The 61,483-nt window shown below is 46.5% G+C and overlaps 1 protein-coding gene and 2 long non-coding RNA genes across 4 annotated transcripts; 1 reads left to right on the top strand and 2 right to left on the bottom strand.

Annotated features, from left to right (window-relative positions):
• The first annotated feature begins 934 nt into the window (after nucleotides 1-934).
• On the top strand, nucleotides 935-42,095 carry LOC112432677 (uncharacterized). 2 transcript variants are annotated; one of them, XM_076873546.1, is made up of 11 exons: nucleotides 935-1,792; nucleotides 3,571-3,771; nucleotides 5,701-5,901; nucleotides 10,097-10,297; nucleotides 16,669-16,869; nucleotides 21,078-21,278; nucleotides 25,497-25,697; nucleotides 27,734-27,912; nucleotides 29,935-30,113; nucleotides 39,564-39,764; nucleotides 41,918-42,095. In XM_076873546.1, exons 1-8 carry the CDS (start codon nucleotides 1,586-1,588, stop codon nucleotides 27,743-27,745), a joined length of 1,425 nt encoding a protein of 474 aa, XP_076729661.1. In that variant the 5' UTR covers nucleotides 935-1,585; the 3' UTR covers nucleotides 27,746-27,912; nucleotides 29,935-30,113; nucleotides 39,564-39,764; nucleotides 41,918-42,095. The 2 variants fall into 2 exon arrangements, with proteins under 2 accessions (XP_076729661.1, XP_076729662.1); XM_076873547.1 differs by lacking the exons at nucleotides 27,734-27,912; nucleotides 29,935-30,113; nucleotides 39,564-39,764; nucleotides 41,918-42,095 and adding an exon at nucleotides 23,325-23,503 and having other exon boundaries at nucleotides 25,497-25,586.
• LOC143412519 (uncharacterized) lies at nucleotides 34,226-36,519 on the bottom strand. The gene is made up of 3 exons (XR_013093053.1): nucleotides 36,286-36,519; nucleotides 35,490-35,550; nucleotides 34,226-35,004 (listed from the first exon to the last, which is right to left on the bottom strand). It is a non-coding gene; the product is annotated as an uncharacterized LOC143412519 (long non-coding RNA).
• Nucleotides 42,096-54,359: 12,264 nt separating the features above from the next.
• LOC112432678 (uncharacterized) lies at nucleotides 54,360-56,653 on the bottom strand. Its single transcript, XR_003023171.2, has 3 exons — nucleotides 56,420-56,653; nucleotides 55,624-55,684; nucleotides 54,360-55,138 (listed from the first exon to the last, which is right to left on the bottom strand). It is a non-coding gene; the product is annotated as an uncharacterized LOC112432678 (long non-coding RNA).
• Between the last annotated feature and the right edge of the window lie 4,830 nt (nucleotides 56,654-61,483).

Genomic DNA, 61,483 nt, shown 5'->3' with positions numbered 1-61,483 from the left:
AATGTCAAGCCCTAATTTTAAAAGGACACAGGGAAACTGGAAAAACATTTAAAACGAACGGTTTAAATCGCACAACAGACCAGAGGATATAAAAGGAGCGCAGGCAGGAGGGAGAGCTCATTCTGCTTTCGACAGCCAAACAGTGCACATCTCCAGCAGCCAGCCATTGTTTGGAGCGCTTGGATTTTTGTTGGTTTTATTTTCTTTCGTGCCTCACAGGCCTGAGGAAGACCTTTTAGGGTCGAAACGTTGCCTGAGGCACGTTTGATTTTTTTCAACCGGAAAACACGGTTTTTTTGTTTTTAGGGATTTTCAAGCCCCGGTGCTCTCTTTTGGTTGTTTGCAGAATTTTTTATTTTTGTTTATACTAAACAACCGAATACACGGTTTTCTTTTAAGGGATTTTTAAGCCTTCGGGCTCTCTTTTCGTTGTTTGGGACCGAATTTACGGTATTTTAGTTTAAGGGATTTTTAAGCCTTTGGGCTCTCTTTTAGTTGTTTGGAACCGAATTTACGGTGTTTTATTTTAAGGGTTTTTGAAGCCTTTGGGCTCTCTTTTAGTTGTTTAAAAACAAGTTTGTTTTATTTCATTTATATTTACAATAGTAAATTAAAAACCACTCGTCATGGCGGACGAGTGGCAAGTAGTCCGCTACGGAAGGCGACGCCATCGTCCCTTCCTTGAGAACCCAGACAGGGATCGGGGGTTCTCCCGTGGGATGGCCCGTGCACCTTCCTTCTACCCTCGTAGGAGGAATCAATTCCCCTACCCTAACCCTAACCCTAACCCCTAACCCTAACCCCCCCTAACCCCCCCTAACCCCCTAACCCTAACCCTAACCCCTAACCCTAACCCCTAACCCTATGACACAGTGCTCCAAAGGCCTGGTTCTGCTGCCTCCTCCTCCACCCACCTGCTGCAGACGCTTCTGTGAAGGGAAACTGCTACATGTTATGTCACCGATCCCTGCCATGCTGCGTGTCGAACGACCCGGCAGGGCCTGCTGAGTACAGTGGTGGTGGACCCAGGCCCTCTGCACCTTCCTTTCTCCGACTGGGACCCTTTTGTCCCATCCTTTTTGGTCCGATTCGCCATATCTCCAGAACCGAAGAAGCCATCGGCGTGGCCTCTTCGCCACAGCGTCCGGCACCCACCAAAACCCCCACCTAGACACCAACATCAGCCCTCTACACCTCTTACTTTTTCAGTTATTCCACTTTTGTCCCATCCTCTCCTGGCTTTTTCCCCATAACCTATCATTTAAGCCTCATCATACCTGCCGTGGGCCACTGGAGGGAGACAAATCACCATGCACTAAAATTCAAATTTTGCACTGCAAACCTCACAGTGTCTGTGTCTGTGTGTGTGTGTGTGTGTGTGTGTGTGTGTGTGCGCGCGCTTTGGTGTGTGTGTGTGTGTGTGTGCGCGCTTTGGTGTGTGTGCTTTGGTGTGTGTGTGTGTGTGTGTGTGTGACAGAGAGAGAGAGAGAGAGAGTGACACTTGCTGTGTATTTAAGAAACAAACGCTCAAAGAAACCAAACAGAATGACACAGGCAGAAAGACACTGTTTTATTTTGGTAACCAATGATGCATTTCTTATCCCCTTGTACAGGGCCTTTTATGACAGGAACAGGAACCACAGAGCGTCAGCCGCACACATCGAAGCTGCACAGGGCACACGCGGCACCACGCAGAATAAATGACGTTCCTGGGCCAAGGCCGAAGCCCAGCCACCCGCTGCCTCCTCGCCGCCTCCTCCTGGGACCTTCAAGGACCACCCACCAGCCACTGGTACACATTCCAATCTTACACAATGGCCCCAGCATCACAGGGCATCTCCTGACATTAAAATCTATCCTGATTTCTGTTGTTTTTCCCTCATCTCTGAGCCGCTGAGTGTGAGTGTGTGTGTGTGTGTGTGTGTGTGTGTGTGTGTGTGTGTGTGTGTGTGTGTCTCTCTCTCTTTTACACAAAAAACACATGTCAGTTGTTAAGGAAAATGTTATAAAACACTTCTTCAGTAAAGACTCAGAGAAGAGAAACACACAGAACTTCTTGCTAGCAAGGGCAGCCTCCACTCTAAGAGACTCCAGTGAGAGAACTGCCCCGGTCTTTATTTTATACTCCATTGAGCGTGTGTGTGTGCGTGTGTGTGTGTGTGTGTGTGTGTTGACAGAGAGAGAGAGAGAGAGACAGAGAGAGAGAGAGAGAGGGAGAGATACAAAGGAATGTAATTCAAATTTTGCACTTCAGACCTTACAGTGTGTGTGTGTGTGTGTGTGTGTGTGTGTGTGTCTGTCTTTTACACAAAAAATGCACTTGCAACAACTTTAATATGGAATGTACTGGACTTCCCAGCTAGGCGCCCTCCTGTGGATGACAGGTGCAATTGATTGTCAAAAGCAGATATCTAACAGCTTCTGACACTTTGTACCGCATTGAGCCAGCAGAGGGAGCCCCCCTGGTTCAATCCCAGTTGCACAGCAGTTGTGACCAGCTTCTGTCTGTGTGCTTTGGTGTGTGTGAGTGTGTGTGTGTGTGTGTGTGTTGACAGAGAGAGAGAGAGAGAGACAGAGAGAGAGAGAGAGAGAGAGAGAGAGAGAGGGAGAGATACAAAGGAATGTAATTCAAATTTTGCACTTCAGACCTTACTGTGTGTGTGTGTGTGTGTGTGTGTGTGTGTGTGTGTGTGTGTGTCTGTCTTTTACACAAAAAATGCACTTGCAACAACTTTAATATGGAATGTACTGGACTTCCCAGCTAGGCGCCCTCCTGTGGACGACAGGTGCAATCCCAGTTGCACAGCACTTGACCAGCTTCTGTGTGTGTGTGTGTGTGTGTGACAGACAGACAGACAGACAGACAGAGAGGGAGATTCAAAGCATCAGGACCAGGAGATGACACAGTGCTCCAAAGGCCTGGTTCTGCTGCCTCCTCCTCCACCCACCTGCTGCAGACGCTTCTGTGAAGGGAAACTGCTACATGTTATGTCACCGATCCCTGCCATGCTGCGTGTCGAACGACCCGGCAGGGCCTGCTGAGTACAGTGGTGGTGGAATCGGCCCGATCGGACACTCCTATCTGCCACTTTGACCTTTTTATTCCGTCAAATTTGGACCCATTTACACCAAGTCCAGAACCGTTGGTGCTATCGACATGGGGTCTTCACCAGGGTGTCCGGAGCACCCCGAAACCCCCCCGTAGACACCACTTTCATCCCTCTACGACACTTACTTTCCCAGTTATTCCATTTTATTCCGTCAAGCTCTGGCTATTACCCCCTAACCTAACCAACCCTCATCATACCTGCATTTGTCCACTGGAGGGAGACAAAAACACCAAGCTCTGAGATTCAAATTTTGAACTGCAGACCTCACAGTGTGTGTGTGTGTGTGTGTGTGTGTGTGTGTGTGTGTGTGTGTGTGTGTGTGTGACAGAGAGAGAGAGAGAGTGACACTTGCTGTGTATTTAAGAAACAAACGCTCAAAGAAACCAAACAGAATGACACAGGCAGAAAGACACTGTTTTATTTTGGTAACCAATGATGCATTTCTTCTTCCCTTGTACAGTACACCCTGAAGCCGTGTGTGGACCAGGAGATCAGCAGAACAGGAACCACAGAGCGTCAGCGGCAGACATCCAAGCTGCACAGGGCACACGCAGCACCACGCAGAATAAATGACGTCCCTGATCCACAGCTCAAGCCCAGCCACCCGCTGCCTCCTCGCCGCCTCCTCCTGGGACCTTCAAGGACCACCCACCAGCCACTGGTACACATTCCAATCTTACACAATGGCCCCAGCATCACAGGGCATCTCCTGACATTAAAATCTATCCTGATTTCTGTTGTTTTTCCCTCATCTCTGAGCCGCTGAGTGTGAGTGTGTGTGTGTGTGTGTGTGTGTGTGTGTGTGTGTGTCTCTCTCTCTTTTACACAAAAAACACATGTCAGTTGTTAAGGAAAATGTTATAAAACACTTCTTCAGTAAAGACTCAGAGAAGAGAAACACACAGAACTTCTTGCTAGCAAGGGCAGCCTCCACTCTAAGAGACTCCAGTGAGAGAACTGCCCCGGTCTTTATTTTATACTCCATTGAGCGTGTGTGTGTGCGTGTGTGTGTGTGTGTGTGTGTTGACAGAGAGACAGAGAGAGAGAGAGAGAGAGAGGGAGAGATACAAAGGAATGTAATTCAAATTTTGCACTTCAGACCTTACAGTGTGTGTGTGTGTGTGTGTGTGTGTGTGTGTGTGTGTGTGTGTGTGTGTGTGTGTTGACAGAGAGAGAGAGAGAGAGAGAGAGACAGAGAGAGAGAGAGAGAGAGAGAGGGAGAGATACAAAGGAATGTAATTCAAATTTTGCACTTCAGACCTTACAGTGTGTGTGTGTGTGTGTGTGTGTGTGTGTGTGTCTGTCTTTTACACAAAAAATGCACTTGCAACAACTTTAATATGGAATGTACTGGACTTCCCAGCTAGGCGCCCTCCTGTGGATGACAGGTGCAATTGATTGTCAAAAGCAGATATCTAACAGCTTCTGACACTTTGTACCGCATTGAGCCAGCAGAGGGAGCCCCCCTGGTTCAATCCCAGTTGCACAGCAGTTGTGACCAGCTTCTGTCTGTGTGCTTTGGTGTGTGTGAGTGTGTGTGTGTGTGTGTGTGTTGACAGAGAGAGAGAGAGAGAGACAGAGAGAGAGAGAGAGAGAGAGAGAGAGAGAGAGGGAGAGATACAAAGGAATGTAATTCAAATTTTGCACTTCAGACCTTACTGTGTGTGTGTGTGTGTGTGTGTGTGTGTGTGTGTGTGTGTGTGTCTGTCTTTTACACAAAAAATGCACTTGCAACAACTTTAATATGGAATGTACTGGACTTCCCAGCTAGGCGCCCTCCTGTGGACGACAGGTGCAATCCCAGTTGCACAGCACTTGACCAGCTTCTGTGTGTGTGTGTGTGTGTGTGACAGACAGACAGACAGACAGACAGAGAGGGAGATTCAAAGCATCAGGACCAGGAGATGACACAGTGCTCCAAAGGCCTGGTTCTGCTGCCTCCTCCTCCACCCACCTGCTGCAGACGCTTCTGTGAAGGGAAACTGCTACATGTTATGTCACCGATCCCTGCCATGCTGCGTGTCGAACGACCCGGCAGGGCCTGCTGAGTACAGTGGTGGTGGAATCGGCCCGATCGGACACTCCTATCTGCCACTTTGACCTTTTTATTCCGTCAAATTTGGACCCATTTACACCAAGTCCAGAACCGTTGGTGCTATCGACATGGGGTCTTCACCAGGGTGTCCGGAGCACCCCGAAACCCCCCCGTAGACACCACTTTCATCCCTCTACGACACTTACTTTCCCAGTTATTCCATTTTATTCCGTCAAGCTCTGGCTATTACCCCCTAACCTAACCAACCCTCATCATACCTGCATTTGTCCACTGGAGGGAGACAAAAACACCAAGCTCTGAGATTCAAATTTTGAACTGCAGACCTCACTGTGTGTGTGTGTGTGTGTGTGTGTGTGTGTGTGTGTGTGTGTGTGTGTGTGTGTGTGTGTGTGTGTGTGACAGAGAGAGAGAGAGAGTGACACTTGCTGTGTATTTAAGAAACAAACGCTCAAAGAAACCAAACAGAATGACACAGGCAGAAAGACACTGTTTTATTTTGGTAACCAATGATGCATTTCTTCTCCCCTTGTACAGTACACCCTGAAGCCGTGTGTGGACCAGGAGATCAGCAGAACAGGAACCACAGAGCGTCAGCGGCAGACATCCAAGCTGCACAGGGCACACGCAGCACCACGCAGAATAAATGACGTCCCTGATCCACAGCTCAAGCCCAGCCACCCGCTGCCTCCTCGCCGCCTCCTCCCGGGACCTTCAAGGACCACCCACCAGCCACTGGTACACATTCCAATCTTACACAATGGCCCCAGCATCACAGGGCATCTCCTGACATTAAAATCTATCCTGATTTCTGTTGTTTTTCCCTCATCTCTGAGCCGCTGAGTGTGAGTGTGTGTGTGTGTGTGTGTGTGTGTGTGTGTGTGTGTGTGTGTGTGTGTGTGTGTGTGTCTCTCTCTTTTACACAAAAAACACATGTCAGTTGTTAAGGAAAATGTTATAAAACACTTCTTCAGTAAAGACTCAGAGAAGAGAAACACACAGAACTTCTTGCTAGCAAGGGCAGCCTCCACTCTAAGAGACTCCAGTGAGAGAACTGCCCCGGTCTTTATTTTATATTCCATTGAGCGTGTGTGTGTGCGTGTGTGTGTGTGTGTGTGTGTTGACAGAGAGAGAGAGAGAGAGACAGAGAGAGAGAGAGAGAGGGAGAGATACAAAGGAATGTAATTCAAATTTTGCACTTCAGACCTTACAGTGTGTGTGTGTGTGTGTGTGTGTGTGTGTGTGTGTGTGTGTGTGTGTGTGTGTGTGTGTGTTGACAGAGAGAGAGAGAGAGAGAGAGAGACAGAGAGAGAGAGAGAGAGAGGGAGAGATACAAAGGAATGTAATTCAAATTTTGCACTTCAGACCTTACAGTGTGTGTGTGTGTGTGTGTGTGTGTGTGTGTCTGTCTTTTACACAAAAAATGCACTTGCAACAACTTTAATATGGAATGTACTGGACTTCCCAGCTAGGCGCCCTCCTGTGGATGACAGGTGCAATTGATTGTCAAAAGCAGATATCTAACAGCTTCTGACACTTTGTACCGCATTGAGCCAGCAGAGGGAGCCCCCCTGGTTCAATCCCAGTTGCACAGCAGTTGTGACCAGCTTCTGTCTGTGTGCTTTGGTGTGTGTGAGTGTGTGTGTGTGTGTGTGTGTTGACAGAGAGAGAGAGAGAGAGACAGAGAGAGAGAGAGAGAGAGAGAGAGGGAGAGATACAAAGGAATGTAATTCAAATTTTGCACTTCAGACCTTACTGTGTGTGTGTGTGTGTGTGTGTGTGTGTGTGTCTGTCTTTTACACAAAAAATGCACTTGCAACAACTTTAATATGGAATGTACTGGACTTCCCAGCTAGGCGCCCTCCTGTGGACGACAGGTGCAATCCCAGTTGCACAGCACTTGACCAGCTTCTGTGTGTGTGTGTGTGTGTGTGTGTGTGTGTGTGTGTGTGTGTGTGTGTGTGTGTGTGACAGACAGACAGACAGACAGACAGAGAGGGAGATTCAAAGCATCAGGACCAGGAGATGACACAGTGCTCCAAAGGCCTGGTTCTGCTGCCTCCTCCTCCACCCACCTGCTGCAGACGCTTCTGTGAAGGGAAACTGCTACATGTTATGTCACCGATCCCTGCCATGCTGCGTGTCGAACGACCCGGCAGGGCCTGCTGAGTACAGTGGTGGTGGACCCAGGCCCTCTGCACCTTCCTTTCTCCGACTGGGACCGTTTTGTCCCATCCTTTTTGGTCCGATTCGCCATATCTCCAGAACCGAAGAAGCCATCGGCGTGGCCTCTTCGCCACAGCGTCCGGCACCCACCAAAACCCCCACCTAGACACCAACATCAGCCCTCTACACCTCTTACTTTTTCAGTTATTCCACTTTTGTCCCATCCTCTCCTGGCTTTTTCCCCATAACCTATCATTTAAGCCTCATCATACCTGCCGTGGGCCACTGGAGGGAGACAAATCACCATGCACTAAAATTCAAATTTTGCACTGCAAACCTCACAGTGTCTGTGTCTGTGTGTGTGTGTGTGTGTGTGTGTGTGTGCGCGCGCTTTGGTGTGTGTGTGTGTGTGTGTGCGCGCTTTGGTGTGTGTGCTTTGGTGTGTGTGTGTGTGTGTGTGTGTGACAGAGAGAGAGAGAGAGAGAGTGACACTTGCTGTGTATTTAAGAAACAAACGCTCAAAGAAACCAAACAGAATGACACAGGCAGAAAGACACTGTTTTATTTTGGTAACCAATGATGCATTTCTTATCCCCTTGTACAGGGCCTTTTATGACAGGAACAGGAACCACAGAGCGTCAGCCGCACACATCGAAGCTGCACAGGGCACACGCGGCACCACGCAGAATAAATGACGTTCCTGGGCCAAGGCCGAAGCCCAGCCACCCGCTGCCTCCTCGCCGCCTCCTCCTGGGACCTTCAAGGACCACCCACCAGCCACTGGTACACATTCCAATCTTACACAATGGCCCCAGCATCACAGGGCATCTCCTGACATTAAAATCTATCCTGATTTCTGTTGTTTTTCCCTCATCTCTGAGCCGCTGAGTGTGAGTGTGTGTGTGTGTGTGTGTGTGTGTGTGTGTGGTGTGTGTGTGTGTGTGTGTGTCTCTCTCTCTTTTACACAAAAAACACATGTCAGTTGTTAAGGAAAATGTTATAAAACACTTCTTCAGTAAAGACTCAGAGAAGAGAAACACACAGAACTTCTTGCTAGCAAGGGCAGCCTCCACTCTAAGAGACTCCAGTGAGAGAACTGCCCCGGTCTTTATTTTATACTCCATTGAGCGTGTGTGTGTGCGTGTGTGTGTGTGTGTGTGTGTGTTGACAGAGAGAGAGAGAGAGAGACAGAGAGAGAGAGAGAGAGGGAGAGATACAAAGGAATGTAATTCAAATTTTGCACTTCAGACCTTACAGTGTGTGTGTGTGTGTGTGTGTGTGTGTGTGTGTGTGTGTGTGTGTGTGTGTGTGTGTGTGTGTGTGTGTGTGTTGACAGAGAGAGAGAGAGAGAGAGAGAGACAGAGAGAGAGAGAGAGAGAGAGAGGGAGAGATACAAAGGAATGTAATTCAAATTTTGCACTTCAGACCTTACAGTGTGTGTGTGTGTGTGTGTGTGTGTGTGTGTGTCTGTCTTTTACACAAAAAATGCACTTGCAACAACTTTAATATGGAATGTACTGGACTTCCCAGCTAGGCGCCCTCCTGTGGATGACAGGTGCAATTGATTGTCAAAAGCAGATATCTAACAGCTTCTGACACTTTGTACCGCATTGAGCCAGCAGAGGGAGCCCCCCTGGTTCAATCCCAGTTGCACAGCAGTTGTGACCAGCTTCTGTCTGTGTGCTTTGGTGTGTGTGAGTGTGTGTGTGTGTGTGTGTGTTGACAGAGAGAGAGAGAGAGAGACAGAGAGAGAGAGAGAGAGAGAGAGAGAGAGAGAGGGAGAGATACAAAGGAATGTAATTCAAATTTTGCACTTCAGACCTTACTGTGTGTGTGTGTGTGTGTGTGTGTGTGTGTGTGTGTGTGTGTGTCTGTCTTTTACACAAAAAATGCACTTGCAACAACTTTAATATGGAATGTACTGGACTTCCCAGCTAGGCGCCCTCCTGTGGACGACAGGTGCAATCCCAGTTGCACAGCACTTGACCAGCTTCTGTGTGTGTGTGTGTGTGTGTGACAGACAGACAGACAGACAGACAGAGAGGGAGATTCAAAGCATCAGGACCAGGAGATGACACAGTGCTCCAAAGGCCTGGTTCTGCTGCCTCCTCCTCCACCCACCTGCTGCAGACGCTTCTGTGAAGGGAAACTGCTACATGTTATGTCACCGATCCCTGCCATGCTGCGTGTCGAACGACCCGGCAGGGCCTGCTGAGTACAGTGGTGGTGGAATCGGCCCGATCGGACACTCCTATCTGCCACTTTGACCTTTTTATTCCGTCAAATTTGGACCCATTTACACCAAGTCCAGAACCGTTGGTGCTATCGACATGGGGTCTTCACCAGGGTGTCCGGAGCACCCCGAAACCCCCCCGTAGACACCACTTTCATCCCTCTACGACACTTACTTTCCCAGTTATTCCATTTTATTCCGTCAAGCTCTGGCTATTACCCCCTAACCTAACCAACCCTCATCATACCTGCATTTGTCCACTGGAGGGAGACAAAAACACCAAGCTCTGAGATTCAAATTTTGAACTGCAGACCTCACAGTGTGTGTGTGTGTGTGTGTGTGTGTGTGTGTGTGTGTGTGTGTGTGTGTGTGTGTGTGTGTGTGTGTGTGTGTGTGTGACAGAGAGAGAGAGAGAGTGACACTTGCTGTGTATTTAAGAAACAAACGCTCAAAGAAACCAAACAGAATGACACAGGCAGAAAGACACTGTTTTATTTTGGTAACCAATGATGCATTTCTTCTTCCCTTGTACAGTACACCCTGAAGCCGTGTGTGGACCAGGAGATCAGCAGAACAGGAACCACAGAGCGTCAGCGGCAGACATCCAAGCTGCACAGGGCACACGCAGCACCACGCAGAATAAATGACGTCCCTGATCCACAGCTCAAGCCCAGCCACCCGCTGCCTCCTCGCCGCCTCCTCCCGGGACCTTCAAGGACCACCCACCAGCCACTGGTACACATTCCAATCTTACACAATGGCCCCAGCATCACAGGGCATCTCCTGACATTAAAATCTATCCTGATTTCTGTTGTTTTTCCCTCATCTCTGAGCCGCTGAGTGTGAGTGTGTGTGTGTGTGTGTGTGTGTGTGTGTGTGTGTGTGTGTGTGTGTGTGTGTGTGTGTGTCTCTCTCTTTTACACAAAAAACACATGTCAGTTGTTAAGGAAAATGTTATAAAACACTTCTTCAGTAAAGACTCAGAGAAGAGAAACACACAGAACTTCTTGCTAGCAAGGGCAGCCTCCACTCTAAGAGACTCCAGTGAGAGAACTGCCCCGGTCTTTATTTTATACTCCATTGAGCGTGTGTGTGTGCGTGTGTGTGTGTGTGTGTGTGTTGACAGAGAGAGAGAGAGAGAGACAGAGAGAGAGAGAGAGAGGGAGAGATACAAAGGAATGTAATTCAAATTTTGCACTTCAGACCTTACAGTGTGTGTGTGTGTGTGTGTGTGTGTGTGTGTGTGTGTGTGTGTGTGTGTGTGTGTTGACAGAGAGAGAGAGAGAGAGAGAGAGACAGAGAGAGAGAGAGAGAGAGAGAGAGAGGGAGAGATACAAAGGAATGTAATTCAAATTTTGCACTTCAGACCTTACAGTGTGTGTGTGTGTGTGTGTGTGTGTGTGTGTCTGTCTTTTACACAAAAAATGCACTTGCAACAACTTTAATATGGAATGTACTGGACTTCCCAGCTAGGCGCCCTCCTGTGGATGACAGGTGCAATTGATTGTCAAAAGCAGATATCTAACAGCTTCTGACACTTTGTACCGCATTGAGCCAGCAGAGGGAGCCCCCCTGGTTCAATCCCAGTTGCACAGCAGTTGTGACCAGCTTCTGTCTGTGTGCTTTGGTGTGTGTGAGTGTGTGTGTGTGTGTGTGTGTTGACAGAGAGAGAGAGAGAGAGACAGAGAGAGAGAGAGAGAGAGAGAGAGGGAGAGATACAAAGGAATGTAATTCAAATTTTGCACTTCAGACCTTACTGTGTGTGTGTGTGTGTGTGTGTGTGTGTGTGTGTGTCTGTCTTTTACACAAAAAATGCACTTGCAACAACTTTAATATGGAATGTACTGGACTTCCCAGCTAGGCGCCCTCCTGTGGACGACAGGTGCAATCCCAGTTGCACAGCACTTGACCAGCTTCTGTGTGTGTGTGTGTGTGTGTGTGTGTGTGTGTGTGTGTGTGTGTGTGTGTGTGTGTGACAGACAGACAGACAGACAGACAGAGAGGGAGATTCAAAGCATCAGGACCAGGAGATGACACAGTGCTCCAAAGGCCTGGTTCTGCTGCCTCCTCCTCCACCCACCTGCTGCAGACGCTTCTGTGAAGGGAAACTGCTACATGTTATGTCACCGATCCCTGCCATGCTGCGTGTCGAACGACCCGGCAGGGCCTGCTGAGTACAGTGGTGGTGGACCCAGGCCCTCTGCACCTTCCTTTCTCCGACTGGGACCGTTTTGTCCCATCCTTTTTGGTCCGATTCGCCATATCTCCAGAACCGAAGAAGCCATCGGCGTGGCCTCTTCGCCACAGCGTCCGGCACCCACCAAAACCCCCACCTAGACACCAACATCAGCCCTCTACACCTCTTACTTTTTCAGTTATTCCACTTTTGTCCCATCCTCTCCTGGCTTTTTCCCCATAACCTATCATTTAAGCCTCATCATACCTGCCGTGGGCCACTGGAGGGAGACAAATCACCATGCACTAAAATTCAAATTTTGCACTGCAAACCTCACAGTGTCTGTGTCTGTGTGTGTGTGTGTGTGTGTGTGTGTGTGTGCGCGCGCGCTTTGGTGTGTGTGTGTGTGTGTGTGCGCGCTTTGGTGTGTGTGCTTTGGTGTGTGTGTGTGTGTGTGTGTGTGACAGAGAGAGAGAGAGAGAGAGTGACACTTGCTGTGTATTTAAGAAACAAACGCTCAAAGAAACCAAACAGAATGACACAGGCAGAAAGACACTGTTTTATTTTGGTAACCAATGATGCATTTCTTATCCCCTTGTACAGGGCCTTTTATGACAGGAACAGGAACCACAGAGCGTCAGCCGCACACATCGAAGCTGCACAGGGCACACGCGGCACCACGCAGAATAAATGACGTTCCTGGGCCAAGGCCGAAGCCCAGCCACCCGCTGCCTCCTCGCCGCCTCCTCCTGGGACCTTCAAGGACCACCCACCAGCCACTGGTACACATTCCAATCTTACACAATGGCCCCAGCATCACAGGGCATCTCCTGACATTAAAATCTATCCTGATTTCTGTTGTTTTTCCCTCATCTCTGAGCCGCTGAGTGTGAGTGTGTGTGTGTGTGTGTGTGTGTGTGTGTGTGTGTGTGTCTCTCTCTCTTTTACACAAAAAACACATGTCAGTTGTTAAGGAAAATGTTATAAAACACTTCTTCAGTAAAGACTCAGAGAAGAGAAACACACAGAACTTCTTGCTAGCAAGGGCAGCCTCCACTCTAAGAGACTCCAGTGAGAGAACTGCCCCGGTCTTTATTTTATACTCCATTGAGCGTGTGTGTGTGCGTGTGTGTGTGTGTGTGTGTGTGTTGACAGAGAGAGAGAGAGAGAGACAGAGAGAGAGAGAGAGAGGGAGAGATACAAAGGAATGTAATTCAAATTTTGCACTTCAGACCTTACAGTGTGTGTGTGTGTGTGTGTGTGTGTGTGTGTGTGTGTGTGTGTGTGTGTGTGTGTGTGTGTGTGTGTGTGTGTGTTGACAGAGAGAGAGAGAGAGAGAGAGAGACAGAGAGAGAGAGAGAGAGAGAGAGGGAGAGATACAAAGGAATGTAATTCAAATTTTGCACTTCAGACCTTACAGTGTGTGTGTGTGTGTGTGTGTGTGTGTGTGTGTCTGTCTTTTACACAAAAAATGCACTTGCAACAACTTTAATATGGAATGTACTGGACTTCCCAGCTAGGCGCCCTCCTGTGGATGACAGGTGCAATTGATTGTCAAAAGCAGATATCTAACAGCTTCTGACACTTTGTACCGCATTGAGCCAGCAGAGGGAGCCCCCCTGGTTCAATCCCAGTTGCACAGCAGTTGTGACCAGCTTCTGTCTGTGTGCTTTGGTGTGTGTGAGTGTGTGTGTGTGTGTGTGTGTTGACAGAGAGAGAGAGAGAGAGACAGAGAGAGAGAGAGAGAGAGAGAGAGAGAGAGAGGGAGAGATACAAAGGAATGTAATTCAAATTTTGCACTTCAGACCTTACTGTGTGTGTGTGTGTGTGTGTGTGTGTGTGTGTGTGTGTGTGTGTCTGTCTTTTACACAAAAAATGCACTTGCAACAACTTTAATATGGAATGTACTGGACTTCCCAGCTAGGCGCCCTCCTGTGGACGACAGGTGCAATCCCAGTTGCACAGCACTTGACCAGCTTCTGTGTGTGTGTGTGTGTGTGTGACAGACAGACAGACAGACAGACAGACAGAGAGGGAGATTCAAAGCATCAGGACCAGGAGATGACACAGTGCTCCAAAGGCCTGGTTCTGCTGCCTCCTCCTCCACCCACCTGCTGCAGACGCTTCTGTGAAGGGAAACTGCTACATGTTATGTCACCGATCCCTGCCATGCTGCGTGTCGAACGACCCGGCAGGGCCTGCTGAGTACAGTGGTGGTGGACCCAGGCCCTCTGCACCTTCCTTTCTCCGACTGGGACCGTTTTGTCCCATCCTTTTTGGTCCGATTCGCCATATCTCCAGAACCGAAGAAGCCATCGGCGTGGCCTCTTCGCCACAGCGTCCGGCACCCACCAAAACCCCCACCTAGACACCAACATCAGCCCTCTACACCTCTTACTTTTTCAGTTATTCCACTTTTGTCCCATCCTCTCCTGGCTTTTTCCCCATAACCTATCATTTAAGCCTCATCATACCTGCCGTGGGCCACTGGAGGGAGACAAATCACCATGCACTAAAATTCAAATTTTGCACTGCAAACCTCACAGTGTCTGTGTCTGTGTGTGTGTGTGTGTGTGTGTGTGTGTGTGCGCGCGCGCTTTGGTGTGTGTGTGTGTGTGTGTGCGCGCTTTGGTGTGTGTGCTTTGGTGTGTGTGTGTGTGTGTGTGTGTGACAGAGAGAGAGAGAGAGAGAGTGACACTTGCTGTGTATTTAAGAAACAAACGCTCAAAGAAACCAAACAGAATGACACAGGCAGAAAGACACTGTTTTATTTTGGTAACCAATGATGCATTTCTTATCCCCTTGTACAGGGCCTTTTATGACAGGAACAGGAACCACAGAGCGTCAGCCGCACACATCGAAGCTGCACAGGGCACACGCGGCACCACGCAGAATAAATGACGTTCCTGGGCCAAGGCCGAAGCCCAGCCACCCGCTGCCTCCTCGCCGCCTCCTCCTGGGACCTTCAAGGACCACCCACCAGCCACTGGTACACATTCCAATCTTACACAATGGCCCCAGCATCACAGGGCATCTCCTGACATTAAAATCTATCCTGATTTCTGTTGTTTTTCCCTCATCTCTGAGCCGCTGAGTGTGAGTGTGTGTGTGTGTGTGTGTGTGTGTGTGTGTGTGTGTGTCTCTCTCTCTTTTACACAAAAAACACATGTCAGTTGTTAAGGAAAATGTTATAAAACACTTCTTCAGTAAAGACTCAGAGAAGAGAAACACACAGAACTTCTTGCTAGCAAGGGCAGCCTCCACTCTAAGAGACTCCAGTGAGAGAACTGCCCCGGTCTTTATTTTATACTCCATTGAGCGTGTGTGTGTGCGTGTGTGTGTGTGTGTGTGTGTTGACAGAGAGACAGAGAGAGAGAGAGAGAGAGAGGGAGAGATACAAAGGAATGTAATTCAAATTTTGCACTTCAGACCTTACAGTGTGTGTGTGTGTGTGTGTGTGTGTGTGTGTGTGTGTGTGTGTGTGTGTGTGTGTGTGTGTGTGTGTTGACAGAGAGAGAGAGAGAGAGAGAGAGACAGAGAGAGAGAGAGAGAGAGAGAGGGAGAGATACAAAGGAATGTAATTCAAATTTTGCACTTCAGACCTTACAGTGTGTGTGTGTGTGTGTGTGTGTGTGTGTGTGTCTGTCTTTTACACAAAAAATGCACTTGCAACAACTTTAATATGGAATGTACTGGACTTCCCAGCTAGGCGCCCTCCTGTGGATGACAGGTGCAATTGATTGTCAAAAGCAGATATCTAACAGCTTCTGACACTTTGTACCGCATTGAGCCAGCAGAGGGAGCCCCCCTGGTTCAATCCCAGTTGCACAGCAGTTGTGACCAGCTTCTGTCTGTGTGCTTTGGTGTGTGTGAGTGTGTGTGTGTGTGTGTGTGTTGACAGAGAGAGAGAGAGAGAGACAGAGAGAGAGAGAGAGAGAGAGAGAGAGAGAGAGGGAGAGATACAAAGGAATGTAATTCAAATTTTGCACTTCAGACCTTACTGTGTGTGTGTGTGTGTGTGTGTGTGTGTGTGTGTGTGTGTGTGTGTGTCTGTCTTTTACACAAAAAATGCACTTGCAACAACTTTAATATGGAATGTACTGGACTTCCCAGCTAGGCGCCCTCCTGTGGACGACAGGTGCAATCCCAGTTGCACAGCACTTGACCAGCTTCTGTGTGTGTGTGTGTGTGTGTGACAGACAGACAGACAGACAGACAGAGAGGGAGATTCAAAGCATCAGGACCAGGAGATGACACAGTGCTCCAAAGGCCTGGTTCTGCTGCCTCCTCCTCCACCCACCTGCTGCAGACGCTTCTGTGAAGGGAAACTGCTACATGTTATGTCACCGATCCCTGCCATGCTGCGTGTCGAACGACCCGGCAGGGCCTGCTGAGTACAGTGGTGGTGGAATCGGCCCGATCGGACACTCCTATCTGCCACTTTGACCTTTTTATTCCGTCAAATTTGGACCCATTTACACCAAGTCCAGAACCGTTGGTGCTATCGACATGGGGTCTTCACCAGGGTGTCCGGAGCACCCCGAAACCCCCCCGTAGACACCACTTTCATCCCTCTACGACACTTACTTTCCCAGTTATTCCATTTTATTCCGTCAAGCTCTGGCTATTACCCCCTAACCTAACCAACCCTCATCATACCTGCATTTGTCCACTGGAGGGAGACAAAAACACCAAGCTCTGAGATTCAAATTTTGAACTGCAGACCTCACTGTGTGTGTGTGTGTGTGTGTGTGTGTGTGTGTGTGTGTGTGTGTGTGTGTGTGTGTGTGTGTGACAGAGAGAGAGAGAGAGTGACACTTGCTGTGTATTTAAGAAACAAACGCTCAAAGAAACCAAACAGAATGACACAGGCAGAAAGACACTGTTTTATTTTGGTAACCAATGATGCATTTCTTCTCCCCTTGTACAGTACACCCTGAAGCCGTGTGTGGACCAGGAGATCAGCAGAACAGGAACCACAGAGCGTCAGCGGCAGACATCCAAGCTGCACAGGGCACACGCAGCACCACGCAGAATAAATGACGTCCCTGATCCACAGCTCAAGCCCAGCCACCCGCTGCCTCCTCGCCGCCTCCTCCCGGGACCTTCAAGGACCACCCACCAGCCACTGGTACACATTCCAATCTTACACAATGGCCCCAGCATCACAGGGCATCTCCTGACATTAAAATCTATCCTGATTTCTGTTGTTTTTCCCTCATCTCTGAGCCGCTGAGTGTGAGTGTGTGTGTGTGTGTGTGTGTGTGTGTGTGTGTGTGTGTGTGTGTGTGTGTGTGTGTGTGTGTCTCTCTCTTTTACACAAAAAACACATGTCAGTTGTTAAGGAAAATGTTATAAAACACTTCTTCAGTAAAGACTCAGAGAAGAGAAACACACAGAACTTCTTGCTAGCAAGGGCAGCCTCCACTCTAAGAGACTCCAGTGAGAGAACTGCCCCGGTCTTTATTTTATATTCCATTGAGCGTGTGTGTGTGCGTGTGTGTGTGTGTGTGTGTGTTGACAGAGAGAGAGAGAGAGAGACAGAGAGAGAGAGAGAGAGGGAGAGATACAAAGGAATGTAATTCAAATTTTGCACTTCAGACCTTACAGTGTGTGTGTGTGTGTGTGTGTGTGTGTGTGTGTGTGTGTGTGTGTGTGTGTGTGTGTGTGTGTGTTGACAGAGAGAGAGAGAGAGAGAGAGAGACAGAGAGAGAGAGAGAGAGAGGGAGAGATACAAAGGAATGTAATTCAAATTTTGCACTTCAGACCTTACAGTGTGTGTGTGTGTGTGTGTGTGTGTGTGTGTCTGTCTTTTACACAAAAAATGCACTTGCAACAACTTTAATATGGAATGTACTGGACTTCCCAGCTAGGCGCCCTCCTGTGGATGACAGGTGCAATTGATTGTCAAAAGCAGATATCTAACAGCTTCTGACACTTTGTACCGCATTGAGCCAGCAGAGGGAGCCCCCCTGGTTCAATCCCAGTTGCACAGCAGTTGTGACCAGCTTCTGTCTGTGTGCTTTGGTGTGTGTGAGTGTGTGTGTGTGTGTGTGTGTTGACAGAGAGAGAGAGAGAGAGACAGAGAGAGAGAGAGAGAGAGAGAGAGGGAGAGATACAAAGGAATGTAATTCAAATTTTGCACTTCAGACCTTACTGTGTGTGTGTGTGTGTGTGTGTGTGTGTGTGTCTGTCTTTTACACAAAAAATGCACTTGCAACAACTTTAATATGGAATGTACTGGACTTCCCAGCTAGGCGCCCTCCTGTGGACGACAGGTGCAATCCCAGTTGCACAGCACTTGACCAGCTTCTGTGTGTGTGTGTGTGTGTGTGTGTGTGTGTGTGTGTGTGTGTGTGTGTGTGTGTGTGACAGACAGACAGACAGACAGACAGAGAGGGAGATTCAAAGCATCAGGACCAGGAGATGACACAGTGCTCCAAAGGCCTGGTTCTGCTGCCTCCTCCTCCACCCACCTGCTGCAGACGCTTCTGTGAAGGGAAACTGCTACATGTTATGTCACCGATCCCTGCCATGCTGCGTGTCGAACGACCCGGCAGGGCCTGCTGAGTACAGTGGTGGTGGACCCAGGCCCTCTGCACCTTCCTTTCTCCGACTGGGACCGTTTTGTCCCATCCTTTTTGGTCCGATTCGCCATATCTCCAGAACCGAAGAAGCCATCGGCGTGGCCTCTTCGCCACAGCGTCCGGCACCCACCAAAACCCCCACCTAGACACCAACATCAGCCCTCTACACCTCTTACTTTTTCAGTTATTCCACTTTTGTCCCATCCTCTCCTGGCTTTTTCCCCATAACCTATCATTTAAGCCTCATCATACCTGCCGTGGGCCACTGGAGGGAGACAAATCACCATGCACTAAAATTCAAATTTTGCACTGCAAACCTCACAGTGTCTGTGTCTGTGTGTGTGTGTGTGTGTGTGTGTGTGTGCGCGCGCTTTGGTGTGTGTGTGTGTGTGTGTGCGCGCTTTGGTGTGTGTGCTTTGGTGTGTGTGTGTGTGTGTGTGTGTGACAGAGAGAGAGAGAGAGAGAGTGACACTTGCTGTGTATTTAAGAAACAAACGCTCAAAGAAACCAAACAGAATGACACAGGCAGAAAGACACTGTTTTATTTTGGTAACCAATGATGCATTTCTTATCCCCTTGTACAGGGCCTTTTATGACAGGAACAGGAACCACAGAGCGTCAGCCGCACACATCGAAGCTGCACAGGGCACACGCGGCACCACGCAGAATAAATGACGTTCCTGGGCCAAGGCCGAAGCCCAGCCACCCGCTGCCTCCTCGCCGCCTCCTCCTGGGACCTTCAAGGACCACCCACCAGCCACTGGTACACATTCCAATCTTACACAATGGCCCCAGCATCACAGGGCATCTCCTGACATTAAAATCTATCCTGATTTCTGTTGTTTTTCCCTCATCTCTGAGCCGCTGAGTGTGAGTGTGTGTGTGTGTGTGTGTGTGTGTGTGTGTGTGTGTGTGTGTGTGTGTGTGTGTCTCTCTCTCTTTTACACAAAAAACACATGTCAGTTGTTAAGGAAAATGTTATAAAACACTTCTTCAGTAAAGACTCAGAGAAGAGAAACACACAGAACTTCTTGCTAGCAAGGGCAGCCTCCACTCTAAGAGACTCCAGTGAGAGAACTGCCCCGGTCTTTATTTTATACTCCATTGAGCGTGTGTGTGTGCGTGTGTGTGTGTGTGTGTGTGTGTTGACAGAGAGAGAGAGAGAGAGACAGAGAGAGAGAGAGAGAGGGAGAGATACAAAGGAATGTAATTCAAATTTTGCACTTCAGACCTTACAGTGTGTGTGTGTGTGTGTGTGTGTGTGTGTGTGTGTGTGTGTGTGTGTGTGTGTGTGTGTGTGTGTGTGTGTGTGTTGACAGAGAGAGAGAGAGAGAGAGAGAGACAGAGAGAGAGAGAGAGAGAGAGAGGGAGAGATACAAAGGAATGTAATTCAAATTTTGCACTTCAGACCTTACAGTGTGTGTGTGTGTGTGTGTGTGTGTGTGTGTGTCTGTCTTTTACACAAAAAATGCACTTGCAACAACTTTAATATGGAATGTACTGGACTTCCCAGCTAGGCGCCCTCCTGTGGATGACAGGTGCAATTGATTGTCAAAAGCAGATATCTAACAGCTTCTGACACTTTGTACCGCATTGAGCCAGCAGAGGGAGCCCCCCTGGTTCAATCCCAGTTGCACAGCAGTTGTGACCAGCTTCTGTCTGTGTGCTTTGGTGTGTGTGAGTGTGTGTGTGTGTGTGTGTGTTGACAGAGAGAGAGAGAGAGAGACAGAGAGAGAGAGAGAGAGAGAGAGAGAGAGAGAGGGAGAGATACAAAGGAATGTAATTCAAATTTTGCACTTCAGACCTTACTGTGTGTGTGTGTGTGTGTGTGTGTGTGTGTGTGTGTGTGTCTGTCTTTTACACAAAAAATGCACTTGCAACAACTTTAATATGGAATGTACTGGACTTCCCAGCTAGGCGCCCTCCTGTGGACGACAGGTGCAATCCCAGTTGCACAGCACTTGACCAGCTTCTGTGTGTGTGTGTGTGTGTGTGACAGACAGACAGACAGACAGACAGAGAGGGAGATTCAAAGCATCAGGACCAGGAGATGACACAGTGCTCCAAAGGCCTGGTTCTGCTGCCTCCTCCTCCACCCACCTGCTGCAGACGCTTCTGTGAAGGGAAACTGCTACATGTTATGTCACCGATCCCTGCCATGCTGCGTGTCGAACGACCCGGCAGGGCCTGCTGAGTACAGTGGTGGTGGAATCGGCCCGATCGGACACTCCTATCTGCCACTTTGACCTTTTTATTCCGTCAAATTTGGACCCATTTACACCAAGTCCAGAACCGTTGGTGCTATCGACATGGGGTCTTCACCAGGGTGTCCGGAGCACCCCGAAACCCCCCCGTAGACACCACTTTCATCCCTCTACGACACTTACTTTCCCAGTTATTCCATTTTATTCCGTCAAGCTCTGGCTATTACCCCCTAACCTAACCAACCCTCATCATACCTGCATTTGTCCACTGGAGGGAGACAAAAACACCAAGCTCTGAGATTCAAATTTTGAACTGCAGACCTCACAGTGTGTGTGTGTGTGTGTGTGTGTGTGTGTGTGTGTGTGTGTGTGTGTGTGTGTGTGTGTGTGTGTGTGTGTGTGTGTGTGTGTGACAGAGAGAGAGAGAGAGTGACACTTGCTGTGTATTTAAGAAACAAACGCTCAAAGAAACCAAACAGAATGACACAGGCAGAAAGACACTGTTTTATTTTGGTAACCAATGATGCATTTCTTCTTCCCTTGTACAGTACACCCTGAAGCCGTGTGTGGACCAGGAGATCAGCAGAACAGGAACCACAGAGCGTCAGCGGCAGACATCCAAGCTGCACAGGGCACACGCAGCACCACGCAGAATAAATGACGTCCCTGATCCACAGCTCAAGCCCAGCCACCCGCTGCCTCCTCGCCGCCTCCTCCCGGGACCTTCAAGGACCACCCACCAGCCACTGGTACACATTCCAATCTTACACAATGGCCCCAGCATCACAGGGCATCTCCTGACATTAAAATCTATCCTGATTTCTGTTGTTTTTCCCTCATCTCTGAGCCGCTGAGTGTGAGTGTGTGTGTGTGTGTGTGTGTGTGTGTGTGTGTGTGTGTGTGTGTGTGTGTGTGTGTGTGTGTCTCTCTCTTTTACACAAAAAACACATGTCAGTTGTTAAGGAAAATGTTATAAAACACTTCTTCAGTAAAGACTCAGAGAAGAGAAACACACAGAACTTCTTGCTAGCAAGGGCAGCCTCCACTCTAAGAGACTCCAGTGAGAGAACTGCCCCGGTCTTTATTTTATACTCCATTGAGCGTGTGTGTGTGCGTGTGTGTGTGTGTGTGTGTGTTGACAGAGAGAGAGAGAGAGAGACAGAGAGAGAGAGAGAGAGGGAGAGATACAAAGGAATGTAATTCAAATTTTGCACTTCAGACCTTACAGTGTGTGTGTGTGTGTGTGTGTGTGTGTGTGTGTGTGTGTGTGTGTGTGTGTGTGTTGACAGAGAGAGAGAGAGAGAGAGAGAGACAGAGAGAGAGAGAGAGAGAGAGAGAGAGGGAGAGATACAAAGGAATGTAATTCAAATTTTGCACTTCAGACCTTACAGTGTGTGTGTGTGTGTGTGTGTGTGTGTGTGTCTGTCTTTTACACAAAAAATGCACTTGCAACAACTTTAATATGGAATGTACTGGACTTCCCAGCTAGGCGCCCTCCTGTGGATGACAGGTGCAATTGATTGTCAAAAGCAGATATCTAACAGCTTCTGACACTTTGTACCGCATTGAGCCAGCAGAGGGAGCCCCCCTGGTTCAATCCCAGTTGCACAGCAGTTGTGACCAGCTTCTGTCTGTGTGCTTTGGTGTGTGTGAGTGTGTGTGTGTGTGTGTGTGTTGACAGAGAGAGAGAGAGAGAGACAGAGAGAGAGAGAGAGAGAGAGAGAGGGAGAGATACAAAGGAATGTAATTCAAATTTTGCACTTCAGACCTTACTGTGTGTGTGTGTGTGTGTGTGTGTGTGTGTGTGTGTCTGTCTTTTACACAAAAAATGCACTTGCAACAACTTTAATATGGAATGTACTGGACTTCCCAGCTAGGCGCCCTCCTGTGGACGACAGGTGCAATCCCAGTTGCACAGCACTTGACCAGCTTCTGTGTGTGTGTGTGTGTGTGTGTGTGTGTGTGTGTGTGTGTGTGTGTGTGTGTGTGTGACAGACAGACAGACAGACAGACAGAGAGGGAGATTCAAAGCATCAGGACCAGGAGATGACACAGTGCTCCAAAGGCCTGGTTCTGCTGCCTCCTCCTCCACCCACCTGCTGCAGACGCTTCTGTGAAGGGAAACTGCTACATGTTATGTCACCGATCCCTGCCATGCTGCGTGTCGAACGACCCGGCAGGGCCTGCTGAGTACAGTGGTGGTGGACCCAGGCCCTCTGCACCTTCCTTTCTCCGACTGGGACCGTTTTGTCCCATCCTTTTTGGTCCGATTCGCCATATCTCCAGAACCGAAGAAGCCATCGGCGTGGCCTCTTCGCCACAGCGTCCGGCACCCACCAAAACCCCCACCTAGACACCAACATCAGCCCTCTACACCTCTTACTTTTTCAGTTATTCCACTTTTGTCCCATCCTCTCCTGGCTTTTTCCCCATAACCTATCATTTAAGCCTCATCATACCTGCCGTGGGCCACTGGAGGGAGACAAATCACCATGCACTAAAATTCAAATTTTGCACTGCAAACCTCACAGTGTCTGTGTCTGTGTGTGTGTGTGTGTGTGTGTGTGTGTGTGCGCGCGCGCTTTGGTGTGTGTGTGTGTGTGTGTGCGCGCTTTGGTGTGTGTGCTTTGGTGTGTGTGTGTGTGTGTGTGTGTGACAGAGAGAGAGAGAGAGAGAGTGACACTTGCTGTGTATTTAAGAAACAAACGCTCAAAGAAACCAAACAGAATGACACAGGCAGAAAGACACTGTTTTATTTTGGTAACCAATGATGCATTTCTTATCCCCTTGTACAGGGCCTTTTATGACAGGAACAGGAACCACAGAGCGTCAGCCGCACACATCGAAGCTGCACAGGGCACACGCGGCACCACGCAGAATAAATGACGTTCCTGGGCCAAGGCCGAAGCCCAGCCACCCGCTGCCTCCTCGCCGCCTCCTCCTGGGACCTTCAAGGACCACCCACCAGCCACTGGTACACATTCCAATCTTACACAATGGCCCCAGCATCACAGGGCATCTCCTGACATTAAAATCTATCCTGATTTCTGTTGTTTTTCCCTCATCTCTGAGCCGCTGAGTGTGAGTGTGTGTGTGTGTGTGTGTGTGTGTGTGTGTGTGTGTGTGTGTCTCTCTCTCTTTTACACAAAAAACACATGTCAGTTGTTAAGGAAAATGTTATAAAACACTTCTTCAGTAAAGACTCAGAGAAGAGAAACACACAGAACTTCTTGCTAGCAAGGGCAGCCTCCACTCTAAGAGACTCCAGTGAGAGAACTGCCCCGGTCTTTATTTTATACTCCATTGAGCGTGTGTGTGTGCGTGTGTGTGTGTGTGTGTGTGTGTTGACAGAGAGAGAGAGAGAGAGACAGAGAGAGAGAGAGAGAGGGAGAGATACAAAGGAATGTAATTCAAATTTTGCACTTCAGACCTTACAGTGTGTGTGTGTGTGTGTGTGTGTGTGTGTGTGTGTGTGTGTGTGTGTGTGTGTGTGTGTGTGTGTGTGTGTTGACAGAGAGAGAGAGAGAGAGAGAGAGACAGAGAGAGAGAGAGAGAGAGAGAGGGAGAGATACAAAGGAATGTAATTCAAATTTTGCACTTCAGACCTTACAGTGTGTGTGTGTGTGTGTGTGTGTGTGTGTGTGTCTGTCTTTTACACAAAAAATGCACTTGCAACAACTTTAATATGGAATGTACTGGACTTCCCAGCTAGGCGCCCTCCTGTGGATGACAGGTGCAATTGATTGTCAAAAGCAGATATCTAACAGCTTCTGACACTTTGTACCGCATTGAGCCAGCAGAGGGAGCCCCCCTGGTTCAATCCCAGTTGCACAGCAGTTGTGACCAGCTTCTGTCTGTGTGCTTTGGTGTGTGTGAGTGTGTGTGTGTGTGTGTGTGTTGACAGAGAGAGAGAGAGAGAGACAGAGAGAGAGAGAGAGAGAGAGAGAGAGAGAGAGGGAGAGATACAAAGGAATGTAATTCAAATTTTGCACTTCAGACCTTACTGTGTGTGTGTGTGTGTGTGTGTGTGTGTGTGTGTGTGTGTGTGTCTGTCTTTTACACAAAAAATGCACTTGCAACAACTTTAATATGGAATGTACTGGACTTCCCAGCTAGGCGCCCTCCTGTGGACGACAGGTGCAATCCCAGTTGCACAGCACTTGACCAGCTTCTGTGTGTGTGTGTGTGTGTGTGACAGACAGACAGACAGACAGACAGACAGAGAGGGAGATTCAAAGCATCAGGACCAGGAGATGACACAGTGCTCCAAAGGCCTGGTTCTGCTGCCTCCTCCTCCACCCACCTGCTGCAGACGCTTCTGTGAAGGGAAACTGCTACATGTTATGTCACCGATCCCTGCCATGCTGCGTGTCGAACGACCCGGCAGGGCCTGCTGAGTACAGTGGTGGTGGAATCGGCCCGATCGGACACTCCTATCTGCCACTTTGACCTTTTTATTCCGTCAAATTTGGACCCATTTACACCAAGTCCAGAACCGTTGGTGCTATCGACATGGGGTCTTCACCAGGGTGTCCGGAGCACCCCGAAACCCCCCCGTAGACACCACTTTCATCCCTCTACGACACTTACTTTCCCAGTTATTCCATTTTATTCCGTCAAGCTCTGGCTATTACCCCCTAACCTAACCAACCCTCATCATACCTGCATTTGTCCACTGGAGGGAGACAAAAACACCAAGCTCTGAGATTCAAATTTTGAACTGCAGACCTCACTGTGTGTGTGTGTGTGTGTGTGTGTGTGTGTGTGTGTGTGTGTGTGTGTGTGTGTGTGTGTGTGTGTGTGTGTGTGTGTGTGTGTGTGTGTGTGTGTGACAGAGAGAGAGAGAGAGTGACACTTGCTGTGTATTTAAGAAACAAACGCTCAAAGAAACCAAACAGAATGACACAGGCAGAAAGACACTGTTTTATTTTGGTAACCAATGATGCATTTCTTCTCCCCTTGTACAGTACACCCTGAAGCCGTGTGTGGACCAGGAGATCAGCAGAACAGGAACCACAGAGCGTCAGCGGCAGACATCCAAGCTGCACAGGGCACACGCAGCACCACGCAGAATAAATGACGTCCCTGATCCACAGCTCAAGCCCAGCCACCCGCTGCCTCCTCGCCGCCTCCTCCCGGGACCTTCAAGGACCACCCACCAGCCACTGGTACACATTCCAATCTTACACAATGGCCCCAGCATCACAGGGCATCTCCTGACATTAAAATCTATCCTGATTTCTGTTGTTTTTCCCTCATCTCTGAGCCGCTGAGTGTGAGTGTGTGTGTGTGTGTGTGTGTGTGTGTGTGTGTGTGTGTGTGTGTGTGTGTGTGTGTGTGTGTCTCTCTCTTTTACACAAAAAACACATGTCAGTTGTTAAGGAAAATGTTATAAAACACTTCTTCAGTAAAGACTCAGAGAAGAGAAACACACAGAACTTCTTGCTAGCAAGGGCAGCCTCCACTCTAAGAGACTCCAGTGAGAGAACTGCCCCGGTCTTTATTTTATATTCCATTGAGCGTGTGTGTGTGCGTGTGTGTGTGTGTGTGTGTGTTGACAGAGAGAGAGAGAGAGAGACAGAGAGAGAGAGAGAGAGGGAGAGATACAAAGGAATGTAATTCAAATTTTGCACTTCAGACCTTACAGTGTGTGTGTGTGTGTGTGTGTGTGTGTGTGTGTGTGTGTGTGTGTGTGTGTGTGTGTGTGTGTTGACAGAGAGAGAGAGAGAGAGAGAGAGACAGAGAGAGAGAGAGAGAGAGGGAGAGATACAAAGGAATGTAATTCAAATTTTGCACTTCAGACCTTACAGTGTGTGTGTGTGTGTGTGTGTGTGTGTGTGTCTGTCTTTTACACAAAAAATGCACTTGCAACAACTTTAATATGGAATGTACTGGACTTCCCAGCTAGGCGCCCTCCTGTGGATGACAGGTGCAATTGATTGTCAAAAGCAGATATCTAACAGCTTCTGACACTTTGTACCGCATTGAGCCAGCAGAGGGAGCCCCCCTGGTTCAATCCCAGTTGCACAGCAGTTGTGACCAGCTTCTGTCTGTGTGCTTTGGTGTGTGTGAGTGTGTGTGTGTGTGTGTGTGTTGACAGAGAGAGAGAGAGAGAGACAGAGAGAGAGAGAGAGAGAGAGAGAGGGAGAGATACAAAGGAATGTAATTCAAATTTTGCACTTCAGACCTTACTGTGTGTGTGTGTGTGTGTGTGTGTGTGTGTGTCTGTCTTTTACACAAAAAATGCACTTGCAACAACTTTAATATGGAATGTACTGGACTTCCCAGCTAGGCGCCCTCCTGTGGACGACAGGTGCAATCCCAGTTGCACAGCACTTGACCAGCTTCTGTGTGTGTGTGTGTGTGTGTGTGTGTGTGTGTGTGTGTGTGTGTGTGTGACAGACAGACAGACAGACAGACAGAGAGGGAGATTCAAAGCATCAGGACCAGGAGATGACACAGTGCTCCAAAGGCCTGGTTCTGCTGCCTCCTCCTCCACCCACCTGCTGCAGACGCTTCTGTGAAGGGAAACTGCTACATGTTATGTCACCGATCCCTGCCATGCTGCGTGTCGAACGACCCGGCAGGGCCTGCTGAGTACAGTGGTGGTGGACCCAGGCCCTCTGCACCTTCCTTTCTCCGACTGGGACCGTTTTGTCCCATCCTTTTTGGTCCGATTCGCCATATCTCCAGAACCGAAGAAGCCATCGGCGTGGCCTCTTCGCCACAGCGTCCGGCACCCACCAAAACCCCCACCTAGACACCAACATCAGCCCTCTACACCTCTTACTTTTTCAGTTATTCCACTTTTGTCCCATCCTCTCCTGGCTTTTTCCCCATAACCTATCATTTAAGCCTCATCATACCTGCCGTGGGCCACTGGAGGGAGACAAATCACCATGCACTAAAATTCAAATTTTGCACTGCAAACCTCACAGTGTCTGTGTCTGTGTGTGTGTGTGTGTGTGTGTGTGTGTGTGTGCGCGCGCTTTGGTGTGTGTGTGTGTGTGTGTGCGCGCTTTGGTGTGTGTGCTTTGGTGTGTGTGTGTGTGTGTGTGTGTGTGACAGAGAGAGAGAGAGAGAGAGTGACACTTGCTGTGTATTTAAGAAACAAACGCTCAAAGAAACCAAACAGAATGACACAGGCAGAAAGACACTGTTTTATTTTGGTAACCAATGATGCATTTCTTATCCCCTTGTACAGGGCCTTTTATGACAGGAACAGGAACCACAGAGCGTCAGCCGCACACATCGAAGCTGCACAGGGCACACGCGGCACCACGCAGAATAAATGACGTTCCTGGGCCAAGGCCGAAGCCCAGCCACCCGCTGCCTCCTCGCCGCCTCCTCCTGGGACCTTCAAGGACCACCCACCAGCCACTGGTACACATTCCAATCTTACACAATGGCCCCAGCATCACAGGGCATCTCCTGACATTAAAATCTATCCTGATTTCTGTTGTTTTTCCCTCATCTCTGAGCCGCTGAGTGTGAGTGTGTGTGTGTGTGTGTGTGTGTGTGTGTGTGTGTGTGTGTGTCTCTCTCTCTTTTACACAAAAAACACATGTCAGTTGTTAAGGAAAATGTTATAAAACACTTCTTCAGTAAAGACTCAGAGAAGAGAAACACACAGAACTTCTTGCTAGCAAGGGCAGCCTCCACTCTAAGAGACTCCAGTGAGAGAACTGCCCCGGTCTTTATTTTATACTCCATTGAGCGTGTGTGTGTGCGTGTGTGTGTGTGTGTGTGTGTGTTGACAGAGAGAGAGAGAGAGAGACAGAGAGAGAGAGAGAGAGGGAGAGATACAAAGGAATGTAATTCAAATTTTGCACTTCAGACCTTACAGTGTGTGTGTGTGTGTGTGTGTGTGTGTGTGTGTGTGTGTGTGTGTGTGTGTGTGTGTGTGTGTGTGTGTGTTGACAGAGAGAGAGAGAGAGAGAGAGAGACAGAGAGAGAGAGAGAGAGAGAGAGGGAGAGATACAAAGGAATGTAATTCAAATTTTGCACTTCAGACCTTACAGTGTGTGTGTGTGTGTGTGTGTGTGTGTCTGTCTTTTACACAAAAAATGCACTTGCAACAACTTTAATATGGAATGTACTGGACTTCCCAGCTAGGCGCCCTCCTGTGGATGACAGGTGCAATTGATTGTCAAAAGCAGATATCTAACAGCTTCTGACACTTTGTACCGCATTGAGCCAGCAGAGGGAGCCCCCCTGGTTCAATCCCAGTTGCACAGCAGTTGTGACCAGCTTCTGTCTGTGTGCTTTGGTGTGTGTGAGTGTGTGTGTGTGTGTGTGTGTTGACAGAGAGAGAGAGAGAGAGACAGAGAGAGAGAGAGAGAGAGAGAGAGAGAGAGGGAGAGATACAAAGGAATGTAATTCAAATTTTGCACTTCAGACCTTACTGTGTGTGTGTGTGTGTGTGTGTGTGTGTGTGTGTGTCTGTCTTTTACACAAAAAATGCACTTGCAACAACTTTAATATGGAATGTACTGGACTTCCCAGCTAGGCGCCCTCCTGTGGACGACAGGTGCAATCCCAGTTGCACAGCACTTGACCAGCTTCTGTGTGTGTGTGTGTGTGTGTGTGTGTGTGTGACAGACAGACAGACAGACAGACAGAGAGGGAGATTCAAAGCATCAGGACCAGGAGATGACACAGTGCTCCAAAGGCCTGGTTCTGCTGCCTCCTCCTCCACCCACCTGCTGCAGACGCTTCTGTGAAGGGAAACTGCTACATGTTATGTCACCGATCCCTGCCATGCTGCGTGTCGAACGACCCGGCAGGGCCTGCTGAGTACAGTGGTGGTGGACCCAGGCCCTCTGCACCTTCCTTTCTCCGACTGGGACCGTTTTGTCCCATCCTTTTTGGTCCGATTCGCCATATCTCCAGAACCGAAGAAGCCATCGGCGTGGCCTCTTCGCCACAGCGTCCGGCACCCACCAAAACCCCCACCTAGACACCAACATCAGCCCTCTACACCTCTTACTTTTTCAGTTATTCCACTTTTGTCCCATCCTCTCCTGGCTTTTTCCCCATAACCTATCATTTAAGCCTCATCATACCTGCCGTGGGCCACTGGAGGGAGACAAATCACCATGCACTAAAATTCAAATTTTGCACTGCAAACCTCACAGTGTCTGTGTCTGTGTGTGTGTGTGTGTGTGTGTGTGTGTGTGTGTGTGCGCGCGCTTTGGTGTGTGTGTGTGTGTGTGTGCGCGCTTTGGTGTGTGTGCTTTGGTGTGTGTGTGTGTGTGTGTGTGTGACAGAGAGAGAGAGAGAGAGAGTGACACTTGCTGTGTATTTAAGAAACAAACGCTCAAAGAAACCAAACAGAATGACACAGGCAGAAAGACACTGTTTTATTTTGGTAACCAATGATGCATTTCTTATCCCCTTGTACAGGGCCTTTTATGACAGGAACAGGAACCACAGAGCGTCAGCCGCACACATCGAAGCTGCACAGGGCACACGCGGCACCACGCAGAATAAATGACGTTCCTGGGCCAAGGCCGAAGCCCAGCCACCCGCTGCCTCCTCGCCGCCTCCTCCTGGGACCTTCAAGGACCACCCACCAGCCACTGGTACACATTCCAATCTTACACAATGGCCCCAGCATCACAGGGCATCTCCTGACATTAAAATCTATCCTGATTTCTGTTGTTTTTCCCTCATCTCTGAGCCGCTGAGTGTGAGTGTGTGTGTGTGTGTGTGTGTGTGTGTGTGTGTGTGTGTGTGTCTCTCTCTCTTTTACACAAAAAACACATGTCAGTTGTTAAGGAAAATGTTATAAAACACTTCTTCAGTAAAGACTCAGAGAAGAGAAACACACAGAACTTCTTGCTAGCAAGGGCAGCCTCCACTCTAAGAGACTCCAGTGAGAGAACTGCCCCGGTCTTTATTTTATACTCCATTGAGCGTGTGTGTGTGCGTGTGTGTGTGTGTGTGTGTGTTGACAGAGAGAGAGAGAGAGAGACAGAGAGAGAGAGAGAGAGGGAGAGATACAAAGGAATGTAATTCAAATTTTGCACTTCAGACCTTACAGTGTGTGTGTGTGTGTGTGTGTGTGTGTGTGTGTGTGTGTGTGTGTGTGTGTGTGTGTGTGTGTGTGTGTGTGTTGACAGAGAGAGAGAGAGAGAGAGAGAGACAGAGAGAGAGAGAGAGAGAGAGAGGGAGAGATACAAAGGAATGTAATTCAAATTTTGCACTTCAGACCTTACAGTGTGTGTGTGTGTGTGTGTGTGTGTGTGTCTGTCTTTTACACAAAAAATGCACTTGCAACAACTTTAATATGGAATGTACTGGACTTCCCAGCTAGGCGCCCTCCTGTGGATGACAGGTGCAATTGATTGTCAAAAGCAGATATCTAACAGCTTCTGACACTTTGTACCGCATTGAGCCAGCAGAGGGAGCCCCCCTGGTTCAATCCCAGTTGCACAGCAGTTGTGACCAGCTTCTGTCTGTGTGCTTTGGTGTGTGTGTGTGTGTGTGTGTGTGTGTGTGTTGACAGAGAGAGAGAGAGAGAGACAGAGAGAGAGAGAGAGAGAGAGAGAGGGAGAGATACAAAGGAATGTAATTCAAATTTTGCACTTCAGACCTTACTGTGTGTGTGTGTGTGTGTGTGTGTGTGTGTGTGTGTCTGTCTTTTACACAAAAAATGCACTTGCAACAACTTTAATATGGAATGTACTGGACTTCCCGGCTAGGCGCCCTCCTGTGGATGACAGGTGCAATTGATTGTCAAAAGCAGATATCTAACAGCTTCTGACACTTTGTACCGCATTGAGCCAGCAGAGGGAGCCCCCCTGGTTCAATCCCAGTTGCACAGCAGTTGTGACCAGCTTCTGTCTGTGTGCTTTGGTGTGTGTGAGTGTGTGTGTGTGTGTGTGTGTTGACAGAGAGAGAGAGAGAGAGACAGAGAGAGAGAGAGAGAGAGAGAGAGAGAGAGGGAGAGATACAAAGGAATGTAATTCAAATTTTGCACTTCAGACCTTACTGTGTGTGTGTGTGTGTGTGTGTGTGTGTGTGTGTGTGTCTGTCTTTTACACAAAAAATGCACTTGCAACAACTTTAATATGGAATGTACTGGACTTCCCAGCTAGGCGCCCTCCTGTGGACGACAGGTGCAATCCCAGTTGCACAGCACTTGACCAGCTTCTGTGTGTGTGTGTGTGTGTGTGTGTGTGTGTGTGTGTGTGTGTGTGTGTGACAGACAGACAGACAGACAGACAGAGAGGGAGATTCAAAGCATCAGGACCAGGAGATGACACAGTGCTCCAAAGGCCTGGTTCTGCTGCCTCCTCCTCCACCCACCTGCTGCAGACGCTTCTGTGAAGGGAAACTGCTACATGTTATGTCACCGATCCCTGCCATGCTGCGTGTCGAACGACCCGGCAGGGCCTGCTGAGTACAGTGGTGGTGGACCCAGGCCCTCTGCACCTTCCTTTCTCCGACTGGGACCGTTTTGTCCCATCCTTTTTGGTCCGATTCGCCATATCTCCAGAACCGAAGAAGCCATCGGCGTGGCCTCTTCGCCACAGCGTCCGGCACCCACCAAAACCCCCACCTAGACACCAACATCAGCCCTCTACACCTCTTACTTTTTCAGTTATTCCACTTTTGTCCCATCCTCTCCTGGCTTTTTCCCCATAACCTAACCCCTAATTATTGCTAGTTATTTTAATTTTTACCTGTCGTCTTGTGTTCCAGTCGGTCGCAGCAGCAGTGTGTTACCAGTCGCCAATACTCTCCTCTTTAGTTTGAGAAGTCTCCTTTTGTATTAAATATGCTTTTCCAAAAACGTCTATCTTTGTGTACACGTTGAATGAATGTTAATGGGAGACCAGTTCTTTGGGGGGGTTTTTTGGGGTTTTTTTGTGGACAATCCTTGTCAGTGTTGGAGGAGGACTGTGAAGGACGACCGTTCAAATCAAACCAAATCCTAACTTTAAGCCACTATCCAGTCCTGTCCCCCTTCTCTCCTCATACCGGTACCCACAGTTCAGACCCCACCTCAGGCCCCTTACTGCCTGAGGAGGGGTCTGAAGTATTTTCCAGCCTTATAAAGAAAGGGAAGACTGAAGTGGCAGACTGTCATGCAAAAAGCGAGCATCTCCTCCTTGCACTGCTTACAGTCAAATGACAAAATATGTGAACTCTTTTTAAACAGGAAAAAGGAAGAAATTGTACACCAGAGGGGGCAAGAAGGAGAAAACTTGAATATAAACTCAAAAGAAAAACCGCTGTTCCTTCCCTCCCCCAGAAGGCAGTAGAATATCATCATGTTAAATGCCACTTTTGGGGGGGGGGGGTAAAATTACTTGACAAATATGTTTCTCTTTTTTGTTATTTCGTCCCTCTTTGTTACAGCTACAGGAGGACAATAAACAGAAGAAGGAGAGCGGCACCAAAGAGGCGAAAAAACGAAAGAGCGCACCACCTCCTGACACCACATCCACAAAGAAGTCCAAATGTACCTCCAGTGCTGAGGGGGACGACAAGGAGGTTTTTCTCCTCCCTGTTCGTGGGCGTGAGCGTTACGAGATGTTGAAGAAGATCAATGACGGTTTGGAGCTGCTTGACAAGGACAGCAAAAGCAAGTCAAAGGTCTCAGTGAAGCATGAGGTTCCCGTGCCCTCCAGTGGAAAGAGGCTGCTCCAGAGAGGAGAGAGGAGTGACAGCGACTAAGATGCCCATCACCTCAATTTCGAAAACAAATGTCACCTTTTTGTCTAAGCCTTTAGGATTATTTCAGGTTTTAAATGCCCATTTAAAAACCAAAATGCCATCCTGCCTCAGTTAAAACGGTTCCTGAAACTGTACTGCCTGATTAGTCACTGCACTGACATACTGTTGTGTTCAGTTATGTTTTTTTCTTTTTAAAAAAAACAAAAAAAACAACAACCCTATGTTCCTAATTGGGTTAGAGCCGTTCAGCATGGTTTGAGTGAGATTACGAATGATCCTTGTCATAACGAGTCACTGCCGTTTATTTAAATAAAGTTCAAAGCTAGGCTTGCAAAACTTGAATGGAATTTGCCTCTGATGTTGCTGTATTACTGTGCTACAGTCCTGTCGCACCATGTCATTTTTAAAAAAAGAAATGTATATATTTTGCATGATTGTCTGGGAAATGCAACCACCTCTGCACAACCTTGATTCATATGCAATATGTAATCATGTTTGTGTAACATGAAAGAAAAAAGAGAAAAAATGATGATAAATGCAAAGACTGGTAACAGCGCTAAGAACCATAAAGCAAGAGAATTTTTAAAAAACTGTGAGAAATAAACTACACTGTAAAAAAAATAACCCTATTCAAATTAAAAAAAATGATGTCCAGTTGTCACATCCAAAATATTTGGCTTTATAGAATCCAAATTGAGTCACTTGATATGACCTGATACTTTTATGTTGATATAAACAATATTACTAGACTTGACTGAAACTTTAAATTTTGCATTGATCCAAATTGATTTTTTTACATAGAACCATATTTTAATTATTGAACCAAGCTAATATATTGAAATTTAACCAACCTAATGTATTCACATCGAACCAAATTAACATGAACTAATATGTTTGTGTTGAAGCCAGGTAATTGATTTACATATATTCAAACTATATTTTTTACATTTCATTTCAGTTCAAAAATGCTCTGCATTTCCTATAAAAAACAAGACAGTTGGCCAACCAATTATTTCAAAATTATTTATTGTTCCAAACCATTTTAACTATAATCAATAGAGAGGATTAGTAATATACAGATTTAGTGCTACGGCAGAAATGATTAGAGAAATGTTTGTTTTATAAAACCTGCAATCTTTTGAAAACCAGTATAAAACCTGCAATCTTTTGAAAACCAGTATAAAACCTGCAACCTGTCTAAAACTGGCATAAAACCATTATAAAAACTATTTTTAAACCAATTTGCAAGTACTCAAAAATGTTTATATGTGCACTGTGCCTGTACAATGTAAAAAAAAAAAAAAAAATCTACACATGTATCAATGAAATCAACTTAAATCTCCCTTTCAAATGGGTGTTCTTATAAATTTTGAATGTAGAATACCACTGCAGGCCAACCAAGCAAAATAACCAAGCACACATGCACATGCATGTGCACATACACATGCACACATGCATGCAAACACACTACTGTGCAGTGTTAAGTTCACAATTAAGTTTGCGAATCTTAGAGGTCATCTTGTTAAAGTCAAGCTCCATCATAATCTTTTGAAGAGCCTCAAAGGTGAACCTGAATCCTCGTGGATATTCCATATTAAGAGCATAACAGAGTCCAAAGACCATTGCCACTCCAGCTGCCACAGAAGGCAACTCATTCAGGACTTCCACACCATCAATGATTATCCCGATGTCTCGAGGCTGATGTAGGAGGCTTGAGTTGTCCCTGAAGACGAAGAGTGCCATGGTGGTACTCTGCAGCTCTTCCTCAGCTTCATCTTTCTGGGATATCTTGAGGTAAAATATGGAACAAAATGTACAAGTGAAGAATTGAAGTCTGGCACACCTGATAAATCTTTGACCATAATAAACTACTATTTTGATAGTTGTTTGGTCACAGACTATTAGAACAATTATTTGACTAATCAGATTGTGAATTGCATAATCATTAAATTAAATCAATGGTGGAACATTTTCATAAATGTTCCACAAAGCCCAAGAAAAAAAAAGAAAACAATACAGAACCCTAAGATATTAACTTGATGAGTTGATTAATCGTTGCTGTCCTACATTAATCACTGCATTTAATAGCAGAGTTGTCAAATTTACATCAAGAGACTGCATCTCATGTAGAGACAGAACAGATATGGACATACCATGTATTCTTTTATCAAGTCCTCAACACATCAGCAAGGTGAATGAGAGGATAATGAGGGAGAGTCTAGATTATTATGAAATGTTTAAAAAGGATGTGCAGTGTAAATGCAAAATGATACCTGTTCAGATTAAATGAAAATGTATGCTTCAGCCATGGAATGGATGGAGCGATCTGTGGTTCTGAAAGCATACAGAAAAAAAAGAATAATGTTACTTCTCTATAAAACACATTACATAGAAAAACCAAGAAATACGTAACATGACATACCAAACAGTCTACAGACCAGCCATTAGCGACTAAGTTTGGCATAGGGTCAATTTTTTGCTGTTAAAATTAAAATTTCTTCAGAAAATGCACATTTTTCCGAGCTGCGCCTGAAAGTCAATTGAAGGAATTAGTCTTATGTCATTGATCTTATATGCTGGCTTGTTATTTCTGTCTCTAAATCATGCACATTAATAATTATCTTTTGCCCTCGGTGTACACACACATAACACACAGATATTTATATGAAGAGAGACAAACGTGCGCGCACAAACACAAGCTTGTGTCTAGAAACCGCGAGCTCACCAGAAAAATTCAAACGAAGCGGAGCACGGAGTTATACTATGAATGTTATGAACTATGAACTTATGCTAGCTAGCTTTATCCACCACCGATGCATCGTGGTAACGCTAGCTAGTTAGGCAAAAAGCCGTTTTTTACCAGTATACTAACTTGTATTCCCGACTGTGATGGTCGGTTTCTGGTAACCAGTTCTAACGTTGCGCAGGATAGCTAGCTAGCTTATAGCTAGCAGCTACAATCATGCAAAAATTAGGGGTGGCTGTCGACCCAGCTTAAATGGGGTTATTTTCTGCGATTTTGGCAATACAAATTATAAAAGCTTTTGTAACACACTTGGCTTTACTTACGTTTATTTTCAGATGAAATTAATCAAAGATGTGACATGATGTTTCCAGCAGCCATGCAGAATAAAAATGGGTCCCGGTCTATTTCTGGTGGGCGTGTTCAAGTGCAAATCACTTTGACTCAAATTAAAGATATTATCTGTTCAACATGAAAAGAAATATATGTTTTGAGAGAAATCAAAAACTTTGCGTTGCGATGTTCACAATCCTGTACTGACACTATGGGCACATTTTTAGAAATCTATTTAATTCCACAGAAAGGTTAGCCACTTTAGTGTTTCACTTGTGACCTATTTATAGCTCACTGAAGAAGGTTTTAAAATGCAACAATGTTCGGAGATAGAGAGAAAAAAAAAAGAACTTTGGTGCAGGTGCAGGTGCAGTCTTTATGTAGCTTTCTGGTGACCTTAAAAGAACCTTTACGAAGCCCGTTGACAGGCCTTTAATCGAATGATCGGTTGGTTGATTGATAACAGAAAAAAAGGACACATAAGATGGACATAAAGGACTGAAAACACCAAGAGCAAATATTGCATCGCACTCATTTATGTAGTTTATTTTTAGATTAGATAATTTTGCAAAATAACGCAGCAAAATAAATAATAAGAGCCGGGATGTGCAGACTATTTAGCACTGAAAAAACTCCGTCCATGTGAACAGAATCAGGTGTTACCTTACCTGTTGATTAAATATCAAGACTATTTAGCAATAAGCTTACTTTAAAGGCTCGTAATAGGTGAACTGTCTTGGTATAGTTGAGTCACGCAGAGTTCATGGTCCATGTTGTGTTACTTGTTGTTTGTGTGTGTGTGTGTGTGTCACCCGATGACCCCTGGCGCCGGAGCGTCTAGACTACATTAGAGATGTGTCACAGCAAAGAGCCGCACCTGCGCTCAAAGAGAGCACATACATAGAGGTGAGATGAGGATAAATGGATAGATGCGGTCCTTTTTCGAAGCTGAGCGCACAGTTGTATTTCCTGCACAATCACACACGAAGTGAGGCTGTGTTTATGCCGGTTATACCATGAATATACACCCTGCAGGCACCACTTGTTTGTCAAACTGTTTATGAAGCAAAAGTCACATTTCTGTTTATTTACAAAGCAAAAAGAAGGGGGGGAAAGAGGCGTAGGAGGGGGTGGAGCGTGCGCACTAGCATACCGGCGACGGCTGTTTCCTTTCACTAAAAGGAAAAAAATAATAAAATGTGTACTTCACGTTACGGTTGAAACTGGGGTTTTTTTTTGTGTTTTTTTAATTTTTATTTTATAGAAACAATTTTTGCTCATAACCAATTGACAGGGGATTTCTTAAAATCACCCCGCAGTTCTTCAGCTGAGACACCTGAGTTAGAAAACACAAACACTGCAGCTGTCTTTAACTCGCGAGGGCAGTCATGGACGCAAGACCTGCGTCTCATCACTGCTGCTTTGTGAATGTCTGTCTGTGAAAAGCGCTTAATAAATAAAGTTTACTTACTTACTTACTTACTGAGCCTGCAGTTCAGAAATTTAACCATTAGATGGAGTCATTGCCAAAGCAATGACTCCATCTAATTGCTATGACTTTTGGTGTTTATTTTGGACCTTAACTCGCCCCACAGTTTTGAGACAAGGTTCACATATGATATATCATTGTGTGCGGCTGGAGCTGGAATGAGTTGCTATGACTTTTGGTGTTTATTACTTCTATAGTTTTTTAAATATGAATATTTTAATGCAAGTTTTTTCCCATTGAAATGAATGGAGAACAAGAAAACTTCATTTGTGGTGTGCTGGCTCACTCTAGTGGTATGTCGGGAGTAATGGAGGCGGCCGCTGTGTCCCTGTGGTTGGCCTACTTGTCAGATATCGACAAATCCTACACTACAGACCAGTTGACAGCGTGCAATAACCCAGCCGATTCATTCGTCTTTACACTACCTCACAATCGACTCAACGGTGAGTTATTTGTTTGTTTTGTTTTCTCACAATTAATGTAAAGCCAAGGTATATATCAACGGCGCGCGCAGCGGAAGTATGGCATTATAGCGGATTATAATGGGGGACGCTTTTATTTTGTATAACTACCGGAAGTAGTTCCTGTGTACTGAGCTAGCTGGGTAGCTAGCGCCGCGTCGCTTAAAAAGCAGCCGGGCTTGTCTTAAACTTAAGAGGCTGACACTCGCTAAACCACCCGATCGCTCGCCAAGCGACAGACGTCCATGTGTTCAACAACAGACACACGTCATTCCCCTTCGTGGTCTAAACCAATCAGAGATAGTCGGGGCGGGACCTCTGTCCGTGGTCGAGCTGGACGTGGAGGTGGATAGAGACGGGTGAGTAGCTTGAATGAAGCGATATCGATTCATTAAATCCTGAATTGAATGAATATAAATGTGTTTTACCAGAAACGCCAGAATCTCAGGTTAAAGCTCACAAAACTATTTCAACAACAACCAGCAAATGAGAGCAGGAAACGCATTCCACACGAAAACGTAAACAGAGCGGACCGACGCATCAGAATTAGCTTAGTCGGCGTGGGGGCTAATATCATCCTTAATTCCTTCTTACTTTTGCTGTTTTGCTTCCAACACGATAAAACCCACAGCTGTGCGTGAACTGTGAGAGAAACTTCAAGAAAAGTTTCCCATCTCAAACATGTGTTTTCTGCATTACTCATTCGCTTATTACCCATCAGTCTACGGTTGTTTACAGCGCTGGCGGCCGCTGTCTTTTCTTTCCTTTGTAAATGACGTCGGATAAGAAAGCTTAATTTCTGCTGTTTAATACTGAAGAAATGTAAACTTTTTCAAATTAGGTATAATTGCAGAATATTTTTAAGGTTATCTGCTATAAAATCCATGCCAGGAAAATCTCCTTTATGTTTTTATTTTTTTATTTTTTTATTCTCAGTTACTTTGACACAACGGCATGTGCTGTGATGGTCACATCTCTGATAAAGTTTAGTGTCAGTACTGATAAATGATCAGAATTATAAGATCTCTCACTTTCTGAGTAAAAATTGCACCAAATCGAATCTGGATTATGTGGATTATAGAAATCAGTGATGATACACAGTGTGTGTGTGTGTGTGTGTGTGTGTGTGTGTGTGTGTGTGTGTGCTTTGGTGTGTGTGCTTTGGTGTGTGTGTGTGTGTGTGTGTGACAGAGAGAGAGAGAGTGACACTTGCTGTGTATTTAAGAAACAAACGCTCAAAGAAACCAAACAGAATGACACAGGCAGAAAGACACTGTTTTATTTTGGTAACCAATGATGCATTTCTTCTCCGCTTGTACAGTGCACCCTGAAGCCGTGTGTGGACCAGGAGATCAGCAGAACAGGAACCACAGAGCGTCAGCGGCAGACATCCAAGCTGCACAGGGCACACGCAGCACCAGGCAGAATTAATGACGTCCCTGATCCACAGCTCAAGCCCAGCCACCCGCTGCCTCCTCGCCGCCTCCTCCTGGGACCTTCAAGGACCACCCACCAGCCACTGGTACACATTCCAATCTTACACAATGGCCCCAGCATCACAGGGCATCTCCTGACATTAAAATCTATCCTGATTTCTGTTGTTTTTCCCTCATCTCTGAGCCGCTGAGTGTGAGTGTGTGTGTGTGTGTGTGTGTGTGTGTGTGTGTGTGTGTGTGTGTGTGTGTGTGTGTGTGTGTGTGTCTCTCTCTCTTTTACACAAAAAACACATGTCAGTTGTTAAGGAAAATGTTATAAAACACTTCTTCAGTAAAGACTCAGAGAAGAGAAACACACAGAACTTCTTGCTAGCAAGGGCAGCCTCCACTCTAAGAGACTCCAGTGAGAGAACTGCCCCGGTCTTTATTTTATACTCCATTGAGCGTGTGTGTGTGCGTGTGTGTGTGTGTGTGTGTGTTGACAGAGAGACAGAGAGAGAGAGAGAGAGAGAGGGAGAGATACAAAGGAATGTAATTCAAATTTTGCACTTCAGACCTTACTGTGTGTGTGTGTGTGTGTGTGTGTGTGTGTGTGTGTGTGTGTGTTGACAGAGAGAGAGAGAGAGAGAGAGAGACAGAGAGAGAGAGAGAGAGAGAGAGAGAGGGAGAGATACAAAGGAATGTAATTCAAATTTTGCACTTCAGACCTTACAGTGTGTGTGTGTGTGTGTGTGTGTGTGTGTGTGTCTGTCTTTTACACAAAAAATGCACTTGCAACAACTTTAATATGGAATGTACTGGACTTCACGGCTAGGCGCCCTCCTGTGGATGACAGGTGCAATTGATTGTCAAAAGCAGATATCTAACAGCTTCTGACACTTTGTACCGCATTGAGCCAGCAGAGGGAGCCCCCCTGGTTCAATCCCAGTTGCACAGCAGTTGTGACCAGCTTCTGTCTGTGTGCTTTGGTGTGTGTGAGTGTGTGTGTGTGTGTGTGTGTGTTGACAGAGAGAGAGAGAGACAGAGAGAGAGAGAGAGAGAGAGGGAGAGATACAAAGGAATGTAATTCAAATTTTGCACTTCAGACCTTACTGTGTGTGTGTGTGTGTGTGTGTGTGTGTGTGTGTGTGTGTGTGTTGACAGAGAGAGAGAGAGAGAGAGAGAGAGAGAGAGGGAGAGATACAAAGGAATGTAATTCAAATTTTGCACTTCAGACCTTACTGTGTGTGTGTGTGTGTGTGTGTGTGTGTGTGTGTGTCTGTCTTTTACACAAAAAATGCACTTGCAACAACTTTAATATGGAATGTACTGGACTTCCCAGCTAGGCGCCCTCCTGTGGACGACAGGTGCAATCCCAGTTGCACAGCACTTGACCAGCTTCTGTGTGTGTGTGTGTGTGTGTGTGTGTGTGTGTGTGTGTGTGTGTGTGTGTGTGACAGACAGACAGACAGACAGACAGAGAGGGAGATTCAAAGCATCAGGACCAGGAGATGACACAGTGCTCCAAAGGCCTGGTTCTGCTGCCTCCTCCTCCACCCACCTGCTGCAGACGCTTCTGTGAAGGGAAACTGCTACATGTTATGTCACCGATCCCTGCCATGCTGCGTGTCGAACGACCCGGCAGGGCCTGCTGAGTACAGTGGTGGTGGACCCAGGCCCTCTGCACCTTCCTTTCTCCGACTGGGACCGTTTTGTCCCATCCTTTTTGGTCCGATTCGCCATATCTCCAGAACCGAAGAAGCCATCGGCGTGGCCTCTTCGCCACAGCGTCCGGCACCCACCAAAACCCCCACCTAGACACCAACATCAGCCCTCTACACCTCTTACTTTTTCAGTTATTCCACTTTTGTCCCATCCTCTCCTGGCTTTTTCCCCATAACCTATCATTTAAGCCTCATCATACCTGCCGTGGGCCACTGGAGGGAGACAAATCACCATGCACTAAAATTCAAATTTTGCACTGCAAACCTCACAGTGTCTGTGTCTGTGTGTGTGTGTGTGTGTGTGTGTGTGTGTGTGCGCGCGCTTTGGTGTGTGTGTGTGTGTGTGTGCGCGCTTTGGTGTGTGTGCTTTGGTGTGTGTGTGTGTGTGTGTGTGTGACAGAGAGAGAGAGAGAGAGAGTGACACTTGCTGTGTATTTAAGAAACAAACGCTCAAAGAAACCAAACAGAATGACACAGGCAGAAAGACACTGTTTTATTTTGGTAACCAATGATGCATTTCTTATCCCCTTGTACAGGGCCTTTTATGACAGGAACAGGAACCACAGAGCGTCAGCCGCACACATCGAAGCTGCACAGGGCACACGCGGCACCACGCAGAATAAATGACGTTCCTGGGCCAAGGCCGAAGCCCAGCCACCCGCTGCCTCCTCGCCGCCTCCTCCTGGGACCTTCAAGGACCACCCACCAGCCACTGGTACACATTCCAATCTTACACAATGGCCCCAGCATCACAGGGCATCTCCTGACATTAAAATCTATCCTGATTTCTGTTGTTTTTCCCTCATCTCTGAGCCGCTGAGTGTGAGTGTGTGTGTGTGTGTGTGTGTGTGTGTGTGTGTGTGTGTGTGTCTCTCTCTCTTTTACACAAAAAACACATGTCAGTTGTTAAGGAAAATGTTATAAAACACTTCTTCAGTAAAGACTCAGAGAAGAGAAACACACAGAACTTCTTGCTAGCAAGGGCAGCCTCCACTCTAAGAGACTCCAGTGAGAGAACTGCCCCGGTCTTTATTTTATACTCCATTGAGCGTGTGTGTGTGCGTGTGTGTGTGTGTGTGTGTGTTGACAGAGAGAGAGAGAGAGAGACAGAGAGAGAGAGAGAGAGGGAGAGATACAAAGGAATGTAATTCAAATTTTGCACTTCAGACCTTACAGTGTGTGTGTGTGTGTGTGTGTGTGTGTGTGTGTGTCTGTCTTTTACACAAAAAATGCACTTGCAACAACTTTAATATGGAATGTACTGGACTTCCCAGCTAGGCGCCCTCCTGTGGATGACAGGTGCAATTGATTGTCAAAAGCAGATATCTAACAGCTTCTGACACTTTGTACCGCATTGAGCCAGCAGAGGGAGCCCCCCTGGTTCAATCCCAGTTGCACAGCAGTTGTGACCAGCTTCTGTCTGTGTGCTTTGGTGTGTGTGAGTGTGTGTGTGTGTGTGTGTGTTGACAGAGAGAGAGAGAGAGAGACAGAGAGAGAGAGAGAGAGAGAGAGAGAGAGAGAGAGGGAGAGATACAAAGGAATGTAATTCAAATTTTGCACTTCAGACCTTACTGTGTGTGTGTGTGTGTGTGTGTGTGTGTGTGTGTGTCTGTCTTTTACACAAAAAATGCACTTGCAACAACTTTAATATGGAATGTACTGGACTTCCCAGCTAGGCGCCCTCCTGTGGACGACAGGTGCAATCCCAGTTGCACAGCACTTGACCAGCTTCTGTGTGTGTGTGTGTGTGTGTGTGTGTGTGTGTGTGTGTGACAGACAGACAGACAGACAGACAGACAGAGAGGGAGATTCAAAGCATCAGGACCAGGAGATGACACAGTGCTCCAAAGGCCTGGTTCTGCTGCCTCCTCCTCCACCCACCTGCTGCAGACGCTTCTGTGAAGGGAAACTGCTACATGTTATGTCACCGATCCCTGCCATGCTGCGTGTCGAACGACCCGGCAGGGCCTGCTGAGTACAGTGGTGGTGGACCCAGGCCCTCTGCACCTTCCTTTCTCCGACTGGGACCGTTTTGTCCCATCCTTTTTGGTCCGATTCGCCATATCTCCAGAACCGAAGAAGCCATCGGCGTGGCCTCTTCGCCACAGCGTCCGGCACCCACCAAAACCCCCACCTAGACACCAACATCAGCCCTCTACACCTCTTACTTTTTCAGTTATTCCACTTTTGTCCCATCCTCTCCTGGCTTTTTCCCCATAACCTATCATTTAAGCCTCATCATACCTGCCGTGGGCCACTGGAGGGAGACAAATCACCATGCACTAAAATTCAAATTTTGCACTGCAAACCTCACAGTGTCTGTGTCTGTGTGTGTGTGTGTGTGTGTGTGTGTGTGTGTGCGCGCGCTTTGGTGTGTGTGTGTGTGTGTGTGCGCGCTTTGGTGTGTGTGCTTTGGTGTGTGTGTGTGTGTGTGTGTGTGACAGAGAGAGAGAGAGAGAGAGTGACACTTGCTGTGTATTTAAGAAACAAACGCTCAAAGAAACCAAACAGAATGACACAGGCAGAAAGACACTGTTTTATTTTGGTAACCAATGATGCATTTCTTATCCCCTTGTACAGGGCCTTTTATGACAGGAACAGGAACCACAGAGCGTCAGCCGCACACATCGAAGCTGCACAGGGCACACGCGGCACCACGCAGAATAAATGACGTTCCTGGGCCAAGGCCGAAGCCCAGCCACCCGCTGCCTCCTCGCCGCCTCCTCCTGGGACCTTCAAGGACCACCCACCAGCCACTGGTACACATTCCAATCTTACACAATGGCCCCAGCATCACAGGGCATCTCCTGACATTAAAATCTATCCTGATTTCTGTTGTTTTTCCCTCATCTCTGAGCCGCTGAGTGTGAGTGTGTGTGTGTGTGTGTGTGTGTGTGTGTGTGTGTGTGTGTCTCTCTCTCTTTTACACAAAAAACACATGTCAGTTGTTAAGGAAAATGTTATAAAACACTTCTTCAGTAAAGACTCAGAGAAGAGAAACACACAGAACTTCTTGCTAGCAAGGGCAGCCTCCACTCTAAGAGACTCCAGTGAGAGAACTGCCCCGGTCTTTATTTTATACTCCATTGAGCGTGTGTGTGTGCGTGTGTGTGTGTGTGTGTGTGTTGACAGAGAGAGAGAGAGAGAGACAGAGAGAGAGAGAGAGAGGGAGAGATACAAAGGAATGTAATTCAAATTTTGCACTTCAGACCTTACAGTGTGTGTGTGTGTGTGTGTGTGTGTGTGTGTGTGTGTGTGTGTGTGTGTGTGTGTGTGTGTGTGTGTGTGTGTTGACAGAGAGAGAGAGAGAGAGAGAGAGACAGAGAGAGAGAGAGAGAGAGAGAGGGAGAGATACAAAGGAATGTAATTCAAATTTTGCACTTCAGACCTTACAGTGTGTGTGTGTGTGTGTGTGTGTGTGTGTGTGTCTGTCTTTTACACAAAAAATGCACTTGCAACAACTTTAATATGGAATGTACTGGACTTCCCAGCTAGGCGCCCTCCTGTGGATGACAGGTGCAATTGATTGTCAAAAGCAGATATCTAACAGCTTCTGACACTTTGTACCGCATTGAGCCAGCAGAGGGAGCCCCCCTGGTTCAATCCCAGTTGCACAGCAGTTGTGACCAGCTTCTGTCTGTGTGCTTTGGTGTGTGTGTGTGTGTGTGTGTTGACAGAGAGAGAGAGAGAGAGACAGAGAGAGAGAGAGAGAGAGAGAGAGAGAGAGGGAGAGATACAAAGGAATGTAATTCAAATTTTGCACTTCAGACCTTACTGTGTGTGTGTGTGTGTGTGTGTGTGTGTGTGTGTGTGTGTGTGTGTCTGTCTTTTACACAAAAAATGCACTTGCAACAACTTTAATATGGAATGTACTGGACTTCCCAGCTAGGCGCCCTCCTGTGGACGACAGGTGCAATCCCAGTTGCACAGCACTTGACCAGCTTCTGTGTGTGTGTGTGTGTGTGTGACAGACAGACAGACAGACAGACAGAGAGGGAGATTCAAAGCATCAGGACCAGGAGATGACACAGTGCTCCAAAGGCCTGGTTCTGCTGCCTCCTCCTCCACCCACCTGCTGCAGACGCTTCTGTGAAGGGAAACTGCTACATGTTATGTCACCGATCCCTGCCATGCTGCGTGTCGAACGACCCGGCAGGGCCTGCTGAGTACAGTGGTGGTGGAATCGGCCCGATCGGACACTCCTATCTGCCACTTTGACCTTTTTATTCCGTCAAATTTGGACCCATTTACACCAAGTCCAGAACCGTTGGTGCTATCGACATGGGGTCTTCACCAGGGTGTCCGGAGCACCCCGAAACCCCCCCGTAGACACCACTTTCATCCCTCTACGACACTTACTTTCCCAGTTATTCCATTTTATTCCGTCAAGCTCTGGCTATTACCCCCTAACCTAACCAACCCTCATCATACCTGCATTTGTCCACTGGAGGGAGACAAAAACACCAAGCTCTGAGATTCAAATTTTGAACTGCAGACCTCACAGTGTGTGTGTGTGTGTGTGTGTGTGTGTGTGTGTGTGTGTGTGTGTGTGTGTGTGTGTGTGTGTGTGTGTGTGTGTGTGACAGAGAGAGAGAGAGAGTGACACTTGCTGTGTATTTAAGAAACAAACGCTCAAAGAAACCAAACAGAATGACACAGGCAGAAAGACACTGTTTTATTTTGGTAACCAATGATGCATTTCTTCTTCCCTTGTACAGTACACCCTGAAGCCGTGTGTGGACCAGGAGATCAGCAGAACAGGAACCACAGAGCGTCAGCGGCAGACATCCAAGCTGCACAGGGCACACGCAGCACCACGCAGAATAAATGACGTCCCTGATCCACAGCTCAAGCCCAGCCACCCGCTGCCTCCTCGCCGCCTCCTCCCGGGACCTTCAAGGACCACCCACCAGCCACTGGTACACATTCCAATCTTACACAATGGCCCCAGCATCACAGGGCATCTCCTGACATTAAAATCTATCCTGATTTCTGTTGTTTTTCCCTCATCTCTGAGCCGCTGAGTGTGAGTGTGTGTGTGTGTGTGTGTGTGTGTGTGTGTGTGTGTGTGTGTGTGTGTGTGTGTGTGTGTCTCTCTCTTTTACACAAAAAACACATGTCAGTTGTTAAGGAAAATGTTATAAAACACTTCTTCAGTAAAGACTCAGAGAAGAGAAACACACAGAACTTCTTGCTAGCAAGGGCAGCCTCCACTCTAAGAGACTCCAGTGAGAGAACTGCCCCGGTCTTTATTTTATACTCCATTGAGCGTGTGTGTGTGCGTGTGTGTGTGTGTGTGTGTGTTGACAGAGAGAGAGAGAGAGAGACAGAGAGAGAGAGAGAGAGGGAGAGATACAAAGGAATGTAATTCAAATTTTGCACTTCAGACCTTACAGTGTGTGTGTGTGTGTGTGTGTGTGTGTGTGTGTGTGTGTGTGTGTGTGTGTGTGTGTTGACAGAGAGAGAGAGAGAGAGAGAGAGACAGAGAGAGAGAGAGAGAGAGAGAGAGAGGGAGAGATACAAAGGAATGTAATTCAAATTTTGCACTTCAGACCTTACAGTGTGTGTGTGTGTGTGTGTGTGTGTGTGTGTCTGTCTTTTACACAAAAAATGCACTTGCAACAACTTTAATATGGAATGTACTGGACTTCCCAGCTAGGCGCCCTCCTGTGGATGACAGGTGCAATTGATTGTCAAAAGCAGATATCTAACAGCTTCTGACACTTTGTACCGCATTGAGCCAGCAGAGGGAGCCCCCCTGGTTCAATCCCAGTTGCACAGCAGTTGTGACCAGCTTCTGTCTGTGTGCTTTGGTGTGTGTGAGTGTGTGTGTGTGTGTGTGTGTTGACAGAGAGAGAGAGAGAGAGACAGAGAGAGAGAGAGAGAGAGAGAGAGGGAGAGATACAAAGGAATGTAATTCAAATTTTGCACTTCAGACCTTACTGTGTGTGTGTGTGTGTGTGTGTGTGTGTGTGTGTGTCTGTCTTTTACACAAAAAATGCACTTGCAACAACTTTAATATGGAATGTACTGGACTTCCCAGCTAGGCGCCCTCCTGTGGACGACAGGTGCAATCCCAGTTGCACAGCACTTGACCAGCTTCTGTGTGTGTGTGTGTGTGTGTGTGTGTGTGTGTGTGTGTGTGTGTGTGTGTGTGTGTGTGTGTGTGACAGACAGACAGACAGACAGACAGAGAGGGAGATTCAAAGCATCAGGACCAGGAGATGACACAGTGCTCCAAAGGCCTGGTTCTGCTGCCTCCTCCTCCACCCACCTGCTGCAGACGCTTCTGTGAAGGGAAACTGCTACATGTTATGTCACCGATCCCTGCCATGCTGCGTGTCGAACGACCCGGCAGGGCCTGCTGAGTACAGTGGTGGTGGACCCAGGCCCTCTGCACCTTCCTTTCTCCGACTGGGACCGTTTTGTCCCATCCTTTTTGGTCCGATTCGCCATATCTCCAGAACCGAAGAAGCCATCGGCGTGGCCTCTTCGCCACAGCGTCCGGCACCCACCAAAACCCCCACCTAGACACCAACATCAGCCCTCTACACCTCTTACTTTTTCAGTTATTCCACTTTTGTCCCATCCTCTCCTGGCTTTTTCCCCATAACCTATCATTTAAGCCTCATCATACCTGCCGTGGGCCACTGGAGGGAGACAAATCACCATGCACTAAAATTCAAATTTTGCACTGCAAACCTCACAGTGTCTGTGTCTGTGTGTGTGTGTGTGTGTGTGTGTGTGTGTGTGCGCGCGCGCTTTGGTGTGTGTGTGTGTGTGTGTGCGCGCTTTGGTGTGTGTGCTTTGGTGTGTGTGTGTGTGTGTGTGTGTGACAGAGAGAGAGAGAGAGAGAGTGACACTTGCTGTGTATTTAAGAAACAAACGCTCAAAGAAACCAAACAGAATGACACAGGCAGAAAGACACTGTTTTATTTTGGTAACCAATGATGCATTTCTTATCCCCTTGTACAGGGCCTTTTATGACAGGAACAGGAACCACAGAGCGTCAGCCGCACACATCGAAGCTGCACAGGGCACACGCGGCACCACGCAGAATAAATGACGTTCCTGGGCCAAGGCCGAAGCCCAGCCACCCGCTGCCTCCTCGCCGCCTCCTCCTGGGACCTTCAAGGACCACCCACCAGCCACTGGTACACATTCCAATCTTACACAATGGCCCCAGCATCACAGGGCATCTCCTGACATTAAAATCTATCCTGATTTCTGTTGTTTTTCCCTCATCTCTGAGCCGCTGAGTGTGAGTGTGTGTGTGTGTGTGTGTGTGTGTGTGTGTGTGTGTGTGTGTCTCTCTCTCTTTTACACAAAAAACACATGTCAGTTGTTAAGGAAAATGTTATAAAACACTTCTTCAGTAAAGACTCAGAGAAGAGAAACACACAGAACTTCTTGCTAGCAAGGGCAGCCTCCACTCTAAGAGACTCCAGTGAGAGAACTGCCCCGGTCTTTATTTTATACTCCATTGAGCGTGTGTGTGTGCGTGTGTGTGTGTGTGTGTGTGTGTTGACAGAGAGAGAGAGAGAGAGACAGAGAGAGAGAGAGAGAGGGAGAGATACAAAGGAATGTAATTCAAATTTTGCACTTCAGACCTTACAGTGTGTGTGTGTGTGTGTGTGTGTGTGTGTGTGTGTGTGTGTGTGTGTGTGTGTGTGTGTGTGTGTGTGTTGACAGAGAGAGAGAGAGAGAGAGAGAGACAGAGAGAGAGAGAGAGAGAGAGAGGGAGAGATACAAAGGAATGTAATTCAAATTTTGCACTTCAGACCTTACAGTGTGTGTGTGTGTGTGTGTGTGTGTGTGTGTGTCTGTCTTTTACACAAAAAATGCACTTGCAACAACTTTAATATGGAATGTACTGGACTTCCCAGCTAGGCGCCCTCCTGTGGATGACAGGTGCAATTGATTGTCAAAAGCAGATATCTAACAGCTTCTGACACTTTGTACCGCATTGAGCCAGCAGAGGGAGCCCCCCTGGTTCAATCCCAGTTGCACAGCAGTTGTGACCAGCTTCTGTCTGTGTGCTTTGGTGTGTGTGAGTGTGTGTGTGTGTGTGTGTGTTGACAGAGAGAGAGAGAGAGAGACAGAGAGAGAGAGAGAGAGAGAGAGAGAGAGAGAGGGAGAGATACAAAGGAATGTAATTCAAATTTTGCACTTCAGACCTTACTGTGTGTGTGTGTGTGTGTGTGTGTGTGTGTGTGTGTGTGTCTGTCTTTTACACAAAAAATGCACTTGCAACAACTTTAATATGGAATGTACTGGACTTCCCAGCTAGGCGCCCTCCTGTGGACGACAGGTGCAATCCCAGTTGCACAGCACTTGACCAGCTTCTGTGTGTGTGTGTGTGTGTGTGACAGACAGACAGACAGACAGACAGAGAGGGAGATTCAAAGCATCAGGACCAGGAGATGACACAGTGCTCCAAAGGCCTGGTTCTGCTGCCTCCTCCTCCACCCACCTGCTGCAGACGCTTCTGTGAAGGGAAACTGCTACATGTTATGTCACCGATCCCTGCCATGCTGCGTGTCGAACGACCCGGCAGGGCCTGCTGAGTACAGTGGTGGTGGAATCGGCCCGATCGGACACTCCTATCTGCCACTTTGACCTTTTTATTCCGTCAAATTTGGACCCATTTACACCAAGTCCAGAACCGTTGGTGCTATCGACATGGGGTCTTCACCAGGGTGTCCGGAGCACCCCGAAACCCCCCCGTAGACACCACTTTCATCCCTCTACGACACTTACTTTCCCAGTTATTCCATTTTATTCCGTCAAGCTCTGGCTATTACCCCCTAACCTAACCAACCCTCATCATACCTGCATTTGTCCACTGGAGGGAGACAAAAACACCAAGCTCTGAGATTCAAATTTTGAACTGCAGACCTCACAGTGTGTGTGTGTGTGTGTGTGTGTGTGTGTGTGTGTGTGTGTGTGTGTGTGTGTGTGTGTGTGTGTGTGTGTGTGACAGAGAGAGAGAGAGAGTGACACTTGCTGTGTATTTAAGAAACAAACGCTCAAAGAAACCAAACAGAATGACACAGGCAGAAAGACACTGTTTTATTTTGGTAACCAATGATGCATTTCTTCTTCCCTTGTACAGTACACCCTGAAGCCGTGTGTGGACCAGGAGATCAGCAGAACAGGAACCACAGAGCGTCAGCGGCAGACATCCAAGCTGCACAGGGCACACGCAGCACCACGCAGAATAAATGACGTCCCTGATCCACAGCTCAAGCCCAGCCACCCGCTGCCTCCTCGCCGCCTCCTCCCGGGACCTTCAAGGACCACCCACCAGCCACTGGTACACATTCCAATCTTACACAATGGCCCCAGCATCACAGGGCATCTCCTGACATTAAAATCTATCCTGATTTCTGTTGTTTTTCCCTCATCTCTGAGCCGCTGAGTGTGAGTGTGTGTGTGTGTGTGTGTGTCTCTCTCTCTTTTACACAAAAAACACATGTCAGTTGTTAAGGAAAATGTTATAAAACACTTCTTCAGTAAAGACTCAGAGAAGAGAAACACACAGAACTTCTTGCTAGCAAGGGCAGCCTCCACTCTAAGAGACTCCAGTGAGAGAACTGCCCCGGTCTTTATTTTATACTCCATTGAGCGTGTGTGTGTGCGTGTGTGTGTGTGTGTGTGTGTTGACAGAGAGACAGAGAGAGAGAGAGAGAGAGAGGGAGAGATACAAAGGAATGTAATTCAAATTTTGCACTTCAGACCTTACTGTGTGTGTGTGTGTGTGTGTGTGTGTGTGTGTGTGTGTGTGTGTGTGTGTGTGTGTGTGTTGACAGAGAGAGAGAGAGACAGAGAGAGAGAGAGAGAGAGAGAGAGAGGGAGAGATACAAAGGAATGTAATTCAAATTTTGCACTTCAGACCTTACAGTGTGTGTGTGTGTGTGTGTGTCTGTCTTTTACACAAAAAATGCACTTGCAACAACTTTAATATGGAATGTACTGGACTTCCCGGCTAGGCGCCCTCCTGTGGATGACAGGTGCAATTGATTGTCAAAAGCAGATATCTAACAGCTTCTGACACTTTGTACCGCATTGAGCCAGCAGAGGGAGCCCCCCTGGTTCAATCCCAGTTGCACAGCAGTTGTGACCAGCTTCTGTCTGTGTGCTTTGGTGTGTGTGAGTGTGTGTGTGTGTGTGTGTGTGTTGACAGAGAGAGAGAGAGAGAGACAGAGAGAGAGAGAGAGAGAGAGAGAGAGAGAGGGAGAGATACAAAGGAATGTAATTCAAATTTTGCACTTCAGACCTTACTGTGTGTGTGTGTGTGTGTGTGTGTGTGTGTGTGTGTCTGTCTTTTACACAAAAAATGCACTTGCAACAACTTTAATATGGAATGTACTGGACTTCCCAGCTAGGCGCCCTCCTGTGGACGACAGGTGCAATCCCAGTTGCACAGCACTTGACCAGCTTCTGTGTGTGTGTGTGTGTGTGTGTGTGTGTGTGTGTGTGTGTGTGTGACAGACAGACAGACAGACAGACAGAGAGGGAGATTCAAAGCATCAGGACCAGGAGATGACACAGTGCTCCAAAGGCCTGGTTCTGCTGCCTCCTCCTCCACCCACCTGCTGCAGACGCTTCTGTGAAGGGAAACTGCTACATGTTATGTCACCGATCCCTGCCATGCTGCGTGTCTAACGACCCGGCAGGGCCTGCTGAGTACAGTGGTGGTGGACCCAGGCCCTCTGCACCTTCCTTTCTCCGACTGGGACCGTTTTGTCCCATCCTTTTTGGTCCGATTCGCCATATCTCCAGAACCGAAGAAGCCATCGGCGTGGCCTCTTCGCCACAGCGTCCGGCACCCACCAAAACCCCCACCTAGACACCAACATCAGCCCTCTACACCTCTTACTTTTTCAGTTATTCCACTTTTGTCCCATCCTCTCCTGGCTTTTTCCCCATAACCTAACCCCTAATTATTGCTAGTTATTTTAATTTTTACCTGTCGTCTTGTGTTCCAGTCGGTCGCAGCAGCAGTGTGTTACCAGTCGCCAATACTCTCCTCTTTAGTTTGAGAAGTCTCCTTTTGTATTAAATATGCTTTTCCAAAAACGTCTATCTTTGTGTACACGTTGAATGAATGTTAATGGGAGACCAGTTCTTTGGGGGGGTTTTTTGGGGTTTTTTTGTGGACAATCCTTGTCAGTGTTGGAGGAGGACTGTGAAGGACGACCGTTCAAATCAAACCAAATCCTAACTTTAAGCCACTATCCAGTCCTGTCCCCCTTCTCTCCTCATACCGGTACCCACAGTTCAGACCCCACCTCAGGCCCCTTACTGCCTGAGGAGGGGTCTGAAGTATTTTCCAGCCTTATAAAGAAAGGGAAGACTGAAGTGGCAGACTGTCATGCAAAAAGCGAGCATCTCCTCCTTGCACTGCTTACAGTCAAATGACAAAATATGTGAACTCTTTTTAAACAGGAAAAAGGAAGAAATTGTACACCAGAGGGGGCAAGAAGGAGAAAACTTGAATATAAACTCAAAAGAAAAACCGCTGTTCCTTCCCTCCCCCAGAAGGCAGTAGAATATCATCATGTTAAATGCCACTTTTGGGGGGGGGGGGTAAAATTACTTGACAAATATGTTTCTCTTTTTTGTTATTTCGTCCCTCTTTGTTACAGCTACAGGAGGACAATAAACAGAAGAAGGAGAGCGGCACCAAAGAGGCGAAAAAACGAAAGAGCGCACCACCTCCTGACACCACATCCACAAAGAAGTCCAAATGTACCTCCAGTGCTGAGGGGGACGACAAGGAGGTTTTTCTCCTCCCTGTTCGTGGGCGTGAGCGTTACGAGATGTTGAAGAAGATCAATGACGGTTTGGAGCTGCTTGACAAGGACAGCAAAAGCAAGTCAAAGGTCTCAGTGAAGCATGAGGTTCCCGTGCCCTCCAGTGGAAAGAGGCTGCTCCAGAGAGGAGAGAGGAGTGACAGCGACTAAGATGCCCATCACCTCAATTTCGAAAACAAATGTCACCTTTTTGTCTAAGCCTTTAGGATTATTTCAGGTTTTAAATGCCCATTTAAAAACCAAAATGCCATCCTGCCTCAGTTAAAACGGTTCCTGAAACTGTACTGCCTGATTAGTCACTGCACTGACATACTGTTGTGTTCAGTTATGTTTTTTTCTTTTTAAAAAAAACAAAAAAAACAACAACCCTATGTTCCTAATTGGGTTAGAGCCGTTCAGCATGGTTTGAGTGAGATTACGAATGATCCTTGTCATAACGAGTCACTGCCGTTTATTTAAATAAAGTTCAAAGCTAGGCTTGCAAAACTTGAATGGAATTTGCCTCTGATGTTGCTGTATTACTGTGCTACAGTCCTGTCGCACCATGTCATTTTTAAAAAAAGAAATGTATATATTTTGCATGATTGTCTGGGAAATGCAACCACCTCTGCACAACCTTGATTCATATGCAATATGTAATCATGTTTGTGTAACATGAAAGAAAAAAGAGAAAAAATGATGATAAATGCAAAGACTGGTAACAGCGCTAAGAACCATAAAGCAAGAGAATTTTTAAAAAACTGTGAGAAATAAACTACACTGTAAAAAAAATAACCCTATTCAAATTAAAAAAAATGATGTCCAGTTGTCACATCCAAAATATTTGGCTTTATAGAATCCAAATTGAGTCACTTGATATGACCTGATACTTTTATGTTGATATAAACAATATTACTAGACTTGACTGAAACTTTAAATTTTGCATTGATCCAAATTGATTTTTTTACATAGAACCATATTTTAATTATTGAACCAAGCTAATATATTGAAATTTAACCAACCTAATGTATTCACATCGAACCAAATTAACATGAACTAATATGTTTGTGTTGAAGCCAGGTAATTGATTTACATATATTCAAACTATATTTTTTACATTTCATTTCAGTTCAAAAATGCTCTGCATTTCCTATAAAAAACAAGACAGTTGGCCAACCAATTATTTCAAAATTATTTATTGTTCCAAACCATTTTAACTATAATCAATAGAGAGGATTAGTAATATACAGATTTAGTGCTACGGCAGAAATGATTAGAGAAATGTTTGTTTTATAAAACCTGCAATCTTTTGAAAACCAGTATAAAACCTGCAATCTTTTGAAAACCAGTATAAAACCTGCAACCTGTCTAAAACTGGCATAAAACCATTATAAAAACTATTTTTAAACCAATTTGCAAGTACTCAAAAATGTTTATATGTGCACTGTGCCTGTACAATGTAAAAAAAAAAAAAAAAATCTACACATGTATCAATGAAATCAACTTAAATCTCCCTTTCAAATGGGTGTTCTTATAAATTTTGAATGTAGAATACCACTGCAGGCCAACCAAGCAAAATAACCAAGCACACATGCACATGCATGTGCACATACACATGCACACATGCATGCAAACACACTACTGTGCAGTGTTAAGTTCACAATTAAGTTTGCGAATCTTAGAGGTCATCTTGTTAAAGTCAAGCTCCATCATAATCTTTTGAAGAGCCTCAAAGGTGAACCTGAATCCTCGTGGATATTCCATATTAAGAGCATAACAGAGTCCAAAGACCATTGCCACTCCAGCTGCCACAGAAGGCAACTCATTCAGGACTTCCACACCATCAATGATTATCCCGATGTCTCGAGGCTGATGTAGGAGGCTTGAGTTGTCCCTGAAGACGAAGAGTGCCATGGTGGTACTCTGCAGCTCTTCCTCAGCTTCATCTTTCTGGGATATCTTGAGGTAAAATATGGAACAAAATGTACAAGTGAAGAATTGAAGTCTGGCACACCTGATAAATCTTTGACCATAATAAACTACTATTTTGATAGTTGTTTGGTCACAGACTATTAGAACAATTATTTGACTAATCAGATTGTGAATTGCATAATCATTAAATTAAATCAATGGTGGAACATTTTCATAAATGTTCCACAAAGCCCAAGAAAAAAAAAGAAAACAATACAGAACCCTAAGATATTAACTTGATGAGTTGATTAATCGTTGCTGTCCTACATTAATCACTGCATTTAATAGCAGAGTTGTCAAATTTACATCAAGAGACTGCATCTCATGTAGAGACAGAACAGATATGGACATACCATGTATTCTTTTATCAAGTCCTCAACACATCAGCAAGGTGAATGAGAGGATAATGAGGGAGAGTCTAGATTATTATGAAATGTTTAAAAAGGATGTGCAGTGTAAATGCAAAATGATACCTGTTCAGATTAAATGAAAATGTATGCTTCAGCCATGGAATGGATGGAGCGATCTGTGGTTCTGAAAGCATACAGAAAAAAAAGAATAATGTTACTTCTCTATAAAACACATTACATAGAAAAACCAAGAAATACGTAACATGACATACCAAACAGTCTACAGACCAGCCATTAGCGACTAAGTTTGGCATAGGGTCAATTTTTTGCTGTTAAAATTAAAATTTCTTCAGAAAATGCACATTTTTCCGAGCTGCGCCTGAAAGTCAATTGAAGGAATTAGTCTTATGTCATTGATCTTATATGCTGGCTTGTTATTTCTGTCTCTAAATCATGCACATTAATAATTATCTTTTGCCCTCGGTGTACACACACATAACACACAGATATTTATATGAAGAGAGACAAACGTGCGCGCACAAACACAAGCTTGTGTCTAGAAACCGCGAGCTCACCAGAAAAATTCAAACGAAGCGGAGCACGGAGTTATACTATGAATGTTATGAACTATGAACTTATGCTAGCTAGCTTTATCCACCACCGATGCATCGTGGTAACGCTAGCTAGTTAGGCAAAAAGCCGTTTTTTACCAGTATACTAACTTGTATTCCCGACTGTGATGGTCGGTTTCTGGTAACCAGTTCTAACGTTGCGCAGGATAGCTAGCTAGCTTATAGCTAGCAGCTACAATCATGCAAAAATTAGGGGTGGCTGTCGACCCAGCTTAAATGGGGTTATTTTCTGCGATTTTGGCAATACAAATTATAAAAGCTTTTGTAACACACTTGGCTTTACTTACGTTTATTTTCAGATGAAATTAATCAAAGATGTGACATGATGTTTCCAGCAGCCATGCAGAATAAAAATGGGTCCCGGTCTATTTCTGGTGGGCGTGTTCAAGTGCAAATCACTTTGACTCAAATTAAAGATATTATCTGTTCAACATGAAAAGAAATATATGTTTTGAGAGAAATCAAAAACTTTGCGTTGCGATGTTCACAATCCTGTACTGACACTATGGGCACATTTTTAGAAATCTATTTAATTCCACAGAAAGGTTAGCCACTTTAGTGTTTCACTTGTGACCTATTTATAGCTCACTGAAGAAGGTTTTAAAATGCAACAATGTTCGGAGATAGAGAGAAAAAAAAAAGAACTTTGGTGCAGGTGCAGGTGCAGTCTTTATGTAGCTTTCTGGTGACCTTAAAAGAACCTTTACGAAGCCCGTTGACAGGCCTTTAATCGAATGATCGGTTGGTTGATTGATAACAGAAAAAAAGGACACATAAGATGGACATAAAGGACTGAAAACACCAAGAGCAAATATTGCATCGCACTCATTTATGTAGTTTATTTTTAGATTAGATAATTTTGCAAAATAACGCAGCAAAATAAATAATAAGAGCCGGGATGTGCAGACTATTTAGCACTGAAAAAACTCCGTCCATGTGAACAGAATCAGGTGTTACCTTACCTGTTGATTAAATATCAAGACTATTTAGCAATAAGCTTACTTTAAAGGCTCGTAATAGGTGAACTGTCTTGGTATAGTTGAGTCACGCAGAGTTCATGGTCCATGTTGTGTTACTTGTTGTTTGTGTGTGTGTGTGTGTGTCACCCGATGACCCCTGGCGCCGGAGCGTCTAGACTACATTAGAGATGTGTCACAGCAAAGAGCCGCACCTGCGCTCAAAGAGAGCACATACATAGAGGTGAGATGAGGATAAATGGATAGATGCGGTCCTTTTTCGAAGCTGAGCGCACAGTTGTATTTCCTGCACAATCACACACGAAGTGAGGCTGTGTTTATGCCGGTTATACCATGAATATACACCCTGCAGGCACCACTTGTTTGTCAAACTGTTTATGAAGCAAAAGTCACATTTCTGTTTATTTACAAAGCAAAAAGAAGGGGGGGAAAGAGGCGTAGGAGGGGGTGGAGCGTGCGCACTAGCATACCGGCGACGGCTGTTTCCTTTCACTAAAAGGAAAAAAATAATAAAATGTGTACTTCACGTTACGGTTGAAACTGGGGTTTTTTTTTGTGTTTTTTTAATTTTTATTTTATAGAAACAATTTTTGCTCATAACCAATTGACAGGGGATTTCTTAAAATCACCCCGCAGTTCTTCAGCTGAGACACCTGAGTTAGAAAACACAAACACTGCAGCTGTCTTTAACTCGCGAGGGCAGTCATGGACGCAAGACCTGCGTCTCATCACTGCTGCTTTGTGAATGTCTGTCTGTGAAAAGCGCTTAATAAATAAAGTTTACTTACTTACTTACTTACTGAGCCTGCAGTTCAGAAATTTAACCATTAGATGGAGTCATTGCCAAAGCAATGACTCCATCTAATTGCTATGACTTTTGGTGTTTATTTTGGACCTTAACTCGCCCCACAGTTTTGAGACAAGGTTCACATATGATATATCATTGTGTGCGGCTGGAGCTGGAATGAGTTGCTATGACTTTTGGTGTTTATTACTTCTATAGTTTTTTAAATATGAATATTTTAATGCAAGTTTTTTCCCATTGAAATGAATGGAGAACAAGAAAACTTCATTTGTGGTGTGCTGGCTCACTCTAGTGGTATGTCGGGAGTAATGGAGGCGGCCGCTGTGTCCCTGTGGTTGGCCTACTTGTCAGATATCGACAAATCCTACACTACAGACCAGTTGACAGCGTGCAATAACCCAGCCGATTCATTCGTCTTTACACTACCTCACAATCGACTCAACGGTGAGTTATTTGTTTGTTTTGTTTTCTCACAATTAATGTAAAGCCAAGGTATATATCAACGGCGCGCGCAGCGGAAGTATGGCATTATAGCGGATTATAATGGGGGACGCTTTTATTTTGTATAACTACCGGAAGTAGTTCCTGTGTACTGAGCTAGCTGGGTAGCTAGCGCCGCGTCGCTTAAAAAGCAGCCGGGCTTGTCTTAAACTTAAGAGGCTGACACTCGCTAAACCACCCGATCGCTCGCCAAGCGACAGACGTCCATGTGTTCAACAACAGACACACGTCATTCCCCTTCGTGGTCTAAACCAATCAGAGATAGTCGGGGCGGGACCTCTGTCCGTGGTCGAGCTGGACGTGGAGGTGGATAGAGACGGGTGAGTAGCTTGAATGAAGCGATATCGATTCATTAAATCCTGAATTGAATGAATATAAATGTGTTTTACCAGAAACGCCAGAATCTCAGGTTAAAGCTCACAAAACTATTTCAACAACAACCAGCAAATGAGAGCAGGAAACGCATTCCACACGAAAACGTAAACAGAGCGGACCGACGCATCAGAATTAGCTTAGTCGGCGTGGGGGCTAATATCATCCTTAATTCCTTCTTACTTTTGCTGTTTTGCTTCCAACACGATAAAACCCACAGCTGTGCGTGAACTGTGAGAGAAACTTCAAGAAAAGTTTCCCATCTCAAACATGTGTTTTCTGCATTACTCATTCGCTTATTACCCATCAGTCTACGGTTGTTTACAGCGCTGGCGGCCGCTGTCTTTTCTTTCCTTTGTAAATGACGTCGGATAAGAAAGCTTAATTTCTGCTGTTTAATACTGAAGAAATGTAAACTTTTTCAAATTAGGTATAATTGCAGAATATTTTTAAGGTTATCTGCTATAAAATCCATGCCAGGAAAATCTCCTTTATGTTTTTATTTTTTTATTTTTTTATTCTCAGTTACTTTGACACAACGGCATGTGCTGTGATGGTCACATCTCTGATAAAGTTTAGTGTCAGTACTGATAAATGATCAGAATTATAAGATCTCTCACTTTCTGAGTAAAAATTGCACCAAATCGAATCTGGATTATGTGGATTATAGAAATCAGTGATGATACACAGTGTGTGTGTGTGTGTGTGTGTGTGTGTGTGTGTGTGTGTGTGTGCTTTGGTGTGTGTGCTTTGGTGTGTGTGTGTGTGTGTGTGTGACAGAGAGAGAGAGAGTGACACTTGCTGTGTATTTAAGAAACAAACGCTCAAAGAAACCAAACAGAATGACACAGGCAGAAAGACACTGTTTTATTTTGGTAACCAATGATGCATTTCTTCTCCGCTTGTACAGTGCACCCTGAAGCCGTGTGTGGACCAGGAGATCAGCAGAACAGGAACCACAGAGCGTCAGCGGCAGACATCCAAGCTGCACAGGGCACACGCAGCACCAGGCAGAATTAATGACGTCCCTGATCCACAGCTCAAGCCCAGCCACCCGCTGCCTCCTCGCCGCCTCCTCCTGGGACCTTCAAGGACCACCCACCAGCCACTGGTACACATTCCAATCTTACACAATGGCCCCAGCATCACAGGGCATCTCCTGACATTAAAATCTATCCTGATTTCTGTTGTTTTTCCCTCATCTCTGAGCCGCTGAGTGTGAGTGTGTGTGTGTGTGTGTGTGTGTGTGTGTGTGTGTGTGTGTGTGTGTGTGTGTGTGTGTCTCTCTCTCTTTTACACAAAAAACACATGTCAGTTGTTAAGGAAAATGTTATAAAACACTTCTTCAGTAAAGACTCAGAGAAGAGAAACACACAGAACTTCTTGCTAGCAAGGGCAGCCTCCACTCTAAGAGACTCCAGTGAGAGAACTGCCCCGGTCTTTATTTTATACTCCATTGAGCGTGTGTGTGTGCGTGTGTGTGTGTGTGTGTGTGTTGACAGAGAGAGAGAGAGAGAGACAGAGAGAGAGAGAGAGAGGGAGAGATACAAAGGAATGTAATTCAAATTTTGCACTTCAGACCTTACAGTGTGTGTGTGTGTGTGTGTGTGTGTGTGTGTGTGTGTGTGTGTGTGTGTGTGTGTTGACAGAGAGAGAGAGAGAGAGAGAGAGACAGAGAGAGAGAGAGAGAGAGAGAGAGAGGGAGAGATACAAAGGAATGTAATTCAAATTTTGCACTTCAGACCTTACAGTGTGTGTGTGTGTGTGTGTGTGTGTGTGTGTCTGTCTTTTACACAAAAAATGCACTTGCAACAACTTTAATATGGAATGTACTGGACTTCCCAGCTAGGCGCCCTCCTGTGGATGACAGGTGCAATTGATTGTCAAAAGCAGATATCTAACAGCTTCTGACACTTTGTACCGCATTGAGCCAGCAGAGGGAGCCCCCCTGGTTCAATCCCAGTTGCACAGCAGTTGTGACCAGCTTCTGTCTGTGTGCTTTGGTGTGTGTGAGTGTGTGTGTGTGTGTGTGTGTTGACAGAGAGAGAGAGAGAGAGACAGAGAGAGAGAGAGAGAGAGAGAGAGGGAGAGATACAAAGGAATGTAATTCAAATTTTGCACTTCAGACCTTACTGTGTGTGTGTGTGTGTGTGTGTGTGTGTGTGTGTGTCTGTCTTTTACACAAAAAATGCACTTGCAACAACTTTAATATGGAATGTACTGGACTTCCCAGCTAGGCGCCCTCCTGTGGACGACAGGTGCAATCCCAGTTGCACAGCACTTGACCAGCTTCTGTGTGTGTGTGTGTGTGTGTGTGTGTGTGTGTGTGTGTGTGTGTGTGTGTGTGTGTGACAGACAGACAGACAGACAGACAGAGAGGGAGATTCAAAGCATCAGGACCAGGAGATGACACAGTGCTCCAAAGGCCTGGTTCTGCTGCCTCCTCCTCCACCCACCTGCTGCAGACGCTTCTGTGAAGGGAAACTGCTACATGTTATGTCACCGATCCCTGCCATGCTGCGTGTCGAACGACCCGGCAGGGCCTGCTGAGTACAGTGGTGGTGGACCCAGGCCCTCTGCACCTTCCTTTCTCCGACTGGGACCGTTTTGTCCCATCCTTTTTGGTCCGATTCGCCATATCTCCAGAACCGAAGAAGCCATCGGCGTGGCCTCTTCGCCACAGCGTCCGGCACCCA

This window comes from Maylandia zebra, linkage group LG14 (assembly GCF_041146795.1).
Source record: "Maylandia zebra isolate NMK-2024a linkage group LG14, Mzebra_GT3a, whole genome shotgun sequence".
Lineage (NCBI taxonomy): Eukaryota > Metazoa > Chordata > Actinopteri > Cichliformes > Cichlidae > Maylandia > Maylandia zebra.
Note: the sequence above shows the minus strand (reverse complement) of the source record. Positions and strands in the feature narration are given on the sequence as shown.

What these genes read in the sequence shown, in the direction of transcription:
- LOC112432677 (XM_076873546.1), top strand. Translation starts at nt 1,586, where the DNA reads ATGATGCATTTCTTATCCCCTTGTACAGGGCCTTTTATGACAGGAACA. An exon ending in GGACCACCCACCAGCCACTG is followed by an intron (nt 3,772 to 5,700) that starts GTACACATTCCA and finishes CCCCTTGTACAG; the next exon opens with TACACCCTGAAGCCGTGTGT. An exon ending in GGACCACCCACCAGCCACTG is followed by an intron (nt 16,870 to 21,077) that starts GTACACATTCCA and finishes TCCCTTGTACAG; the next exon opens with TACACCCTGAAGCCGTGTGT.